Source organism: Metarhizium acridum (assembly GCF_019434415.1).
Source record: "Metarhizium acridum strain ARSEF 324 chromosome Unknown scaffold_276, whole genome shotgun sequence".
NCBI lineage: Eukaryota > Fungi > Ascomycota > Sordariomycetes > Hypocreales > Clavicipitaceae > Metarhizium > Metarhizium acridum.
Genome location: NW_027094025.1, coordinates 616678 through 673101, shown reverse-complemented (window position 1 = coordinate 673101; position 56424 = coordinate 616678). Strand labels below are relative to the sequence as shown.

General features: G+C 41.6%; 9 protein-coding genes across 9 annotated transcripts; 5 read left to right on the top strand and 4 right to left on the bottom strand.

Annotated features, from left to right (window-relative positions):
• Positions 1-7277: 7277 nt before the first annotated feature.
• Positions 7278-7988, bottom strand: J3458_013249 (uncharacterized protein; the record flags this gene model as incomplete). The annotated part of the gene is made up of 1 exon (XM_066120329.1): positions 7278-7988. The coding sequence occupies one exon, from the start codon at positions 7986-7988 to the stop codon at positions 7278-7280; it is 711 nt and encodes a 236-aa protein (XP_065974616.1).
• Positions 7989-9410: 1422 nt separating this feature from the next.
• Positions 9411-12635, bottom strand: J3458_013248 (uncharacterized protein; the record flags this gene model as incomplete). Its single annotated transcript, XM_066120328.1, has 1 exon — positions 9411-12635. The coding sequence occupies one exon, from the start codon at positions 12633-12635 to the stop codon at positions 9411-9413; it is 3225 nt and encodes a 1074-aa protein (XP_065974615.1).
• A 1266-nt stretch (positions 12636-13901) lies between these two features.
• On the top strand, positions 13902-14589 carry J3458_013247 (uncharacterized protein). The gene is made up of 2 exons (XM_066120327.1): positions 13902-14168; positions 14224-14589. The coding sequence occupies exons 1-2, from the start codon at positions 14138-14140 to the stop codon at positions 14397-14399; spliced, it is 207 nt and encodes a 68-aa protein (XP_065974614.1). The 5' UTR covers positions 13902-14137; the 3' UTR covers positions 14400-14589.
• A 1950-nt stretch (positions 14590-16539) lies between these two features.
• Positions 16540-24462, bottom strand: J3458_013246 (Type I Iterative PKS; the record flags this gene model as incomplete). The annotated part of the gene is made up of 3 exons (XM_066120326.1): positions 16540-17691; positions 17750-23785; positions 23881-24462. The coding sequence occupies 3 exons, from the start codon at positions 24460-24462 to the stop codon at positions 16540-16542; spliced, it is 7770 nt and encodes a 2589-aa protein (XP_065974613.1).
• A 1466-nt stretch (positions 24463-25928) lies between these two features.
• On the top strand, positions 25929-27610 carry J3458_013245 (uncharacterized protein; the record flags this gene model as incomplete). Its single annotated transcript, XM_066120325.1, has 7 exons — positions 25929-26163; positions 26247-26266; positions 26332-26439; positions 26494-26566; positions 26652-26964; positions 27032-27168; positions 27249-27610. 7 exons carry the CDS (start codon positions 25929-25931, stop codon positions 27608-27610), a joined length of 1248 nt encoding a protein of 415 aa, XP_065974612.1.
• A 1032-nt stretch (positions 27611-28642) lies between these two features.
• J3458_013244 (uncharacterized protein) lies at positions 28643-30328 on the top strand (the record flags this gene model as incomplete). The annotated part of the gene is made up of 3 exons (XM_066120324.1): positions 28643-28799; positions 28970-29575; positions 29637-30328. 3 exons carry the CDS (start codon positions 28643-28645, stop codon positions 30326-30328), a joined length of 1455 nt encoding a protein of 484 aa, XP_065974611.1.
• A 1695-nt stretch (positions 30329-32023) lies between these two features.
• Positions 32024-33978, top strand: J3458_013243 (uncharacterized protein; the record flags this gene model as incomplete). The annotated part of the gene is made up of 5 exons (XM_066120323.1): positions 32024-32330; positions 32407-32458; positions 32604-33170; positions 33238-33605; positions 33677-33978. 5 exons carry the CDS (start codon positions 32024-32026, stop codon positions 33976-33978), a joined length of 1596 nt encoding a protein of 531 aa, XP_065974610.1.
• A 1374-nt stretch (positions 33979-35352) lies between these two features.
• J3458_013242 (uncharacterized protein) lies at positions 35353-36439 on the top strand (the record flags this gene model as incomplete). Its single annotated transcript, XM_007817822.2, has 2 exons — positions 35353-35446; positions 35532-36439. The coding sequence occupies 2 exons, from the start codon at positions 35353-35355 to the stop codon at positions 36437-36439; spliced, it is 1002 nt and encodes a 333-aa protein (XP_007816013.2).
• Positions 36440-43228: 6789 nt separating this feature from the next.
• On the bottom strand, positions 43229-43843 carry J3458_013241 (uncharacterized protein; the record flags this gene model as incomplete). The annotated part of the gene is made up of 1 exon (XM_007817823.2): positions 43229-43843. The coding sequence occupies exon 1, from the start codon at positions 43826-43828 to the stop codon at positions 43229-43231; it is 600 nt and encodes a 199-aa protein (XP_007816014.2). The 5' UTR covers positions 43829-43843.
• Positions 43844-56424: the final 12581 nt, after the last annotated feature.

Here is a 56424-nt window from a genome sequence, read left to right as displayed (position 1 = left end):
CTTTCTCACTGATCTACCCGTTAGGATGAATTCAAGTTGGCCGTAGAGACGACAGCAACGAGTATCGAGTAGAGAAATTCAGCATTGAACTTTTGATATTTAAAGAAGAATTCTTGATGAAATTTCTGTTGGTTATATCGGCAAATCGGATGAAGGTGCAACACTGTCTATTGAGACAAGTCGGAAACACAAAAGCGGACAACTCGCACACTAGTCTAAACCGAGAGAGAAGCTTACACCTCCGTGGCTAATACGCCTCCTTCCATTTCTTTTGGGGAACATGGCACTTCTAGGCATCTTCATGCGATTTTTTTTTATGCAGTTGGCTCTTGGGTGCAGTATACGTAGTTGGCTGCACGTCCTCATATTCCCTAGAACTTTCGAGTGACCCCAAAATCCTTCTCTAACATTCTTATGTAACATGTTTTCTCAATTTTGGCAAGATGCAAGCGAGTCCAGTCGTGCTTGATGCAGTTGGTTCTTACTCTCGATTGTGAAGCAACACATGTGTCTGTGCAATCCATACAAGGTAGTATTAATTGAATTGTTTTTTTTTTTTTTTTTTTTTTTTTTTTTTTTCAATTCAAAAGGTAGTACAAGCATCATACAAGTACATCAAGTAACACCAGATACAAGGTAGTATAGCCATATTTCACGTCTTGGGACCGGGCCTAGACCTTGGTCTATTACTCTTTTGCAATCATCTACCTTTGCCACGGCACGAGGTAACTTCACCAAGTCCGTTAAACAGTATGCTCAGAGGAACTACTGGGATCTGTTGCATGCGGGATTATTATTATTATTGGGTACCCTAGAGCTATTATAAGCTATTCTAGTACTTCTACATGTAGTTCGAATGGGAAAACCCTTTCTATGGGAAGAAAAACCCCCTCGCTTCTGCGTGCGGGATTATTTTTCTTATATTCGCCCTTCTAGATTGAGACTGAGGGAATCTTTAGTAACGCATGTGCTGGAGGCATCTTCGACCTGCCGCCCCTGGTTGACAGCACTGGTCCGTAATCCAGGCCGTTCTACAGCACCTTTGTTACACAGGCACTTGGCGGCAACCGGGCGGATTGGAGACGGGCATCTCCCGTCCGCTTCTAAGCTAGGTTGATGCCTCGTAGCTAGATTTCATGGATCAGAAGCTCGTTGCGGACGTCATGCATCCCACCTAGTTCATGTTAGTGCATACAGACACGGAGGCACACGGAGGCTGGCAACCTGCCGGGGTGTCTTGTCCGTCGTGGTAGCGTGGCGAGTTCTGTAGTGACGAGTGCTTGCAAGAAACAGACTACATATAGTCTCTTAACCCGAGCGACGACATGCAATCAAATAGCTTTACGATAGAGTGGCCCCCTCTGCACGGCTACCTCGCGCACCGACGGTCCGAGGCCGCTTCTCGGGATTCATATGTGGAGGGTGCGAGGCAGTCCGAACAAAGATTAGACAACCAGCCGGACGCGTTGCTCGACCTGCCGGCCAACTTCCGGCGTCATGCGATGAGCGTCAACGGTACATGTCAACTGGTACATATTATTTGTTACTCCCCCCGCTTCCTGCTTTTGAACAGTCAACTCGTTTTCCGTTTGGCGCGTCTCAGAACTCTCCTGCCATGCAACGCGAGATGCAAGTAATCCGTAACGTGGGTTCAGGGCTGTATAATGAGTAATGTACTCCTGTATAACCATCATTGATACTTGATGCTTTCAATTATTCAGGAACGCGTGCTAGTTGCGAATGTCAATTCACGACGTCAAGGCCGATGCCCCACCGTCACGCGTCTTCCAACTTCCCACAGTCTTGATGTTAGAGCCTTCGTAAAAGTCTAATTCTCGTAGTACTAGTCCGTACAACGTACCATGTGGGTTCCAGCGATGGCCTTGAAGATGAAATAGACGGGGAATATCGAGTACTCCGCACATTCCTTGCCTTCTCGACCCGCGACGTATGTTTGTGGGCGGGAGTAAAAGGTATAAATAGTCTCGTCTCATGAGTCCATCCTGCTACCTGTCCACCGTCTTCAAACTTGCAGCCACTAGACATCAATAAGACGAAATTCTCTACCATTGCTTCTCTTCTTTCTGGCGCTGTTCTCGTCACAGCCTCTGACAACGCCGACCTCGCAGCATCAGCTTCGTGCCTACCCGTTAACGGTGAGATTACCCGCAGCATTCCTACGTATTATATATATGCTATATGTACTAACTCTCCAATAACAGCCGAGTGTTATTCCAACGGCCAGAACCTGGGCACCTGCTGCAGCGGTCTCTGTGCTGGTAGCCGGTGCCGCGATCCAAGCATCATCGCACCTGCGGCTACGCCTTCAGCGGCTTCGTGCCTGGCTGTCAATGGTACGATGGCTTATAACCTTACCATAAATTAGATTATATAAGCTAATAGCTCGAATAACAGCCGAGTGCTATTCCAACGGCCAGAACCTGGGCACCTGCTGCAGCGGTCTCTGCGCTGGCAGCCGGTGTCGCGATCCCTCTGCGGTCAATGGCAACACAACCATTGAGACAACCCCCGTTGTCACAGCTGGCGCTTCCAAGTATGCTGTAGGCCGTCTTGGCGTCGCTGGGATCATTGCTGCCTACTTGCTGTAATTCGGTTCAAGCCATGTTGGCCTGAAATTTCATACAACATGGGATAGCGTGCACACGACTCGCCCTGATTGAGAGGGAAGATTTTTTGGCGAAATAACGAGGCAAGCTTTCAAGAATTCTCTGGTCAAGGTAGATATGTAATAAACTTTGAGTATTGCTATTTGCACAGATATGTGTCTGACCTTGAACCTATTTGCCCCGCCTAAATTACTATTAATCTCTGTAAGAAATGTCATATAACGTAGGAATAAATTTATAACTAGTATTATTGAAATTAATTACGAGAGTATATAGAACGATATACACGGTGATATATACGATAAGATGTCAGAAAATATACGAGGCTTTTAGAATATTAAACCACTTAAATTAAATTAATTTTTATACTATTAAGCAAACCCTTGCCCTACTATATAGCTATCTAACAATTTAACCGTATTTAAAGTACATGCATGACTCACATGAATAGGCCAAGAGCAGAAACAGGGAAAGCGCCTGCACACATATGTAAATCTGTGTGCTATGGTCTGAAGGCGCCCGGCTTCCATCTCGAATCACGCAGCGTCAGACTTATCAGGTTTGGACACTGAGCTATGGAGCTAAAAGATCCAGTGATAGCGGCCCATGGCCGAATATCCCCAATATCCAGCTTATTGGCGTGCCCTTTTTGGTTCTCTTGTGTCTATGGTCCCTGACACTCGGGTATACGAAGCCCCGTGGCACAAAGTTAATTACTTTTCTACCTTGGTATTTTGTCATAGTGGACGTATACAATGCCTCTAACGCCTCAAGATCTTGTCGCTGGACACGCCACAGGCTCGAGTCACTGTAGTAGTCCATTACACTGTTCCGGCTTCGGTTCATCCACGTCGCGGACCATAACCCACCCTCCCTTTCCATTGCGAATTCATGACGGAGACCGAGGATGTGACCGATATCGTGGGCCAGAATATTAGCCTGGTCATTGATTTGGGCATCGGAAAAGGCCAGGGCGTAAACATATAGCGTGCGCTCATTTGGAGGACCGTCATTGGGGAAGAATGCACTGGCTAGTATGCCCTCGCTGCCAGACTGATGTCTATGCCTATAAACCACCCTGAAGTTGGCCTCGCAGTCGCGTTTCACCTGCCTAAATGTAGCACTGACGCCCTCCACATGTGCATGGCGTTTGTCAACTGATTGGTAGCGAACGAGGAGTCATCAGACCTCGGAAATGTCTCAGTACAGATGACATAAGTCAGTACACTGCCAGGAGCCCATCGCGCGACATGGTCACCAGCTACAATCTGGACGGAAAGGGGATTGGTATTGGCATGTCCCTCTGTGACGCAGTGATAGCTATGTGAATCGCAAGACGTGGGTAGGTTGTGGATGAGACTGGGCCCAGGTTTCAGGGAACGCGACTGATATGAAAGCTGCCAAAAGTGTAGTTGACAGCGGATTGCACGGTTTTGAAAATGGTTGGAAAGACCAGCACTTTGATCACCTTGTTTTCGGTAAAGTAAAAAAGGGCCGAGAAACCCGTGGTGATAACAAGCTTTGTGCGATAGTTAGGTTGGAAGATTCCCCAGTCATCAGCATCATTGGCTAGCCCAGGAGCTAGCATTGGGATAGTGCTGGGATTGAAATAACCCGAGAACTTTGGCGAGAAACTCGGCCGGGGTAGTAGGGCTATGAGGGAAGCCGGCCAGTCGCTCGTAATGGCGGCCATCTGATTCGTATGTAGTCTCCAGACAGGGGTATGAATTGAATAGAATCGGCTGTAGAATAAATTGCAATTAGATGAAAAGTGTTCGGGGATTCTTAAAGGGCGAAAGTTGTTTGTTGGACAACAGAATGCGATTTGTTCTTCATGCCCCAACGGGCGGTATGAACTCCCCCCGAGAGAAGTCAGACTGAGTGTTTTTTTCTTGTTCAGAAATAGTTCTAAACTCTCCACTACCTCAAGTCCTGCAGTGAATCAATCTTTACATTTTGCTTCCTCTATTATTGGCGGACTGAGCCTGGTTCCGGCCGACATGCCTCACCTGAGGTTGTACATGGCTGAGGCGCCCTGTCCTGGCCCTCAGTGGCTTAGTCCAGATATGGCCTACGGCATCTATAATTTTCTGCCTGGGCACCTGGAATACACGGTAATTCGTAATGCGTACATCCCTAGTGACGTATACAGTCAAGGAGGAGGCTGGTGGTCTAGCTACCTAGATAGCATTTGCTCACCTAGCATGAGTTTCTCTGGGTGAGAGGATTAGCTATTTACAGTAAATAGAAATCAACCAAGGCCATTACCTAGACAGCTCCTGTCCTGGTATATACAGTGTAATAGAGAAGGGAAGTGGTCTAATTATGGTTGGCAAATGAACGATGCGATCAATGGCTTGATAATGAAATACTAGGATGCTGCTGTAAGGTTAGAGAAGCAAACCAATCGATGTTCACAACACGCTTGCTTGCTACTACCTGCGGCTAGGTGTGTAAGAGAGATTGAGACAACACAATCCTGGATTCCTGCTACTTCCTAAAACAAATGATTTCGCTACGGTCAAGTCCTTTGGAAAAGTCTCTAGATATTACGAGGGGCAAAATGATGGGCTGTTTTAACATCAAGCTCTTCTTCAACTTTAAAAGCATCAAGACCTTCATAAACCATGAACAGCCCCCTAAATAAGCAAGACAAACGACAACTCTACTAGTAAGGGTGAGTCTCATTCGTATTCGACTCGTTTTGAGTCTGATCTGGTCGAAATGGAAGACGGGATAGCGAGATGGTCTTTTACCTTTGGAAGAGGCAGACTTGATGACATTCGGATCGACTGTTCTTGAGGAAGAGGCATGTGATTATTCCATGTATCTCATTGTCACTATCATGTACCAACTTGGCCAAGTCCCTCGCATTGACATCTTCAAATGAGAAATTTAGCTTGTTATATATCACCCCATGACAGGTAAAGGGCGAGTTAGTTTCATGAAATAGCAAGCATTGGCGGAAAAATGCCTGTCTGGTAGCTCTTCTTTGCCGTACGCTAGCCTGTTGATGAAATTGAAAACATCTGTTCACTTGTTCATGCAGCAACTGTTGCCGCCCATGCGTTTTAATTGCGGAACGTGGGAACCAGTCGGCCACGCGCGCCTTCTACATACTGTGATATTATGCGTGTCTTCGGGAGGATGCGTTATCCCTGTGATGCCACATAGCTTACTGTAAGGTTGGCAAACGAGCTCTATGCCTCTTCAACCAGTTTAAGCAACGGGTTCAAACTCAGCACTCTTGTGCCGTGTCACCTAGCGGATTAGGTTCTGGAACAAGCACCATTACGGCTAGCTTTGTCCTGATTTAGAGCAACTTGCGCCTGGATTTTATAAGAAATATAGGATGAGTGTTACCCCTAATGGGTTCCGAATACTGTATTCTGGAGATGCAGATACTGACTTTAACGTCTCGGCTCAGATCTTATCCTCGCTACCCCCTGAGCTTTGTTACGCCTTGGTTCACACCACTATATACAACAGTCGTTCAGACCATGTGCACCCAGACCTACCGCAAGTATACCTGCGGGTGCAAGAAGCCAGAGGAGTTGACGCAGTGTTCGCCCCGTCTGGGCACAAACGTCAAATGCAGTCCAGTGAGGAAAGAGGACCTGCCCACCTCGCTGCACATGTGTAGCAAGCACATGGTGAAGGAGGGTAAAGACGCGATGCACCGCCGAGGACATGTGACCGGGGTGTAGTAGAGAGATGGTCTGATGTCTGCGGCTGGGCAAGGGCCGGCGAGTAACGTCGATGTCGAGACATTGTGGTAGTAGTCAATAACTATACGGTGTAGGCAACTCTAAGAAGTACAGGCGTGGTTGAACATAGGTAGAGGTCAACGGGTTTTATATATAAAAATTCTATGTTGTCTTGTATGTGTCACACGGATTAGGTCAAGCAATGATCGGAAGCCCTTTATTACATAACAGGATCATGAGAACTAGGGGGTGCACTAGGCACGGGCCGTTCCTTTCATATATATAAGATGGTCTCCCCTCGCCTCAAGGCTTGAGGAAACCAAGGACCTTTGACATCTTACGAGATTATCATTGAATTGAGCCCTTTTGCTTCAAGCCCTCTATTGAGCCCTTGTCACCGTATGAATGTGTGCCATGCCATAGGGGCAACCTTTATCTCCATCTACTTATAATATTTCTACCGTAGATAGCTGTGGCTTTTTTCCCTTACCCCGTTTTTTTACCATCATTTCCTCTATTCAAATTAGTCTATAGTGGGAGGCAAAAAGTATTTAGCCAAATCAGGTACCTGGCTATCGCGTTCTATACTATAATATACTACCAGACATCATAATAGTGTATACTTTTAGGTGGGTAAATTCATTCTGCCCCAGACTGTAATTAAAAGCCATTGACCTTCTTCACACCAACTTCAATTTCTGAACCATGCTTCACCCTCCAGCGCTATTTAAGTCGTCCACCGGGCGGTCTGAAGTTTGTGTACGGTTCAACACAGGCTAGTGGTTTTATTACTGAGGGGCAATAAAGGATCAATTGATATGAAGGAGCACTTGCCACGGCACTGGGGATGACATCAGGAGCACCAGGCTTTCTTGCAAGCGGAGTGAAGAATTCTAACGAGATGACACACGCCTACGGAGCGAAGAAGAACTCGACTTCCATGTCAGACTTGAGTGACATGCATGAACCTGCCGGGTATCCTTGGCATCTCCTTCACCGGCCCATGCCTCGCCATGTGCTCTAATGCCTCCTCTCTTGTGTATTTAATCCTGAAATGCCTTGATTCCTCCTCCTTCTCCTCCTTGCAGCCAAGACAGAAGTATCCCCAATCGGCCTGCCGGCCATGATCGAACAAGTACGGTGCCGTGATGATGGCCATGAACCGCTGTTGTCCCCTAGTGGTCTTGTCCAACTTTGGAAGACCGGAACCCGCCAGGTCCTGGATCAATGCCCGCCGATCAAAAAGTCGAAGCCGCTTCCGCGCCGAGTTGCCCTCTTTACTGGCCCAGGCGGTACAGTACCGCCCGGGCAAGCTTAGAATACTAGGGGGATTCGCCACACGTAGTAAATGGCGACTAGTAATGACATGATGGGGCTGCGTCCTGTCGCGGGGGAAGAACCTTGATGCGCGGCCAATTGTGAGAGGGAAGTATTCCAGCCGCCCAGTGAAGCAGAAGTAGCAGACTCGGCGGCAGTCAATAAGGTAGAGATGGTCGCCAAAGCGGGAGCATGTGGAGCATCGGGTTGTGCTGAGGGTTCTGTACAGGACATGGCAGTTGAATGCATCTGCCTGGATGCTGAGTATGGCGCGGATGATGCTGGGACAATGCTTGACGATGGCGGCGTACTGGGGAACCGAGTCGACGAGCTCCATAGCGCGGCGGTTGACACGGTGGAAAACCGTTAGCGACGGGACATCAGCATATAGCAGAGCCTGGATAAGGAGCTCTGTCGGAAGCTGGTCGAGTTGGCCGGCGCAATACCGTACGGGGATGGACGTGTCGATGTATCGCCCATTGTCAAGCGGACACAGTGTCGCCAGCTGCGCATCGTCTCAAGTGTTGTCGCGGATGCTTTGCTTCGTATAGGTAGGGAAATCGAGCAGATCATGGTCTGGTGTTTTCTCCATCACGACGCGCGCTGCAAGCCCAAGTTTCCTGACGAGCACGTTCGGTCTCGCGCATCTTCTCACAGGCCGAATCTTCTTCTCGCAGCTTTTCACGCAACAAGACCGATCAAGCCAACGAGTCCGCGTCTCAACGCATCCTGACGTCAATAGCGGTAAACCTGTGCTTGTCAAACACGCGGTATGGCCTTGGGAAATCCCCTATATCGAGGCTGAGACGGCTGCCTATGAATGAAATAGTGGCAGCGGCGTCGGCCCCGAGTTTCTAGGCGAATCCACCGCGGACAAAGACGGCCGCGTGGTAGGCTTCGTCGCTGAGTGGTTGGAAGGCGCGAGAGCCGCGGGGCCAGAGGATATCGACGACTGTAAAAAGGCTTTAGGCCGGTTGCATGAGCTCGGCATTAAACTTGTTGACATTAATAAGCATAACTTTCTTGTGAGGGATGGGTATGACGTGGTCGTGGTGGACTTTGAGGCGGCCAAGCGAGACTGTTCCGCTTCGGAGCTCGAGGATGAGATGAGCGGGCTTGAGAGCAGTCTGCAAGAAACGAGTTTCTGGGGCGGAGTAGAACCAGCTCATAAGTGATGGATCCAAGTATGGTATTCTTTGCGATCGTGCTCCATGGGCCAGGAAGGAGTTACCTGGACGCCCGGCTAATACATCTTGCCTCGGGGCCATGAGGTATTAGCAGGCCATCCTAGCATACGATGCACACACAGTTGTCCAACAAGTCGCAGGCTGCTCAACCGAAATAAGCGCTAATAAATCGGCGCAGTGAGGGGGGGAAATGGTAGAGACAGGGCGACTTGTGAGCAAGTGTTACAGTTCTTGGTTATTTTAATTTAAAAGTTAATAATAGAAACATCTTAATCTTTTATAATAAATAACCTTTACATTTACATTAAAGTACTTATTCTTAATCAAGGTTATTTAACTTACTTTTTCACCTTAAAATCTACTCGATCTCACTTTATTTCCTGCTAAGGGGCCTCAAGAATCTGCCTTTCAAGCATTCCGTGAATCTTGTACGGGTGTATTGTGACACGCCTTATGTCTCCAACGCTACTAACGAGATATACACTTAAAACTTCCACTCACAATTTTGAAGGAAAGAAATCAAGCCGTGTCCCCTCCTCCAAGTTGACATTGAAGCGTATCCCTCTGGTCAACTACTCGGATGCCATCTTGGCGTACTCTGCCTCACGGTCGGGGGCAGCCTTGGCCGCGCACTCGAAAAGAACCGTGAACAGGCTATTTCTGTACGTTTCAGCGCAGTCATGAATGGCCAGCTCACAGGTCTGATAGCTGGGGAACTTGGTACACAGCTCAACCTTGTGCTCCCTCGTCTTCTCAAGGGACACGGCAGCGTCTATGCACTGGTTCACAAACTCCTCGCCCATGTTCTCCGCGTAGTAGCAGGCCCCAACCATGTACTCGCACTTCTTCTCGTCGTGGCCCTTGCTGACACACGCGGGCTGGTGCTTGGCGATGAAGTCGCCCGGCATAGAGAGGGGGCGGGCTTGCACCTTGGCAATCTTTTCCGCTATAGCCTTGAGATGGCCTAAATTCTTCGTGTGGTCATCCCAATGACGCTTGGTAGACTCGTCTTGTGTTTCGATGTATTTGGCCACTCTAGCGTTGAGCGCTTCGTCAACAAGACTCTCCTGAAGGCCAGACACCATTGACAGGTAGTAAGACACGGGGACCGGCTGGGCAGGATCTTGCCGAAGAACGGGAATATACGGCGTGGTAGCTCGGACGAGTCCCCAATGAGTAAGGAGCTCGGGATCTAGGCCGCTGGGGTTACGCCTGAAGATTTCGGCGACTCTATCGGCCTCGTGTACCGCGCCCAACTTCATGGCGATTACGAGACGGAATTTGTGAAGCAGCTCGGCATTGGTAAAGTCAGGGTCTGTAAGCTCCTCTTCCTTGATGCCCCCATACATGACATTCACAATCTCTCTCGTCTGGCGGAGCAGAACTGTCTGGAGGTATAGTGGTGAAAAAGGCTTCTCAGATGCCGAGCTCACCTCAACCTCCAAGAAGGACATGGGAGATAGCGTATCTTTGGGAATATTTAAAAGTCCCTTAGATTGTCCGAGAATAAATGCAACTTCTAGCGCCCGCGGAAACACCGGAGGTTTAGATTTCACATACTCGATTGTCTCCTCGACTCTCTTCTTAATAAAGGTATAGATATCAGGGTATTTGAAGTCTGGGTCGCTCCCAACGGGTATTGTAAGAAGTTGCCCTAAAGTTCCGGCGATAGACAGTTCAGGATGCTTGCTCATCGACTTTGCCCAATTTTTGAAGAAGCCATCGAGCCTCTCCCCCTGCCAGCCGTCATTGGGATATTTGTCCTTGAATTCCTGAGAATCAATATACTTGATAAACTTGTCATTGACATCGGCAGCCGCCTTATCCAGCTCAAAGAGCGAGCCGTTCGCCGTGGCAATCACGGTACGAAGCAAGGTCTTTCGCTGATGGCTTAATACGGCTCCCCATTCCGCTTCTTGAATCTTTTTGATGGCCTCCTTGGAGCTGGTCTCGAGCTCTGCCACGTCTGGCACGGCACCCTGGTCGGGAAACAGCTTAGGATCGAACAGCTCGGCCGAGCCAGTCGCATTCAGGGAGCCAATCGTGTCAGCGGACTCGGAGAGGATATGGAGGGAGTTGACGAACAAGGCGCTCTCCATCTTATGGGCAAAGGATGACTTTTGACTGGGTCCGTAAGCCGAGTACATGTATCTGTAAATGTCCTCGAGGGCCTGATGCCAGGCCGCGTCTCGCTTCGCCGCCAGCTCCAAGACTGTCGGCGGCGTGGGAGGAGGGCGGAAGAACTTGACAACAGCGTTGACAATGTGAAGCGCAACTCCAACCGGCCAAAAGGGAGTCAAGAGCAGGGCATCGGCAACACCGCACAAGACGCCTTCGGCCACGATGAAGCCTGCAGGCACCTTGTCCTGTGCCGAGGCGGCGGCATCAGTGGCGCAGCCTACAAAGGGGATGATGGAGGTGACGGCCGCGAAGAAGTGCAAGGGAGAGACGTTTTCCCTAAAGGCATCGACGATGTCCTTGACATATAAAACGACGCCGAGGACGCCCAACGCTTTTCCGGCTTTTGAGAGGCCGGTGCCGCCAGAACGGAGTTTCGGCGAAGTAGGCTCCAATGGCTTGTAACCGAGGGCCTTGGTTCGCAGCTCCTTGAACGAATTCGTCCCGTAGTTTTCCTCGAACGACTGTGGTATCTTGCCCAGGCGCTCCTCGGCCGACTTCTCAAACGCCTTCTCAGACACACTATTCGCCCTCTTGACTTGCTCCTCGCTGGCTGGTATGTCCTTCGCCCCCGGCTTGCCCTCGCCCACCGGCTTCTCTCCCGGCGCGGTCTCCGTGTCCAGTCCCTCTGGTTTGACGTCTATGGTTTTTTCAATTTCGGCAGCGCTAGTGCAGGGAAGGGCCTGCCGTTTGCGCAGCCCTCCAAAATCACGCCTGCCAGGCGCTTTCGGACAGAGCTGGGGTTCCAAGGCTCTGTAAGTGTCCCTGATCGATTCAACGTTGCTCCTATGGCCCTCATCGTAGCTACTAAGCCATTTGTTCAAGAGCCATTTTGAACTTTCAATCCTGCCCTCTTTAACTGCCCCCTCCAACGAAGATTTAATTATGATAATTCCCTCGTCGTTCTCAACGATCGTTGGGTGCCAGTCCTTGAGCGGTTTAAATTCTTTGACGACGTCTGCTCCTCTGAAATTCTTGACATGTTCGTTCCAAAGCTCCTCCAGCCTTGCTTTGTTCATGGCTCCTTTATTCTCCTCGGCATTGAGTGTGGCGTCAAAGTCGATCCCTTTACCGTCGGCAGTCGCCACGACTTTGAAACCTTGGAAGGGCTTGAAAGCAGTCAAGGCGGCTCGCACGCGGCCCTGCCAGACCTGCTTGATGGACTGCATGAGGTTCGCCTTGACCTCGGCGACCTGTTTTGCCAAATCATCCCCCGTCAGACCCTCATACCGGTAATTCTGCTCCCACTGGAGAAACTTGAGCCTGTTTCCCACCAGGTCAAAGAGTTCCGAGTATTTTTTGGCTCCATTGTAAACGTGTCCTAGCGAGACTTCGGTCGCCGCGCCGCTCTCCGCATACAGCTTGGCAGTCTTCTCAATTTCGGGGAAATGTTCAGTGGAGACCTTGCGGATCTTGGGGCCTTTGTTTTGCTCAATATGGTTGATGAAGTCGTCAAAATTGCAATTGTTGCATCCGGGGGCAATGCTTGGCGTTCCCACGGTCATGGCGTCGAGTTTATAAGCATAGTAGAAGTAGAATCGCTCGTAGATGCCAACCTCGGAGTAGGCGACTGCCATGACGGCGAAGCCCAAGAGGGCTAAAACAGGCTTGAACCGCATGGTGGCGGAAGTCAAAGTCTGTTAAGGAATTTGAAGAATAAACGATGGATGAATGTGGGAAACGAGTGAGATGATGAAGTTGATGGGAGAAGCCCGAGTGGGAAACGGCATGAACATATATATACTCGATTCTTGCTGACATGCCGGGGCATAACAAAGTTTGGATTCCCTTCTTCTCTCGTATTGGGAGTACATGGCTCGTGATGCCACGTAGTTTCCGTGGCTAGTTTGTCGAGTGGATAGGTAAAAGAGAAGATGGCTACGCAGTTGTGTCATAATATTGTGTAGAATTGTCTATATTATGCAAGATGGCGTGGTTATGGACATGAATTTGCCTCGGTACACGGACAGTATGCTGGGCTGAAGAAGAGCATCTCCGAGCTGGTGATGGCTACGGTTGTGCGGCATTGTAGATGGACGTAGCGATGCTGACGGAGCAACGGCCTTTCTACTTGCTTGACAGTCATGACTCTTGGTTTCTTGGCATATACTGACATTGTGCGTAATGGCATTGACCGAGAAGAATTCAAAAAGAGCAAGTAATAAAAGTGGCATTAGAATTTGCGGGAACCCTTGAGGTGCTGGGTTTGAGGCTGGCGGCCTAGTAGTCGCTTAAAGCCGACGGTATGACAAGACGACGATTCCAAGCAGAGGGAATTTCTGCGGTATGAGAACAAGCACATGGAAGCTTAATTGAAGGGTGATGGCTCACTACTTTCTTATGCAGCACAAGACTTTGACAAGAGACGGAAGAGAAGGAGACATGGATGTCTCTAACAAAGGCAGTCAAGGAATGCCAACTGATAGGAAACAATGCCATATTCGGCAAGAACAGGTGACGTGTTGGGGTACGGTATGAAGACGAGGGCCGCAAGTCGAGCCCGATGGCCGGGATTCAAGCTCGCGAAGCGCAATTACGATGCGAACGAGCCAATATTGAATTGCTAGAGCCTAGAATGAGCCGGCTCGTATCCGTTACCCCTGTTGCGCGGCGCAATGCAACGGCCCAAGCCGTTGAACGGCGACAACTACCGGTGCGCGTCAAAGGGTCCAGACTCGTTGCCGGTACCTGACCAGTGTGAAGATTGAAAAGACCAGTCCCGTTGTCAACCTGTCAGTGACACGCGGCTTTTGCTGCACCGGTAGTCTTACATGTAGGGACCACGCTTGATGGTGTGAGGATGCATAACGCCGAGTACAACCCCAGACTAGCGCGGCGCACGCAAGGCTGTTTGTTTCATGTGCCGTGCCATGCTCATTGCAACTGCCGTGGAAAGGCCGCGTTCGACGTGAATGTCATGCCATCCGACCCGTCAGTTCCGCATATCCCGATGGTGCTTGGCAGACGGCGTAGGTACAAATATCCGTCCAAGGCCCAGTCCTACCAGTTGACCTCTGGCTTCCGCAGGCTACTAGCTGTCAAGTATTTCATCAGCGCGCGCTCATTGATCCCGCCAGGCACATCATCCACGCGCTCACTCTAAACACACCACCGCTTCAAAATGGTTCGACTCGAGGCCGTTGCCTTGGCCCGTGAGTTTCTCCTACGGACTTGCACACGCATCATGCCCAGCTGACCTAACCGCAGTGGCCGCCACCTTCATGACCGTCGCTGCAAGCGCCGCGCCCGACCACGGCACCGCCCAGCACCTTGAACAGCGCCAGGAGGACGCCAAGCAAGAGTTGACACAGCTGTACCTGGAATACGCAAAGACAGCCCAGACGATGGTGGAGGTGATGGAGAAGTTGGCGGCGGGAAAGTAACACGTCGGCAGATTGACGACGGGCCTGGGAGTCCGAGGTGAATCAATGACTTGTCTCTTCTACTCTGCGCCGTCGGAGCGGCCCTGTATTGTCACCCCCGCGTTAGTCATGAACAGAAACTGTTGCGCATTTAAAAACTTAATCTCTTGTTGCACTATATCCGCCGGCCCCCTGTGATTAATTGAGCCAGCCCACCGGATTCCCAATGCCGGCTGCCATGTCACCACATGGCATGATGCAAGCATGCGAGCTCCTTGTCGAGAGTTAAGACGGAGTAACCAATCAGAAAAAAATCACAAGGACCCGCACGCCTAAAAAGGTGTCGCACAAAAAATGGGCGTGGCCGCGCCACAGTATTTTGTGTTATATGCGGTTATACCCCAGGCCCCTTATATCCTCTACGACACCCCCCTAGCTTTAACAGCTCGTATAGCTAGAGCTACCCAAGAGCTTAAATCCTCAAGTGCTAGAATAGTGCACACTCGATCGCGTGTATTCGTTCGGCATCTTGCTACCGCTACGGCTAGACCATCTTCCATATTTAGGATAGATGTGATGCCCGTGGGCCGTGAGTCCGTGACTGTGTGACAGTTATTAGTGGCGTGGCCACGCCCATTTTTTATCCGACAGTTATAAGCCCGGGAGAGCACGCTAAGCCCTAGACTTTCGAATTACCTAAAATTGCTACGACCCTGACCTTATACGCAGAGTTTGAACCCTATTACGACCCCCTTTACAAGCTATATTACTATTAGGGCCCTGTATAACGCTACTATTTATTCTAAATATAGAAGATAATCTAGCTATAGCGGTAACTAAAAATACACATAACGAATTATATACTATTTTAGGATTTAAGCTCTTAAGTAACCTTAATTATATAAGCTAGGAGGTGTGTTATAGTCTTATAGGGGATATAAGGGGGTATAACACATAAAATACTATAGCGTAGCCACGCCCATTATTGTGCGATAAAAGGGAAGCTCCACTTAACCTTACGCTGGCGTTAATGCAACCCAATAACAGACAATGATGGCCCATGAAATTGCTTCCGGATCCAACTTGATCTTGGACTCCGATTTAACGCAGCTGGATGGTAGCCTGAGCAATTGTTTATTGTCACATGCCCCAGCTTTGCAGTTGGCTGACTTTACTGCTCGACACCCTATGCAACCAAGGAATCCAGGAACAGGGGGACAGGACTCAAAACAGCCACAAGCTTGATTGCAGGGCCCTCGGAAGACATTCGTGCAGTTTGAGCGATTGCAAATTATGGTCCTGACCAGGGCGAGGGCGGCCTTGACACCCCCTTAAGGAGACCACAGCAAGTGTCTGTCTTGGTCGGACCTTGGCATTAGTGGGTGCTGGCAGGTAAGGAATGCCTGCACTGACGAAATCGAGAGTTGGATGGATACAGACATTTGGATGCTATTGGATGAAGGAGAAGGTGTGTTGCCAGACCTGACCTATGTAGGTTTGTGTTCAAGAGTTGGTACACACGACTTTGCTGCCACGGCAGGGAAATTTATGAGTAGGCTCATATTTTAGACACCTGGCTGGCCAGTCGAACTACGGTTGCCAGCGAATCATCGACGTGCCAATGCCCGAATGTAAAGGTTGAAGCTATATTTCAGCTAAGATGACTGCTATGAGTATCATCATTAAAGCCCGGCCACTCAAGTGGCTTCCGAGTTGCTACTGTCATTAGTGCGGAGACTGTTTCAAAGTCAACTCGGCGCGGTGTTGCACGATTTACCCCAAAACAGAAAATAGACAAGGCTGGTAATTATGAAGTTCTCATTGCTTCTTGAGGGTCGGTCTGCAATCAATACCGGAGATCAGAGCGACAAATACCTCACGTCGCTTCGGATAAACCCTTTTACCCTAATAATCCTAACCCTTAGACATACCATGTGGCTTCTCAGGCTTCCTGCGGGTATTCTCCTTCGCTATATCAGGCTCAAAATACAGGAAAGCTAACTTGGACATTTTACAGTCTACGTCTACCATGTCATGATTGATACATTAGCCGGGCTAAAACCAATTACAAGCTTTGTAGCCATTGTAGGCTTTTGTGCGTATCTCAGTGCAACTTGACTGAGAAAGTCCTAGCAATTTTTCCAAGGGATAATGAAAGGATTCATGGCAGCTTCTCCGAAGCTCGAGCGACCAATTCCGCGACATTGCTGATAGAAATGTTACTCCCCATAATATCGAACACGGCTACGTCGGCTTTAAAGTCCCTCCGGAACCAGTGTCTTAGCTCGACGGCCATGAGAGAGTCAACGCCGTAATCTGATAGGTGATTTTGGACATCAATATCGTCACTCGACACGCACAAAGCATGCGCCAGCTTGTCAATGATTGCGCTCAGTGCCACAGCAGCACGATCAGCGAGTGATGTAGCCCGCTGGAACAGCAATGCTGTCTCATTGCTCGCATCTCCCCACGAACCACGCTGCTGTCCTGGCCTTGAAGTCCTAGGAAATCCGCTGTAGAACGGCCGTCGATCAATATGAGGAGGTAGCACCGTATCTGTATCTGCCGGCGTCACGCCACCCACTAGAACCTGGGTATGTGTTTCTTTGCTGGCAAGAGTCAAAGGATCGCAATAGTAATCCATTATAGCTAAAATGTCCCTTTCGTAAACGGCCTTGACATCGCGGATATTGTCAGCGCTGACTTGGAGTTCTTGGTGCTCAACCATGGCGCCAACGTCGCGTATTAAGCCAAGGTTGATGCTAATAGCCTTGCCACCCTTCGAAGACCGATGGCAAGCAATAGAGTCCTGAGCCGCGCATGCAGCAGAGTAGTTACACTGGCCTATGGCACCGTAAATACTGGCAGCGGAAGAAAGGAGAATAAAAAAGTCCAAGTCTGCAGGTAGGATCTGATGAAGGTTCCACGACGAAGCTACCTTGGATTGAATTGAGGCTTTCCACTGTGAGTGCGTCATGTTACAGAATAAGGAGTCGTGAAGAGCCATGGCCGCATTAATACAGCCTTTGATGGGAGGCATGTCGCTGCATGCCAGCAAGAGGTCTGCAAGTTGCTTGCTGGAGCTGGCATCGCAGCGAGACGTCATGACACGCACGCCTTTTTGGTCCATTTGAGCAACAAAGTCGGTGGCGGCGTGCGATTTGACTCCTGAACGAGAGGGAGCGATAAAATATCTGGCTCCTTTCTCGACCATCCAGGCCATAATAGACCGACCGATGCCGCCCAAGCCGCCCACTAAGAGATAGGTGGCTTGGTTAGAGAAGCGCCACTTAGACTTTCTGGTTATGTATTTCTACAATGGTTTAGTATATCAAAGCGGATACGGGGTTCCAGAGCCCAAAGGCACTTACGGAAACTTTGTCATCTGGATCCAGGGTGATGACAGTGCGGCCAGTATTCTTACCGCTTTGAATGAATCTGAATGCCTTTTCTGCGTCTTTGACAGAGAAAAGGTGTAGTGGCTTCGGGTACTGGCCTACCTTGGTCTCAAACAGCATGGCCATGCAGGCACGGGTCAGATCCTGAACACCCTGAGCATCGCCAGCCGCCATATGCACCAAGTCGACCGCTGCAAAGGTGACATTCTTGGCAAAATAGGCCATGGGCAGGGAAGTGTTGGCACCGATGTCCGCCTTCCCAATCTCAATAAATCTACCAAAGGGGGCAATACAGGCCCATGATGCTTTTAGCTTATCTCCGGATAGTGAGTTGAAAACCACGTCCACACCACGGCCGCCAGTTACCCGCATAATGCCCCTTTGAAAGGAAGTATCGCGGCTGTAAAAAATATCCTCGGCCGGGATTCCAAACTCATCCATGAGGAGCTGCTTTTTTTCGTCAAACCCTACAGTGGCAAAGATCCTAGCACCCACGTGCTGGGCAACGCAGATAGCCATCTGTCCCGTACTGCCTGCGGCGGCGTGGATGAGGATTGTATCACTCTTCTTTAACCGAGCAAGGTTGATCAACCCATGATACGCCGTCATGAGGGGATTCAATCCTGCGACAGACCTGGCAAAGGACATGGCGTCGGGGATATTGAACACCATGTCGACGGGAACTTGAACAAACGTCTGCATGCCCGGGGAAGTGGCAGCACAAATGCGATCACCTGGCTGGAACTTGGAAACACCGGAACCGACGCGGGATACGACACCAGATAACTCCCAGCCCATCCCACCAGTATCGCTGGTATCTGCGTAACAATCAAGGGCGATCATTACGTCTCGGAAAGACACAGGCCATGCTCGACACTCGATTTCAACTGTCTCTGGGTCAAGATGCTCGGGCAGCTGGGTTTCGGCAAGTCTGAGGGTGTCGAGCATGCCAGGAGCGCCCACAGACAGCATGGCAGGGGGATCCTGCGTCAAGACCTGATCCTGCTGTAGCGTGGGATAGATGCGTGACCGTCTATCGTTGTCTTGGTCCGCAGCATATACCAATCGCTCTACGGTTAGGAATCCGTCTTGAATGAAAAATTCGTTTTCGCACGAGGGGCTTTGGTCTTGGAAACATAGCTGGAGCACCTTTCTTATATAAGCCTCGGTACTATCAGGCGTAAGTAATGCCCGATGGCCAGCCATGAGAGAGACAATCTCCTTTGTTGGCTCCTCGTATCGCATGGTGCGAAGAAACCCTAATGTCATGTGCAGTCTTGGGTCTGCCGTATCAGCCTGCGTCGAGGGATCAGGCAACGTTACCCAGAGTAGATTTTGCGTCTTTTGGATTAGAATTCGCAGAGCCTCAAGCTCTTGATCGGAAATCGCCAGAAGAAAAGACTTTCCCACCTCTAGGAGAACGATGACCACATCGTTGTCCCGCCATGTACAGTTATGCACTTGATCTAGCGGGGCAATCCTTGTGTCTTGCCCTTGTTCTCGAAGCAGCCTTTCAGCCAGTAGTTGTTGTGGATTCGCCATTTTTGTGTCAGTGACGAGAAGCAGAGAGCCTTGGTTCCGGATGGCAGGCTGGACGAAAACCATATCTGCGGGAGTTTCGGCCTCTGTGGCAACGGTTATCATGAGACAAACGCCTTCTCCATCTTCCCAGCTCGCCTCTATCCCGGAGAAGCCCGTCTCTTTCATCAGTCTACCCCACGTTTCTTCTGACGCAAGCGGTCCTTCTTTTCGCCAGTCCTCCGTGGATAGCCACCAGCCCGGTAGGGATCCAAAGCCGACCAAGGCCCTAACAAGGTTAGTCGTTGTGATTTCCACGTTTATGAAGTGCCCACAGGGCTTCAAAAGTTTATGGACATTCTTCATGGATATTGCTAGCAGTGAAGTGGCATGAAGGACGGATCCTGCAAATACCATGTCGTATGAACCCAGCTCGAAGCCTTGTGTTTCTGGGGACTCTTCGATATCTAGCTTTCGGAATATTATCCGGTCTCCAACATGGGAAAAGCTAGTCTGAGACGCCTCAAAAAAGGCCGGAGAGATGTCTGTATAGGTGTATTGTGAGAAATGGATAGATCCCGTTGACTTCTCCAAGTCCTGCAAAATTGACAGGACGGATGTTGTTAGACCGCCAGTGCCAGCCCCTATCTCAAGGATGCGAAGGCCAGGTTTCTCGTGGGAGGCCAGGTCCAGAAAGTTGCGCAGGCGATCATCGGCCACTTTGCGGAACAACAAAGGATAAGAATGGATGGCGACCTCGGATGATGTTAAAAGTTCCAAGGGATCAAGCTCGTTTCGAATCAGGGGCTCCAAGTGGCGGCCAGCTTCGGCATAGAGATCCCAAGCAGGGCTGTATTCTGCACATCTTGCTAGTTCTTGCCGGATTTCTTCCTGGTCGTGCTTGGTACCTTCTCCGTACCTGCTACTTAGCGCTTGTATGAATATTTGCAAGTGAGCCGGCAAGGCGGAAGAATCGAACTTTGAGCTTGACAAGCTGTGCAGAGCATCCTCAGCAAAGTGGCGCAGAACTGTCTCGAGCCTGTCGGACCACTCTTGCTCGCTCTCGGTCAGCGGGATGACATGAGGCGCACAAAGTCTTTGCAGCTCAGGTCCTTTAAGTTGGCTTAAGAGAGGCCGTCGCTCAATCTTGTATATGAGATTGGGGCCTTGGCTGGCTTGGGGATTGTCGTCACCAAGTGATACACACGCCATGACCACACGCTCTGCGGACAATAAGAGGGTGTTTTTCTCGCTACAGACAAATACGCTTCCTTGCAAGCCCGGTGCCGTGGTAGGATAAACTTTAGAAATCGCCTCTATTGAGCCACTGCATTGTTTCCAGTTCTTCGTAGACAGCCAAAGGCCATAAACATCTCGCGGCACATATGTCGCAGTTGAGTCGCGTCCTCTCTTGTACATCTGCACAAGGCTGACATGCATTACCGCGTCTAGAGGTGCCGGGTGCACCGGGCTGCTGCCTCCAAGGTCCATCATTAAGTCATGGGCAACTCGCGCTAGGGATGTGTGTTGGCCGTCCCAACGAATGTCACGCAGGATGCTGAAAGACGGGCCATATGCCATGCCTCTATCACGCAAGGCCTGGTAGAAGGACTTGTAATCCACTACCTTGTCGCAGGAGCCAGTAGCATCCTGCTGCATCTTCAAATATCTTTCCGTTTCTGCCCGCCGTTCTCTGCCGCCGTCGACTTGTGTCATCTCCTGCTCATACTGGACTTGCAAAGTAGCTTGAAAACATTCAGACCAGTTACTTCCATCGTAAGCATAGATGGTAGTTTCGAACCAAGAAACCTCCTTTTCATTGACTTCGTGCCTTGAACGTATAGACACTGACGTCTCTATATGCGTTTTCGGATCCTCGGGAATTAGAATGGGCCTTAAGAAATGAGCCTCTGGAATGAAAAACGCTGAAATCGGCACGGCGACCTTGGCATTGGACTCAATCATGTGTTTGACTGCTTCAAGAGCCATGACCAGCATCCCCGTACCTGGGCAGATAATCTTGTTGCTAATAACGTGATCCTCCAGCCATGGCATAGTATCCATGCTGAGCAAACTGCGGAACGATGGCCGGAGGTGATTCCAATCGTGTGATCGCTTACCAAGCATGACACCTTTCGTAGGAATACGAAACCTCATATCTTTGTCTATCCTGGGCTCGTACAAGTATCTTCTAGACAAGTCAAAGGGATACTGTGGGCAATCCACCAGCGGCGGTGGGCACTTGTGTCTTTGGTGGCCGTTTCCCGCCTCGATGGATACTGGATAGCCAATGCAGAAGAGCGTGCCCAGCAGTTTAAGAAAGGTGGTGATTGATGGCTTCGATCTTTGGAGAATGGAATGGTATCGGAACACCGCAGTAGTCTTTAGCCTCTTATCATTGGTAAGCGTATTCGTATCAGATACTGTTACTTGCAGAGTGTCCCGTATTGGCCGTTGAAGCGAGGAATGTGGACCGACTTCTAAAATATCGGTGATGCGGTCAAAGGCGACAACACCTGGACTCTCTCTTTTGTCCAAGCCTTGTAGCGCGTCAGAGAACAGAACCGGCGATAGGAGGTTGTCAACCCAGTATTGGGCCGTTGCAAGTATCGACATGTCCGTAACCATGCTGCCAGTTACCGTTGATATCATCGAAGCAGGTTCCAACGTCGTACCGGATTCTAGCTGACCAAGGAGTTGGCCATACTCTGAAGAAACCGTTTTCATGGCAGGTGAGTGGTAGGCAACGCCAGTATTGACTTTTTGTGCGAATATCTCGTCTTGATCCAACCGACTCTTGAGCAAATTAATGGCTTTCTCGTCACCCGACAGCGTGCAATTCAACGGGCTGTTAACACAGGCTAAATGGACTGCCTTTACCATTCTTTCGCCGCCTATATTGTCTAGATACATTTCTACCTCATCTCTAGACAGATTAACGGACAACATGGCCCCGGGAGCAGACGCAGAAGACCGCATGAGCTTGTCGGCAACCACTCCTCGATAGTACGCCACTTTACATGCCGACTCGAATGATAACGCGCCGATGGAATATGCGGCAGCAATTTCTCCCGAGGAATGCCCCAGAACTGCTGAAGGAACGATCTCGACGCTCTTCAAAAGTTCTATCAGAGCAATTTGAAGGGCAGTACAAAGAGGCTGACTGAAGCGTGGAGAGTTGATCTTAACCTCGTCTCGCATCACATCGAGCAAGGACCAGGTAGACCCAAAAGAGGCAAAGACAGCATCTGCGCGCTGTAGTGTGTCGGCGAAAACCCTGTATCGTAGGAGCCCCAGACCCATGGCAACGTGTTGAGCCCCTTGCCCCGTGAAGACGAAGGCAATTACGGGCACGTCGCTTGATGATCTGACAGGTTTTGCTTTTGCAAGCGACATCGAACTGCTCTCCAAAGATATTCCGTCCGCGCTTGTGATTGTGAAGGACCTCCATGGCAAGCGACTTCGCCGATTAGAAAGTGTGTAAGCTAATTGATTTAGTTTGCGATACGATCTGCCGACCTTATTTTGCAGGTACGGTTCGTAGACTGCAGTTAAACGATCTATGGCACCGGAATCGGCACCAGACCAGACGAGCAGAAACAGGGTAGAACCTGACAAAGCACCCGTTTGGTTTGAACCTGTTTCAATTACTTTACGGCCTGCGGAAGTTGGCCGCTGCTCCTCAAGATGCTCACTTGACGAATACGTCGTGGCGACGGCTGTGGCTGCAGGCTCGTCTGGAAACATGGTGCAGTTGTGATAGCCCGCCAACTGCCGGGTACGCAAATAGTGAAGGGCGTCATCAAGAATAATGTGCGCGTTCGATCCTCCCAGACTAAACGAGTTGACCGAGGCACGGCGAATGCCTTTTGCAGGCCAAGGGACGCAAGCTGTGGGCACCTCAATGTTATAGAATTCGGCATCAATGGCCGGATTCAGGTCCTCGAAGAGCGCTTGGGGAGGGATCACACCCTTTTCTAGTGCTAGAATGGCTTTAATAGCACCGGCAAGACCGCTACCTGCCTCTACATGACCAATATTCCCTTTGATGGACCCTATGTAAAGCGGCTCTTGTGGCGAGCGATATGTTCGGAAAACCCGCCCGATAGCTTGTGCTTCAATTGGGTCTCCGACGGGCGTACCGGTGCCATGAGCTTCGACATATCGTGTATCCTGGAGGCCCAGTCCAGCCTTTTGGTATACATGACGTATCAACTTTTCCTGGGCCTCGACGCTAGGCTGTGTGAGACTGGGCGTACGGCCGTCTTGGTTGGCGCCAGTTGCGCGTATGACGGCACGGATGACGTTTCCATCTCGCAATGCGTCTGCCATAGGTTTGACTACCATGGCAAGTATGCCTTCGCCGCGCGCGTAGCCATTGGCCCTGTGATCAAACGTGTAGCAAAGCCCGTCGGGGGACAGAAAATTCAGATTGGACAATAAAGTCGCAGCGTCTGGGTTCAGCATGAAGTTGGATCCCAACACAACGGCCTGTGTTGAAGGCAAATATCAGCTCTATCCTCTTGAATAGACGTAGTTTTCTTGTAAAACAAAGCCGTTGATGTTGGCTGAGGGACGAAGCTTACCGACGATGCATCTCCACTCTGCATGGATTTGCAAGCATAATCCAGAGCAATAAGACTGCTGGAGCACGCCGTGTTGATGTGTAGACAAGGGCCGAGTAGGTTGAAGTGCCAACTGATCTTACCAACCAGTACAGACGCGTCTGTGCCGGTCAGGGTCAGACGCGGCGCGGAATCCACATCCCTTGTGAGCATGTGGCTGTAGTCGTCCGCAGACGCCCCAAAGACGGCCGTACGGGACCCCTTGACAGATTCAATCGGTATTCCTGCGTTCTCGAAAGCATGGTAAACAGTTTGCAAGGCCCATCGCTGCTGGGGGTCCATCACTGCCGCCTCCTGGGGGTTGATGGAGAAGAAGGGGGCATCAAAAGCGGCGAGGTCGCCCTTGCAGAAGTGAGCGCCTCGAGCGTGAATCGTGGCGGTATTCTTAGACCCTTGATCATAGTAGGTATCAATATTGGCGCGGTTGTCTGGCCACTCGGTCATGAGGTTCTTGCGCTTTTCTAGCACTTCCCACAAGCCAGAGTCGTCGACAGCTTCCTGGGCTAGTTTGAAGGCGAATCCTACGATGGCGAAGGGCTCCATGTCGGTGGATGCAATAATAACTGCTTCGATTAGAGAATATGCCAAAGTCTGCCTCTTGAACTCTTGACCATGAGCGGGTGTAGAACTAGGTAGTATGAAGGTAATACGGAAGTGGGTGGAAGAGAAATGGACAACCAAAGAAGCCAAAGGGATGTTAGGCTCGACACTTGAGCCGCGGAGCAACGTGATGCGACAATATCAGCAGCCCTTGAAACGATGCCTTGTGACTTTTCCCTTGATAAGAACACACAAGTGTGCATATACTGCTAGAAATGAGTAAAATCCGATTATTGGACATGTCAACGCGCTCTGTACAGTAGAGCATCTCTCCTGATAAATGCCACTCCATGCAAATTGTGCCGTCATTGTTCACGCGGCGCTTATCCGGCCTTCATGAGCTTCACCCCGTTTTTTCATGTATGCAGCGGGTGATTTCCCCTCTTCTTACTTCATCAAGTTATTTTTGGGCTTTTCTCCCCAAGTACTATACAAGTATCATACAAATATGACGTCTAGTAACACCATGTGCTGGCCGTACCAAACCAGAGAACCGTAACATACCACGCAATGCACCATGTCTGCTTACTTCATGTCGTATTATTCTGGCGTCACATCGGACACAAGCTCACCGAATAGTAGCCCCGATGTGGCTCGGCCCGGTTCGTTGACCGATCTGATATGCTCATACAATACGTTGGGGCCTATAAAAATGTCCCCGGCTGCACAAAGCCTTCAGCATTGCTCAAGGCGCAGCTGCCTGCATTAGAAAGGCCCCCCAACTAGCAGGGTGACATGCATATGTCTTTAATGTTGGCCTGCGTGGTGCCGTGGCATAAATTTTAAGGCTGATATTCCCTCGCTCCCTCCCCACCTGAAAAATAGAGTAAAAAAACTCTTGGTACTTGACCCCAACGGCAGACACATCCTGGTAGACATCTCTCCGGCTACATACGCAGCCTTGTGCCATGACTCAGGGCAGGGATATCCCAATAGGAAGTCAAGTTACTGCGTATCTCCCGTACTTTCACGTAACCAATAACTTACTCGGCACGCCCTGCGAGGGGGACGTTTGAAGGTCCTGCCGCCGAAACCGTGTAACTATATGTCAACATGTCAATAGGATGCGATGTGACGATACGGAGTGAAGTGAGCGCCTACAGGACACAGGGCTCAATGTTCCTCCGCTGACTACATATCGACCGCTTGGTGGTGTGGTGTGGTGCGGTGCGATGGTTGTCGCCCGAAATAAATATACCCTTCGACGAGTTTTACCAGTCGCATACGAGATACTGCCCTGGTCATACTGTCAGCGTCAGATTCAGGTGTCGGTAACACGTCCATTTGTCCAAGTCGTCACCCACTCACTCTTGGTGCTTTCTTCTTCCCATATATTCAGTACATTATAATCCTCTTGTAACGATTAACTAGTGCCATCAAGTGTTCGAACCTCGCCAGCGTGAGATGCCATGGCAGACCTTATCAAGAATTTCCCAAAGCTACCGCCCGAGGTGCAACTGAAAATCCTCAATGGCCCTGCCATGGCTCCTCCACCGGGCGTTTCTTCAAACCTCGACGACCCATCAAACCACACCGTCATGGGAATTGCCTTTGGTGCCGCCTGCGTCACCGTTGCTTCCATCGCCATCATGTTTCACATCTACTGCAAAACTAAGGTATTGAAGAGGTGGAGGGTAGAAGACTGTAGGTTTCGCCGTCATTAGTAACTCCTGCGACGGAAGTCGATTTTTTTGTGCATGTTACTAACACTGCTTACAATCATATAGCTATTGGCTGCTTAGCATTTGTAAGTCCAATTGTCCTCTGTTCCTTGCCTCCGGGTATTTCTATTTACAATATTTCACGATACAGCTTGTATACATTGGTGCGGCTACGAGTTATTTTCTTTGTATACATTTCGGCGGATTCTTGGTACACCAATGGAATATTCGCTACAAGGAGTTCCAAATTGTCCTCCAGGTGAGATTAAATGAGACGCTACATCGTATAGCCTTCTAACAACATCTTGCATAGAACGCCTTGGCCATCACCATTTGCTATGGCACCATGACAATGTTTGCCAAGGTTGCTATTTTGCTTGAATGGAGTAAGTCGTGCTGTGCCATATCACACCAAAGCACTTCGTCTATAAGCTTTGAGCAAACTCTTACTTATTAAACTTGGCACAACAGATCGCATATTTAACCCAAACAGAGTCCACAGTGGCTTCTTCTGGGCCAGTCACATTCTTCTCGCTGTCAATATCCTCCTCTATACTAGTCTCACTTTTGCATCCATGTTCTCCTGTTGGCCCGTCCATTTTCTGTGGGAGCCATGGGTGAAAGGGTACTGCATCAACAAAAGAGCGCTGGATCTTGCATCTGCTTATTTTAATCTCGTTGCGGACCTATTCATTCTCCTGTTACCCCAAAAGGTCATTTGGACATTGCGAATGTCGCGACAAAGAAAGCTTGGAGTGTCGGCCATTTTTTCGGTTGGTATATTGTTCGTCTTTACGATAGCTCCGACTGCCCCTTTTCATCAATGGTTAAACTAACAGCTAGTTTTGTAGAACTTGCCTTTGTGCCATCGGCCGAATCATTCTTATTCATCCTCTCAAGTATGCCGGCGATGGAGATACAAATAACCAGATCTCACAAATATTCCTCTTGAGCATAGCAGAGGCAACTCTTGTACTTCTCATTTTCTGTAGGGTTAGCTTGGCCTGACTTGTCGGGTTTCCAATTGCTTGCGATGAAGCAAAAAAGCTGCTAACATTCACGTTTAAGGTATGCCGGCCATTCCAAAAGGTTTCAAGGAGAGCCTGATTGGGCGTGGCATCCTGTATTGTCTGCATTCCCTGGCATCCATCAGATTCTCTAGAAAGGGCTGCAATGGATCTGCTGCCGCGTTTGAAAATTCGGGGCGCCATGGTTCCAAACTTGGTGAAGAATTTGACAGCAGCTCCAATGTTTACTTGAATGATCCAGAGAAGCAATCACCGGGGGGCAGTCAAGGGCACGCTCGAAGCGATCGAGTTATTTTCCGCCGTGTCGACATTGAATCTCAGCATGAGCTGGCCAACGTCAAGTCCAAGGCTGCGCTCGTGTCCAAGCAGTATCCATGGGCGGAGGGCCGCGAATTATGTTAATTTTGGGGCTGAAACAAGACTCAACGGGAAAAATACAGGGCATACTACAACCAAGAGGTATATGACAGTTAATTACAGCAGAGGGTTCTTATGGAAGTGGCATTTCCCTTTCGCCTGGTCTAGTTAAATCGTGACACATTTTCAGTGCAAATGCTATCACACTTAGAAAGGTCCGGGACACTGAGGAATTTTACTAGCCCTTCACTTGTCTTTCAGTGCATGCTTTGTGGCTCAACCTGTAACCTATGACTCTGGCCGACCGTGTGACGAATAGACATGGACGGAATCCTTTCTTGGTATCACCCAACGTGCCATGCAGTTTCAATCCCTTTGAGTGCGCGAAGGTGCCAGTTTTGTAGCGAACAAGAATACTAACCAAGGAAAAGCCTCAAATAAAAAGATACATAACCGCATTAAGAATTAACATGATAATAAAAGTACTAGATTTGTAAAGAGCTAAATTACACTTATCATAGCCTCGACACAGCACCTTCACGCACTTGAAGTGCTAAACTCTCGTACCGTAGCCACCGAACACGAGCACCATGTTTCACACCAGACATGTTGAAAAGAGGAGCCTGTCAGCGCATGCAACCATTAATGTACTAGATCCCACCCCGCGGTGTAACTGAGACGCTGACTCCCATGTGTGTCTCTGCTTGATGTCTCATTGTCCGTGCTTATTCAGTTGGGGGCGGCGCACCAGGCTCGTTTATAAGCACGGTGGGAGCAGGTGTGAACGCAGAAAAGTGGCTTGATCGCACAACACTCAGCAAACTAGAATAACCAACATAACATTCGCTCCCAAAGTTTGAGGTGAGGATGCCTTTGGTGCCGTCGGTTTTGTTCTTCCCCGAATCACCGGCTCTTCTCCCATCTAGAGCAGTCCACAAGCCAAAAAACAGCTCGAGTTTTTCTACATACCATGTCTCTTCTTCATGAGGCACCTCTAGGTGCGCTGGATCTACTGTATTTCGTTTGCCCTATAGTACGTCTGCCTCGCAACTTCCATGTCATGACCCTGGCTCACTCATGCAGCTTATTCTGTGGATTAGCTATTCGCTGGCTTTTCACCCCTTGAGACGCTATCGTGGCCCGTTTCTAGCAAAAATTACGGATGCCTATAGTGGCTACTTTGCGTACAAGAAGTCGCTTCATTTGGTCACGTATCAGCATATGCGCAAATATGGTACGCATCGTCATTTTGTCGATACGCGAGGTTACTTCTCACCAAAAGCTCTCTGCTGCAGGCGACGTTTTCCGCCTTGGTCCGAATAAGCTCATCTTCAACTCAGCGGCGGCGGTTCAAGGTAGCAGTTCCTTCACCACAAGGTGTCATGCGCTAATATCATGCCCTAGATATATACTTGAACCCGCGCGTGGCTAAAGGCGAGCCTTATAACCATGGAATGTTCATCTCCAAGCACCGCACTCTATTAATGACTACAAACAAGGAGGAGCATAAGAAAAAGAGCAAGGTCATTGGGGCTGTGCTAAACGAACGATCCATGCGCATCTTCGAGCCGAAAATAATAAAGCGCGTCAATGAGTTCCTGCAAGTCCTAGTCAGCGCGTCTGAGAGTTCAACACCGGTTAATTTATCAGACGTGTCTACATATCTTGCCACTGATATTGCTGCAGATCTTGCATTTGGCCAGCCGTTGAACACGCAAACAGAAGAAGCTAATCGCTTTTTCCCAATGACTCTTAAGAAATGGAGCTGGCGCGTGAACATGATGATGCAGTTCACCCCCTGGCGAATCTACAACTTGATTATGATGGCGGTAAAGTACAAGGAGACAATGAAGCTGATGGTGGCTATCAAGAATATGGTACGAGCGCGAGAGGCGATGGATAGGCACGCATACCACGACTTTTATTCCATTGTCATCGATGAGATCAAGCTGGATTCATCATTCCTCAGCAGCGAAATGTGGCCCCATGGAACTAATTTCCTGGCAGCCGGTAGGCTGATCTCACTGAAAGCCGTCTGAAAAGTGATATACTAACCTGTATAATTACATAGGTGGCTTGACAACTGCTGCAACCATAGCCAGTACATTCTTCTATCTCTCCAGGTATCCCGAGTCTTATGCTCGCGTCGCTCGCGAGGTCCGAACCACCTTCTCCTTAGCCGATGAGATTCAGCAGGGGCCCAAACTGACAGGATGCAAATATCTCCGAGCCTGTATCGAAGAAAGCCTTCGCTGTTCCCCGCCAGTACTATCAATTCTCTGGCGTCAACTAGATCCAGCCGATACGAGCGGCAAACCTTTCATAGTTGACGGACACGTTATCCCCCGAGGCACTCAGGTTGGCGCCAGTCTTTACGCCCTCTTCCACAACGACAGGATATTTCCGGATCCTTTTGTCTACCGGCCTGAGCGATGGCTTGAGCCAGCAAATGGCGCTAAGAACGACGACCTGAAGGCGGCGCGACGAACGATGCGTATGGCGCATATCCCCTTTGCCGCCGGTGATCGGGCGTGTCCTGGTAAAGCCATGGCATGGATAGAGATTACGATGACTATTGCGCGCACATTGTGGTGCTTTGACTTTGAAAAGGCACCTGGAAAGCTAGGGCGAGTCGGAGAGATTTTGCACACAAAGCCAGATGGCCAGGGCTTCGTCCCAGAGCACAAGATAGAAGATTGGTTCACAGCTGTTCACAACGGACCGTATTTGACTTTCCGAAAGCACGACCGCCTTCCCAAGTAGCTGGACGAGTTTTTTCCGAGTAATGAGTGACTCTCCTTTCGCGTTGGTGGTCATGTACCGAGTATCTAGGCCAAGGGTGACTAAGTACCAGCATCAAGAAAGTTGACTTGGGCAGTTGAATAAGCGGGATTGCCGCATTTGTGTGCTTACTTAAGAGCTATTCCAGCTTGATATACGCAGTATAGTTGTTATGAAATGTTATACTATCACCGAGTCGCGTTTGGCATCTAGGAGCACATTTCGCTCAACCAATAACAAACGGCGACCAGGGCAGGGAAGGACTGCACCCGGACAATCCAGCCGAAACATTTTGTCTGAGGGTTATGGAGTATACTCCGTACACATTACTTCTTTGCACCACGCCGTTGTCTCCCAAGACAAGACGAGGCGGCGCGAACCATGGCGCCAGTCCTACTCTTACTGCGAGGGAGGCGGCGTTTGCGAGGTGTTGGATGTGTACGGAGTATTATGCTGAGGCATCCAACACATGCGCAAGGACCATCGAATTGTCGTTACATGACACGACACAGCCCCAGCACGGGCATTGTTTTTCGATGTATCCAATTCCATCGTTTATGACAGTACACGGTGGTTGGCGGCGTGATGAAGGATTTCCTCCTATGGCAGTTCACCAAGACAGGCCGGGCTTGATCATGCCAGGCTTAAATCCTACCCAATACCGCCGAGGTGTGCCTTTGGCAACCCCACGACTTTACAGTGCATATCTTGTGTAAATACGGAGAACGCCTGCCTGTTTAGACTCTTCTGTTGGGGCATGCCGGGAGAGGAGCCTCATCCAGCAAAGGAAGGCTGCCTCGGGTGCGCTCGCCATATCAACAAGCAGCCTGATTCACTGCGTGGCACGAAATAGAGACTCAGTCTTCGAAGGCAGACTTGTTTGACGAATCGTAGGAAGTGCCCCAAGCGAGCTGAGAACAGTAAAGCCGGTTGGTCGGCCCTGCAGCTACCAGGCTTGACATGTCACAAAATTCCTACTGCCCATCACACCCCCCTTTTCCTCCCCTTTCCCTCATCCGTTTTCGTGTTCATACTCCATATGCTGTACAGAGTACGTACGGAGTAAGCATCGGCTGCCTTTTTTTCTTCTCCGGTTTTTTTCGGTAACTTGAAAGCAACTAGGCAGCGGCGACATCGGATGGGTTGGGGTGACCTGTCGTGTGATTCTTTTATGACAGTTATTTATGCATGATGCACACGAGGTATTTTTATAACAATGCTTACTGCGTTAGCTGGCTAATGTCTCGGCTTAGTAACCCCAGTGCAGAACAACCAACACACCCGAGCTCACCTTACATGGTGAGCGCATCGACACTCGGCGTTTTCTCTTCCCACAGCCAATTGCCGCATGTGCTCATTGTGTCAACACCCACAGGGTCCTGTAGAGAACTGTCTGGTCTGGTACTGCGTAGTACGGAGTACATGTTCAATGAATAGTTACCTACCTCCCTAGGTAGGTAATACTCATCCACACGTGACTACTCACCTGTTCCAACACTCCCAGACTTGCGTTTGCTTTGCCCTTCTCTTTTCATATTTTTCGGTTACTTCGTACGGCAATACGCTTTCATGACCTTTTCTCCGTAACCGCATCAGCGGCGGTCTCCCGGCCGCCCCTTCAAATGTTTGCATTCTAAGCGCCAAATCCTCTGGCATTATACACACCCGAATCGCGCAATGGGCCACGAAGCTGAGTCGGTGTTGGCTTCCGACCCTGCAGGTTTGCCTGGTGTGGTGAAAGATGAACAGCACGACGGAAAACTTGAATCAAACAGCCAACTTTTGGGCGATGAGGAGGAAGATACCAGCGGCCATCTCCATGGCTGGCGGCTCTGGATCGTGGCCATTCTGATCTCTATCGTATACTTTGTTGTTCAAGTAGAGATTAGCATTGTGACCACATCTCTTGTCGACATTACTCAGGATATAGGTGGCTTTCAAAGGGCAGGTTGGATCATGTCAGCCTATCTGCTGGGCTTCGTTAGTAAGTCTCACGTTCCGTCCCTCATCCTGCCCAGCCTGGCCTCAGGGAAGAGGTTAACAAAGTTTGATCCACCTAGGCTTCGTCGTCATTAATTCGAAACTCAGTGATATCCTCGGTCGCAAGTCGGTGTTCGTGTCCTGCATCTTCTTCTTCACCGCCTTCTCGGGCGGATGCGCGGCTGCCAATACAATAGACCAACTGCAAGTTGTCGCCATCTTCTTTGTCACGCGCATCTCCATGATATGTGCTTACTCTCTTCCTCTGCGTCTCCAGCATCATCTTTCGCGCCTTTCAGGGAATCGGCGGGGGCGGCAGCTACGCCCTAGGCAGCATTTTGCTCATCCAGATTGTCCCAGCAAAGGAAATTACAAATATGGCATCTTATTCAAGCATTTCGTTCGTTCTTGCCACCGTCTTGGGGCCCATCATTGGCGGTGGCATTTGCCAACACACAACTTGGCGGTGGATCTTTCTGTTCAACGTGCCCATTGGATTATGTGCCGTGGCCATGGCGATGATTGGTATCCCGAACGGATATCCTCATCACGAAGCAGCTGAAAAGCGGCGAAGAGCTAGCACTTCCGAAATTTGCTCCAAAATCGACTTACTGGGGTGTACCATGCTGCTATTGTCGACCCTGGCCTTCGCGTCTGCTTTTCAAGAGGTCAATAGTCAATTCTCGTGGGACTCTGCTTATTTTATTGTCTTGGTCATCGTTTCACTTGTTATATTGGGTTTGCTTCTACTATGGGAGCGCCGTGTATCCTTGCAGGATGGCTCTCGGGAACCTGTTCTGCCCTGGCGATTTATTGTGCGTCGTGAGATGCTTGGTGCTTTGCTGTGAGTTGCAATTGTGTGTTTGCTGCTATTCCGCAGACGCAAGGTACTGACAATATAATGGTTTCAGAGGGCTCTTCCTAGTGGGCGGATCACTCGGCGTTACCTCATTCCAGCTGCCGCAGCGTTTCCAGCTTGTCAACAATCTCGACGCTGTCAATGCAGGCGCACGTCTTCTTCCATTCGGCGGAGCTAGTACCGTTGGCGGGATGTTGATTGCAAGGGCATATACTAAATTCAAGACGCCACTAGTGTATATTATCATTGCTGGGGCTTTGTTACAAGTTGTAGGTTATGCTCTGCTTGGGACTATGGATGCTTCAGCCAATATACCGCCCAAGCTGTACGGATATGAAATTATTGCGGGAGTCGGTTGTGGCATAAGCTATCTATCATTATTCGCCGCGGTTCCATTCGCTGCAGAAAAACGCGATCATGGTGAGTCTTTCACAACTCTTTAGAACTCAAGACTGCGTGGATTCTATGTGATATACTGACTTGATATAAAGCCGTTGGACTCGGAATCTCTCATCAGTTTCGCGCGTTGGGAAGCGCTCTCGCTATCGCCGTTGGGGTCTCTATCTTCAATGGACATGTCATGCATAGCCTAAAAGCACTGGGAATTCCAGAGCCAGGGAAATTCGTCGTCACCGGCGCCCGGCATCGGCTACCGCCAGAATTGCGGGATGACGTGGGCAGAGTTCTCGCCGATGGGTACAATTACCAAATGCTTCTTCTTTGCGGCTTTGGAGGCGCTCAGATCTTCGCCGCCTTGCTAATGTGGAAGAGGAAGCAAATTTTACCAGCGTAGGGATGGCCAGCTAGACGGTATGAGGTGGGAAACACAACCAGGCTATTTCGAGATGTAGTGCCAGCAGTGGCTGGATTTGCATTCAAACAAAACAAAGAGTAATTGTCACTATAAGAGGCAAGTTTCGAAAACCACTCACCTACATCGAGCCAATTCTCCCTCTCAATCACACAGTCAATTATCGGAACCACTTCATCAACATGTCTACTCGAAAGTGAACCGGGTACGTCATGCCCCAAATCATGTAGAAAAGGGGCTTAGTGCTGCCATTATACAAGCTAACATATTGCCCGGCGTAGCGCTGTCGATAAACAGATCTGGTTTGCCATATATGCTCTGTTGGTACGTCGACGGTCTTGAGTCATTCACGATAAAGCCACGATTGCATCTTCAGAAAACTTGCCAGCCCACGGAACGACCCGTTTGCGTATAAGGACGCTCAAAGCTCTCCCTAAAGACGCGGCGTCCTTCACCAGCCGCTTGGCGAATATGCTAGGCTTTCACCTTTACTGCGTCACAGAAGCATCTGGTGAGCTGTACGTAGGAGAACTGGGAAGACTTGTGGCTGTTGGCAAACGCCATCCGTCGGACCAAGCTATGCCTCTTGACCGCAGATAAAACAAAAGGGAAAAGTGCTCATCTCACTTGGACTATCCAGCGTCTACAGCAAAAGTGTCATGGTAAAAAGACAAACTCATTCTAATGTGCCATGCGGTTAGAAATCTGAGCCATAGCGTGTGAAATTCGAACATCTTTACAAGCTTGCTCTTAATATGTATACTAGAAGTCTAAATCTCATCGTTTCTGCAGAGGTCCAATGGAAGAAGGCCGACTGGCCTCTGCATTGATGCCGCGGCTATGTAGGGAGAGAAAACGCATCTGGTTCAGCTAGCGAATTAACGGGAGGGAACTGAACGGAAGGAAGCCTTGAACGTGAAGAGTGGAAACAATGTGTGGAGGAGTTGAAACCCGGCCAACTAGACAGGAACTTCGGCTTGTCGCTGCAAGAACAGGGAGGGAAAACGTCGCATTTGCCGCCGTCTGATGGGCTCGTGCTCAGCGTAAGCTCCGTCATGTATCATAATAACACTCGCAAAAGTTGTGAAACATCGGAGCGGGGGACCACATGCAACCAATTACTTGCGCACGCAGGCGTGTTGACCAACGCCTCACGGCCTTGCTATAAATACAGCTCTCTATCCTCTCCGGTTACGTCAATAGATCATCTCACCCTTCTTCTGGTGCCTAGGTCATACACGCCCAGTGGTCTTCCGCCGCCAAATTCAGCGATTACCACCTATACCCGTCAGGCCGCCTTGCTCAGCATACAGAATCCCCTGAGTTGGATCCGTACATCTGGCTTCGATAAATACAATGAGTAGTATCCTCAAAAAGCAAATCGATCTCTCCCAAACCTCCCCAGATACTTATGACATATCTTGGCATGTCGACTGGACTCTCGGCCTAAGTACGTGAGCTACCGCATCTTATATGCCGCGCACACACATCATGCAAGCTGACTTGTGGCATCTGGTTGTTTCTCTTGCCTTTAGCTCTACATGGAGGGTGCATCGCCGCTGCAATTCACCACGCCGCCGCAACGTATCTTACTACCAACCCAACGCTAGCAGCCCGCAACCAACCCGACGTCCTCAGCCTGCATCTCGACTTCCTCCGACCATGCGAGCCTCGCAACAGCACGATTACAATTACACCTCTCAAAGTTGGCGCTGCCGCAAGTACCCTCCAGCTACAGCTTACACAAGAGGGCAAGCCTAGGGTGCTGGCTCTAGTCACATCAACCAACTTTGACAAAGATCTCGGCCCTACTGCGACCACTGCCTGGAATCTCGAGCCTCCTCCGCCGCCTGTACCCGACTTCGATCGTGTCTTGGCACACCAGCCCGATGAGAACTGGATTCCAGGTCGTGTTGTGGGGGAGCTTATCCCCCTGACACACCGGAAGCTTGATCTGCTTCCTCGTGTTGGCTTTCCTGTTGATGGGATTTGCGACGCTTGGCATAGCTTCGTTGCAGACGAGCGTATGGACGCTACCTACCTGGCCTTGATTGCCGATAGTACCCCCTCCATGTCGGATACGCTTCTATACAACGGCGGCCCCTATGATGCTCATACATTCCACAAGCAGATGGAACAGTGGGCCAGGGAGAACCCTGGGGTGCCTTGCGTGATAACTAACTCTATTGCTGATGCAATGAAAGCTACCCACTTTAATATTACTCTTACTATGGACATTCAGTATAAGCGGAGGCTTCCTCGGGAAGGACGTCGTTGGGTATTTACAAGAGCTGCTACCAAGAAGTTACAGAACGGAAGAATGGACATGGATGTTACTATTTGTGATGAGGATATGGAGCTCCTTGCCACGGCTCGGCACGTCATTCTTGTTCTCGATGCCCAGAGGAAGTTCCGCAGCGGCAAGGAGAAATCGGCTCTGTAGATGGGACATTTACCAGCGGTGCGCGGATCTTAATGGTGGTTGTGCAGGCAGATGACCCTGGGAAGGAGCTTTTATTTTTGCTTGATATGTTCAACAATCCCGTAACTACTCACGCTATGAGTACCTGCCGAAGGAAGCAATTAATTCCATATCCCGATGCTGAATAATGAATCTCAATTGAACACCCACGCTACACAATAGATGCGGCTATTATTTTCCCTGGTGTTGGACGTGCTGTGTTAGCGGGTCGTGGATTGGCTACCAATAACTAAACCAACATTCACTTCCAAACGTGCCGAGAAATGCCACGTGTAAGATATCGGGCCATTTTATTTTCATAACAGCATAGGTAAACCAATTCCCATGACAAAAAGCACGCGCCTACATGGCACACCTTCTCAGCATTCTCAACCGTCAAGCGCACTTTACGTCCTGTGGTAGCATCTAACACTTCCGATAGCATTAAGCGCGCCAATAGATGCCAAATTAGGTATACTTGTCTCCAACCTATCATAGATGGAGTTCTGGCAGCGGAGATCGCTAAGATTCCAAGTTAGCCGTTGCGAGATAAAAGCTTGGCAAGACCGTATGTAGCCTACGAGTAAAGATTGCAAGCAATATTAGCCTCGGTAATCCGCATAGAGCCAGTCTTGTGGCGTCTGGAATGTAGAGCAATATCAGTCTCCTCTCTATAAGATTGCAGAGCATAGTGGCCATCTTATATCGTACAAAAATTGCGGGAGTGTGACGCAAATATCAATGAGGGTAACATCGAAATGAGGATCGCGGTAATGCACCCCACGGGAAATTCTTGCCTAATGCATGCCGATAAAAGTGGTAAGCTAGGGGAGAATCATAGACATTGCGAGGCGATACTGGTTTTACTCACAATAACCGCCTGTGGACTTGCTACATCCGGCGCTGCAACATCGGGGTCAGCCTGTCTGGCTGCTGGCACGCCAGCACAGGCAAGTTCCGCACAGACAACTGTAAGAAGAGTCGACACGCGCATGGTTGAACTTGAAGAGTTTTGGTAGAGTTGATTACTAGCGCAGCTGGTAGGGAATATTTGTGGGTGGAAATAGAGGGCAGGGGAGATGCAAGCAAGGACGCATGACTACATTTATAGGCGTTTACGGGAATAGCCAGGTACAAAAGTAACCCCAGATGTCCTTTATAGACCGAGGTATGAGGAACACAGTTGGTGGGATGACCGTCGCGAGAACAAACAAATTGAAATCGGCTGAAAATAGTGCCCACAATGTTGTCACGACTGCATAGGAGTTCAGCCAATATTGCAACCACATACCATACTCATGCATACTACCAGGGATGAGGCCTTGCAGAATGGTCAATGTTTTTGACAATTGTTGCATGGATGTTGCCAACGGCAATTAGCGACGTAGTGCGTGCTCACTTGGATCAGAACTGAGTCGGGCGAGCGGGACTTCATTTTTCAAGCACGATAAGTTTATACTATTACGTTTGGTCTTTTCCTGAGAGAATTTTACATCATCTGTCTACTTTCTAGCTCGACGTAAGAGCAATTTGCTATTCCCATCTTAAATAGTATACATGCCGTGCGGCGCATGTCAATGTATGAAGTTTGGTGACCATAGCTGGCTTCCATGCAACTTGCGTCGTGTCAACTCTTACACGAGTCAGCCCAGGTGGATAAAGAGGCTGCCCCAAGTCCGTCTTTTTCTTGCAGGCCAACTGTGGTGCTGCGAAGCCTGGTAACGAATGCATTTGACGCGTCGAAAAGGGGACACTGGGGGCTGCTCTGCAAGGTAGCCCGTAATATTGGAGTCTGCCTGCTGAGAGCGTAAGCATTGTAACCTCAAAACTGTGACAACTAGCGACTTTGGTGTCACCTGCTCTTTGCTATATTTGCAGAATTACAGCATCTGAAGCTTTTCTTACCTGTCGGCCAAGCTCGAATCCTTAAGCTACGAGAGCGCGCAATTTGACCACATTGTGAGCTTCAACTTTGCCGAGCCCCATGAGATACAGCACATCATCTGTAAAGTCAAATGAATCTAATATTGGTCCTTTTTGTATCGTTACAGGAAAGGAATCCTGACCAACCACGTGCTAAACCATGTCTTCCGAGATGAATGTGATGGACTGGCTTTATCAAAGGGAATTTGGAAGTTTCCAAACATTGCCGCTCCCGGAAAGCAGTTGGAACAAACCTTTGGGCTGGAACGGAACCCGTCTCAGCGTAGCATGCAGAGCTACCTACAAGGATTTGATTTGGTGCTGTAATACGCATTGACACAAAACGGTGGTCCAGCCCGATGCAGGAAGAACACCCAACGCTGTGAGACCTATTCCGGGGTCAAATTTAAGCATGTCCTACCGTTTTTTCCCCGGCCCATTTTCTCGGCAGTGTAACCAAACATTGGTGGGATGATGCGGGGGAAGAGGTGCATTTGTTGAAGGCGTCGACACCCCTACGTTCAAGGAACGAATCTTTTGCTCTTATCAGCCATGTTTTATGCTCTGCATTGAGGTAGCTCACTGGATTTCGAAGGGCAGCTGGCAAATGATGAGAAACACGACTGGTTGTTTTGTTCGTGCGTGATATGTTCAAAGTGGGATTGTAACACGCCGTTGTCCCTTCGTCAAGAGTAACGTCCAAAGTTGGGGCTCTTGACAGGCTGACAGGAAAGTAGGGTGTCAAATAGATATTATCTAAAATTATATGAGTCGGTCATATTCCCCAGACCGCCGTTTATACGTAATCAGCTGCAGGCAGGACACTGCGGCGGGGGTTGAGGAGGCATGACATTACAAGGGTCTCGGCCGATTCCATTAATTTACTTCCCTCTCAGAATGTCACATTTCAATTTTCAGCTTTCAGCTTAACAGTTGCTATTCGAGTCGAGCCACCTGACAACCCCTTCTCCCGCGGGCTATGCGACGAAATTGTATGAGCCATAAGGTTTTTCGTGCAGGTGCAATTAATCGACAAATTGGGGTCGAGGCCCATTTTTTCACCATGTGCGGGTTTTTCCCTCAATTTTCCCCTATGGCTACCCGACTATCGATTCACGGTGTCGGGATGAACACAGTCTACACCTGTCCGCAATGCCGGCAGTACTGCCAACGCATCGCGTGCAAGAGACCATTTACTTTCATACGTTTGATGCCCACATGTCCCCGACGGGTAGCTGGCTCGAATATCAACGGCCTCACTGCTAAAAAATTGCTGCGAAGACTAGCAGGAACGCTGCCGTACTAGGATTTTTAGGCTGCCGATACGCGATAGTTTGCATTGTACGTCAATCACGTCCGCGGTACACCGGACCCATCTGATTGCATGCGTCTTCTCCAATAGTGACTGATTCTACTGAGTTTAGCTCACCACGTCCTATGTGCTATTGGGGCTGAACGCTGCAGCCGCTGAAATGTAAATACACACACTCAAACGAATAAACATTGAATCAACTGTATATTAAGGTGGGCCATACGCCAAGCCCTAGAACAGGATAACAAGATGCACAGTTTATACACTATAAAGCAGGTGGTTAATCTCACCGTGTCTCTTTACCAACTGACTAGGTATCAAGCTAATCTTTCTGGGCACAGCGAACTGTCTTCACAGGCAAGCCAGTCCGGTTGAACAGATTGTAAGCTCTATTCACGGGACTCCGCCGGCCTTCATATAACATCTTATGGGAAGTGTATCCCCAAGTCAGACAGCTGGTATCTGAGGCCAGCGTTGCATTTATCTAGGCAACGGTCATCACCAAAATGGAGCCTATACTTAGGGTGTAAAAGGTCCACGGGTACCCGTGTAGGTTGCTTGCCCGTGGGCTTTGGGTAGGTATGGGTAGGAAAAAATAACTTAAATAGATTTATAGGGGAAAATAAAGTACTTATAATTATCTATTAGAAATATTAGGTATTTTTAAGTACTTAAATAAGACTTATATAACTTATTTTATACTTTAAAAACTTAAGACTTATTATAAATATAATTAAATATTAAAGGGTTAACGTTAATTATTATAATTAATTATTATAATTAATTAATTTATTTAATTTATATTATTATATTATATTATTATACGTTTATAGGTATTTATAAGATACTTATCTTTATATTAGGTTACTTATAGTATACCTAAACCACTTACATAATAAAATAGGTAGCCTACGAATAACCTAAGAAAAACTTAAATACCCACGGGTGCCCACGGGTACCCGTTTTTACACTCTACCCATACTGCACCTTTGAGTCCTCCACAGAAGACTATTGCCTGTCCCACAAACTTCAAACTGACGCAAAGAAATCATCTGACGTGGCGACTAGAGAACATTTAATGGCCCTACTGGAGCGATTATTATCCGGCTTACCCTATCGTTGCCATAGTCATAGAGTTGTCATTCCGCATGCTGTGACAAGGGCTTTATAGAGGGCTTATGAATAGCTTTAAAATTATCTCTGAGTCCAAAAGGTCCTGATTCAGTTAATCTGGGGACCCGACCCTTGACCTGTAGGCTGTATACGTGCATGGGAATCTGGGTGTGTGTAACCTGACGGGGATGACCAAGGCCTGGTGTGACCCCCTGACCTCCTTATGGTCCGTCACGATGCATCCTTCGTGCTGATGCAGCCGATTTCGGCTATATCAGGATAGATGGACCGTCTTCGGAAGGATATGTCATTTATCCGTGTGACACAAGCAGTCTAATGGTTACATCGGCTGCAAGTCCGGACGATTTCAGCTCGCCACAACTCAAAACGTAAGACTTACGGGCCTAAAAGAGCCACATACATATTCCGCTGTAAGCGACAGATCCCTGCGAGTAAGAATCTGTCACGTCACTGCAGATTTCTTTGGTATACAGGGAGAATTTGACTGCGGATGACATCGTAAGGCCTACAATACCCTGCGGTGAAAACAGACCTATTGGCTCCCTTAGACTGGCGTAGTGTTTGATGGATATTCCGCTTCCACTCAATTAACACAATCTCATGCTAGGCTACCCAGACATGAAACTCAAGTCAGCAAGTTTCATCTCCATGCCTCGGCTAAGCTCATACTGCTCCAAGATAAGTTGCCGCTATGCTGGGGTTGTGGACCCCGGTAGATAGAGCTGGTCATAAACATAATATTTCAGTCATCCAAAAAGGTTTCAAATTCCTCATCTAGCAGCTCAGAATCTGGTTCAGAGTCCTCTCCAACAGTCTTGTCATCTTCAACCCACGCCATATCATCGTTCAGAATCATAGTCTTGCCAGTCAAGACGTCGAGTGACTGTGTTTCAAACAGAGGGAGTGTATGAGTCAGTATCCTCACAACTTTGGACGACGCCACTTTGGTTGCGAGAGCTTCTGCATGCTATTGTATGTCCGCCTTTAGTTGAAGCAGTCCTCCCTGAGAACCACATGGTTTAGAGTGAGTCGCGGAGATCATCCCTGATAGGTCGGTAATCAGGCTCAAGTTGCTGACCACTTCACTCAAGTGCAATTTTGGTTCGTATCCTGGGGCTTCAAAACATCAGAGCAGATGCTGCAGGCTCCGGATCGTGCGAAGAATCATGCCGATGGTTGGACAGATATGATGGCTACCCCCTTGCTCCCCCGATGGGGTCAGAACGCTAACGGATAGATCCAGCACTAGAACGTCGAGATTCTCCATCGAAATCAAGGCTTTCTTCGCTGGTAGAGGCAGATAATTGTCATGACTTTCGGGCAGGTGAGGAGGGGGACAGCCCAAGGCTCGTATGGGCAAGGTGCGCAACCTGTGAGATTTCTGGGCTATAATAGTGAGTTGGGCGAGATAATTTTTAAGGTTTCTGGGTTTTTCTTCGCTAAGAGCCTCATCCGGGTGACTGTCTTTTGATGGGCTCGATTTCGAAGCATATTCCTGGGGATATGATGTAGAAAAATAGGCATTATTTCCGCTCAGATCAAGGTCTAGGATTTACAGGCTAACCTGAATTAGAGATGGCCCTTTGATAAGTTGGGAGCTTACTACAATGTAGAGACCCTTGCGAAAGTTTAATGCACTTTAAACATAGAGGAAGGCGTAATTGACCCATTGTTTACAGGCCGTGAGGCGACCCAAATCCCCGTGGAAAAAAGATGAGCCTACTTGATCGAAGATTTGAATTAGAGTCTCAGGAGGCAATTTGAAAAGTGACGTTATGACATCCGACCGGGCGATTGGTAAGAAATTAATGCAGAAGAGAAAAGAGACATACAACCCGATTCAAGAGAGACGCGCACAAAGCCTACTGTGACTCATGTTATACAGTCCGTACTTCCGTTTTCTGATTCGCTCCAAGTGCAGAGGGTGGTTGTATGATGAGGGTTCAGCCTCGCCGATGCCCAAGCATCGCACACTCCTGGCTTCACAGCCTTGTTGTCAGCTTGATCAAGACAACTGAATGCTACTGCAATTTCGCTAATCTTGCCTTCCTTCACGCCAAGCACCAATCACATGTGATTGTGAGCCGAACCTCCAAGCGACGTCAACGGCCGCACCATCGGCCTCTTCGAAGTCACTTTTCGTCCAACATACAAGTACCTCGCCCTGCTTCGGGGTCGTCAGAGTCGGATGATTTGGTGTACCATGGATCAGAGGGTGTGTATATTCATAATTGAGGGAATTGGTTGTATTGATGCTTGTTTTTCTCCTTAGTTACGTGACTCAGTCCACTCTTCCCCCTAACAGGTGCGATGGTCGCTAGCTCGCAAGGTATCCAACCAGGCAACTCTCGTTGTGAGCCAGCCATACCCGGCTCGGTAAGTTAGAAAGGGCCCAGTGCAGTCTACTGTCGGCCTCCACGCAGCCTCTCGTAGTCCGGCATCGCGTACCTGGTCATCCACTCCGATCCAAGAACCTCCTTGACGCTGCAACGTTGCTCCGGCCTGTACGCCAGCATCGGCCGCAACATGGCAAGCAGAGCTTCCTTCTCAGCTAAATCCATCGTCTCCAATTTACATCTTCTCCGCCCTTCTTGTATAGCGTTCTCAAACTGGTAGTCAAAGGTATACACAGGACTGTCATTAACTCGAATAGGCTGGCCATCTTCCGTGAAGTCCTCTGAGCGCGCATCCCATTTCTCCCACCATTCATCAGGCAGCTTTCCGAGAGCTTGGACCTGGATCCACGTCACAGTGTCCTCGGTACCCATGAACATCTCGAACAAGGACCGCTGGGCCAGAGTGGCCCAGACAGCACATGCGAGGGTCCAGATGTCGCTGGGGAATAACTTCGGCTTCGTTGGCTCAAACCTAGCCTCTGGTGGGCGAGAATGCACCGGCGTGCAACATTCGAATTTTGACTCTTGCGAAGGGCGGTATGACTCGCCAAAGTCAGCGCGGACGATATGGGCATCCGACAGGGGAAGCTCGTTGATTGTCTCCATGGGGAACTAAACAGGCAGGGTGGCGACGGGTGGGACACCGGATGGAATCGGTAGGGTGTAAAAGGTCCACGGGTACCCGTATAGGTTGCTTACTCGTGGGCTTTGGGTAGGTATAGGTAGGAAAAAAAGACCTAAATAGATTTATAGGGGAAAATAAGATACCTATAATTATCTATTAAGAATATTAAATGTTTTTAAGTACTTAAATAAAACCTATATAGCTTACTTTCTTTATATTAAATTATAATAATTATTATTATTAATTAAGTATTAAAGTATTATATTTTACTTTATATAATACTTATATAAGTGTAACTTAAAACCTTTATTATTATTAATTAATATCTTATAAAAGTCTATTAAGTTATATCTTATCTTTTTATTTAAATATATTAATCTTTATATTATTTATATTAAGTATATTATTATTTAATATAAGAATATTTAACTTACTTATTACTTTAATCTTTTAAGATAAATATAATTAATTTAAGAGTATATTTAAGTATATTTATTAAGTTTTACCTTATTTCTTTATTTTAAGATATTAATCTTTATATTATTTACGTTAAGTATATTATTATTTAATTTAAGAATACTTAAATTACTTATTTCCTTTAAGATAAATATAATTACTTTAAGAGTATATTTATTAAGTTATATAATAATTAATTATAATAATTATTTTATTATATTTCTCTTTATTATAATAATTCTCTTTTAATTAATTAAATATTTCTTTTAACTTATATATATAATAAAATAAATATTAAATACTTTATATATTATCTCTTTTATATATAAGTATTTTAAGTTAATATTAAATTAATTAAATTAAGTCTCTTTAACGTAAAACTTATTAAAGTTAAACTTAAACTTAATAATTAAGCTTTAATTTAATCTCTTAAGTATATAATAATAATTAATATATTAAGTATATTAAAAGAAATATTATTCTTATCTTATACTTTAAGGTTTATACTTTAATTAATTTCTTAATATTTAGCTTTAATTATTAAGTTAAAGAGCTTTAAGATATCTTTAAAAGGTAATAATATCTTATTATATATAATTAATAAAAAAGAAAGGTTATATAATATTTAACTTAAAATATTAAAGCTCTTTATTTATTATATATATAGCTTATTCTCTTTAAGTTAATTTACGTGTTAAGTAAGTAATTTCTTATTTATATTATAATTAACTTAATTTAAGTAATAAATATAAGATAAATACTTATATTAATATTATACTTATTTAATAAAAGATAGCTTATATTATTAGGCTTATCTAGTATATTTAAGTATTTAAGCGCCTTTTATAGCTTATATAAGCGTTATTATTATATTATTATTAGAATATTAGTATTTAAAAAGTAATCTTTTAATAATAGTAGCTATTAGCTACTCTTATAACTATAAATTAATATAAAAAAATAATCTATTAATATCTTAATTAATAAATAATATTAATTATAATAATTAATATTATAATAAATACTTTAAAAGCGCTTTAATAATATAATACTTAATTAAATAATAAGGTAATCTTAAGTTATTCTTAAGATATCTTAATATAAAAGTTACTTTAAAATTTATTATTAAAAGCTATAAATATCTTTTAATATATTTTAACGTTTATAAAAAAAGCCTAATAAATAATATAAGAATACTTAAGATTTATTACTTTTATTTATAAAATATAATATTATTAATAAAAATAATTATTAAAAATAATTTATAAAATAATTATACCTTTTAAGGGTTAAAGTTAAAAACCTTAATAAATAACTTACTTATAATATATAATTATTAATAAGTTTTATTATAGCTTTAATTATATATTTTTATATACTTTTACGTAAATATCTTTTAATAATATAACTTAATTATATTACTTAATTATTTAAGAAATAATAAGCTTAAATACGCTTAATAGCGCTAATTTATATACTTAATATTAATTAAGTTGAGTAAAGTTATAATAGTATATATATCTTTATCTTTATATAAAAGAGTATTATACTTATTAGCTTTCTTCTTTATATTATTAACTATTTATTATAAAATTATATATAAGGCTTTAAATAAGCTAGAATCTTATATATTAGCTTAACTTTATATAACCTTTTAAGTAATATTAAGATATTTATATATAAATTATATTATATTCTAAGAGTTTAAAAGTATTAGACTATTATTATAACTTATAAAATTTATAAGCTATAAAAAAATCGCGTTAATATTAATAAGATAATTAACTTATTTTTAATTCTTATTATTAAATTTACTCTCTTAAAAAGTTATATTAGTATTAAGAAAGGTATTAATTAATTAATAAAGCTTATAAGCTTATAATAATATTAAAGTAATTAAATTCTATTAAATAATAACGTTATATATTAGCTATAATAAGGCGCGCTTTAAGTGTAAGTTATCTTATATATTTATAAAGGCTACTTATACCTTATTACTTTAAAAAAATATAAGGTAAGATTTTAAATCTATAAAAGTATTAATAAAAATAATTAATAAAAATATTAGATTTATAATAGTAAAATATATAAGAGTATAAATAAATATCTTATACCTTAAGAATAATAACTAAAATTAAATTTATATATATTTTACTTATACTTTTAGTAATATCTTAAAAATAACTCTTAAGATTATTATTAAGCTTAATAATTTTCTTTATTTTAAGCTTATAAGTATTATTTTAATAATTTATACTCTTTTTAATTATTATTATTTTAATAGTATAAATAACCTCTTTAATAATAAGATTTAAAATATATATAATATAATAAATAAAGTAAATCTTAGATTATTATTATTTAAAAGAAATATACTATAAAATAGCTTTATAAAGGCGCTTTAACTTAAGGTCAAAGCTATTATTACTAATAATAAATTTAACTTTCTTTAATAGATAATATAATTATAAATTATTCTATTAAAGGTAATAGATAATCTCTTAGTTTTACCTCTCTTTAAATGTATTTTTAAATATATTAATTAAATTAAGAGTAATTATTTAAAGATTTTACTTTATATTAATAAAGTAATATAATATATTAAGTATTATTTAAGTTTAAATATTTCTAGTTTAATTATTAATTATTAATAATATTTATAATTCTTTTATAATATATTATAAAAGGGATTATTATATTAATATAATATAATTATAAATGTATTTTATTATTAATAGAGTATTAAGAATTATAATACTTAAGTAAAGAAATTTAAGAATATTATTAAAAGTAAGATTTATAATAATATTTATAGCTAAGTATATTTAAGTAATAAAAACTAATAACTTCTTTTACATTTACTAGTATTATTTTAATATTTTAACCTATAAATTAATTAATAAAATTAATATATATAAATAATATATTACTTACCTTAAATTCTTATTTTATATCTTTAAAAGGGTTTAATAAGTAATTAGTTTTATAGAACCTAACTTTAATAAGATATTTTAATATAATAAATATACTATTATTAGTTTAAGAAGTAAATAAATAAGTAAGTATAGTATAATAATAATTATATATAACTTTTAGTATATTATTTAACTATTATACGCCTTATATAAAGGACTTTTATATATAAGACTAATAAGAGAATTAAAATATTCTTCTTATAATTAAGCTTAATAATAAACTTATTAAATAAGTAATTATTTATTATTAATAGAATTTAATTATTAATTATTAAGTTATAAAGTCTAATTATTAGGTAAAGTCTCTTATATTATATAAAAGATAATTAATATTTATAATTATCTTTAAATTAATATCTAATAAACGAATTATTAGTAATAAAGAAAAGAAGAATAAATACTCTTAAATATTATTATTAAAATTAAAATTTATAATAAAAAGAAATAATAAAAAAGGTTTAACCTTAAAGCTTTAATAAAGAGATAATAAGTGAAAATAATATATAAAATTTTTATTAAGTAAAAATAAGCGTATGACTTATAATAAGGTAATTAATAAATAATTTTATATAAAATTTTCTTATTATAAGATTATATGTTTTTATTTTTTTTCTCTTTTTACTTTTAAGTTCTTATTTATTAAATATAAGATAATAATTTTAGTTATATAAGTATTAATTAACTTAAGTAATATATAAGTAAGTATTATATATTATATTTCTTATTCTTTTAATTATTTAAAATAAGTTTTATTATAAAGTAAAAGATTAAAATATATTATTATATAATAAAATTTAAGTTAATATTAAATTATAAGACCTATTAATAGCGCTTAAAAGGTAAGTGAAATATTATATATAAGTTTACCTTATATATTTATTTAATAAATAAATATTAATATTTCTCTTTTTAATAAAACCTATAATAAATTTTTTTAAAAAGGTATATTAAAAGACTAGTATTATAGCTAAGTTTATTTTAATATATTATTAAAAGAATTATATACTTAATTAATCCTATAATAAAGTTTCTTATAATAATAATATATATAATTTATAATATACTAGAATTATATAATATAATAATTATTACTTATATAATTAAGTTAAATCTTTAATAATAAGTAGCTTAAAAAGAGAAAAGAGTTATTTATATTACGTATAATATTTTATATTACCTATAAGCTATAGCCTTATAAAATAATATAAGCTAAGAGTTATTAGATTTATATTATTAAAAAGCTAAGCTAATAATTAATTATTAAAATTAATTAATAAAAATATACTTATAATTTATTTATTATCTTTAATATTTTTATTTTATAATATTATTAAGAATTTTTTAAATCTTTAGCTTTAAATTAATATTTAAAATAACTTTCTTATTTTATTTTTTAAGTATTTAATACTTTATATTCTTTAATTCTTTTAAGAGCTATTTAAGGCTTTTAATTACTCTAGTAATTTAATTATTAAATATAATAAATTAAAAATAAGCTAAACTAGGTAGATTCTTTTACTTTAAAAATATAAAGAGCTAAGTTACGTTTAAAGCATTAAAAGTAGTGTAGTTTTATAGTTTTTAGTGAATTTTAGTGTAGTGTAGTATAGTGTAGTTTTACTATACTACATTACATTTTAAAAATTAGTGTAATATATAGTATTAATAAATTTATAAGCTATTATTAGCTAATATAATTAGTAAGTTAAAATAAAGCTAAATTTACTTACTAGTATTAGTATTAGTAAGCAGGGATTAACTAGCTTAAATAAGCTAAAAATAGGGATTAAAGACGTAATAAAAATATAAAAATAAGAGAAAGTATAAGAGAAATTTAAGGGATTTATATTAGGTAAGTAAGTATTTTTTTATATTATAATTATAATTAAAATTTACTTAATTTAATAGAGGAAAAAAATTCTATTATTTATATATAAATATTTTATAAAAAAAGAGATTTAACTTACTACCCTATAACTTAAATATAAAAATATTAAATATAAAGCTTATAAGTAATATATTAAGGTAAGAAATAATATTCTTAATTAAATATATTAGCTTTAGCCTTATAAGTAATATAATTATCATTATAAATATAAGAGATTATATTCTTTTAGTTATATTATATATATAAATTTATATAAAATATAAATTTAAATAACTCTTTATATAATTAACTTTCAATATTACTTTTTAAACTTTTATAACGTTAAAATTCCACTTTTTTATATAAAATAAAAAATAATAATAAAAAAAACCCTTTTAATATTAAATTAAGTATTAGAATTATAAATATTTTCCTTCTCTTCTTCTTCTTTAATATCCTTACTAATATTTATATAATTAGACTTAGAAATATCCTTATTTTTATTAGAATTAGTTAAAACTTTATTCTAATCTTCTTCTTCTTTCTCTTTCTCTTTCTCTTCTTTTTCTTCTAAATTTCTACTAGAATATAAAAATAAATTATAATATCTCTTATTTTCCACCCTTTTATTCTTATTTTTAACTTAGTTTTTTAATAATAAAATAATTCGAATATTTTCATATAATAAAGTAGTTCTTCGCTTAGTAATAATATTAGTTCTTTAATTAAAATTCCCTTTTATAGCTCTTAAAGTAGCTAAAATAGCTAAATATTTTCGAGCTATTATAGAAAGAATTAGGAAAGATTTAATGGAATTAGCCTATTAAATAAATATATCTTATTATTAAAAGATAGCTTATAATTATAAATGTATAAATAATATTATAAAGATAAAAAATACTATATCTTCTTTAAAATTAAGCTTTAAATAACTAGAAATCTTATTTTTTCTAGTTTTTTTAATAGCTTTAGTTTTTTACTTTAAAAATAAGTTATTAAATAAGCTAGGATTTTATTAAAGCCTAATATTATTATAAGAAGCTAAATTAGTTAATTATTATATATTAACTTTAATTCGAGTATTATTTGTATTTTTAATTAATTTTTTAGAATTAGAAGAAATTTCTTCTAATTTTATATAAGAAATTACTTTATTTTTAGGGTCTTATATATATTTATAATAGGTTCTATTATATAATTAATTATTAAGAAATTTAAAATATATATTATATATTAATATAATAAATTATAACTTACTCTTTATATTTAGCTTTTAAGTCTTTTAATAGTTAATTGATAGTATTAGAATTAATACTTAATTAATTTTTAATTAATTATAAATTAAGTTTAAGGTTTAATATAATAGTAAATAAATAAGGCTTTTAAAAATTATAATTACTATTAATATTCTTAGGAAAATAGTAATTTAATTTATATAAGCCTTTTTTTAAAGCTAAAATAAAGACCTTAACTAATAGATTATAAGTATTTAACTATAAAATAATTAGTAATTTAAAATAAAATTATAAAATTATAAAACTTACATTTTTAAGCTAACTTTTTTAATCTTTTAATATATCTTAAAGTAAAGTATAAATTCTTATTAAGAAAAAACATATTAAACTTATAGTATTATAAGATTAGCTTTATAATTATATTATAGACTAATTAAAAATCTTTAAAATACTTATTAAAGTATTTAAATTAGCCTATTCTTACGTAGTTAAGCTAGTATCTTTAAAAGCTATTAAATTCGGTTTTTTCTGTAATATTTTAATAGGTTCTACTAATAAAATAGCTGTATAAAGCATTTTATAGGTTAAATTCTATCTTATTACGTTTACTAATATAAGTAAAGTTAGTTATTAATAATTATTAACTTATTAATACTTATTATAACTTATTAATATTAATAATAATATTTATAAGCTTTTAAAGCTTTAAATAATATTTATAATATAGAATTAATAACTTACCTAATAGTATTTTTATAAGATTACTATTTCTAGTAATAAATCCTTTATCTTTAGCTTCTTTTAAAACTTTTAACTATTATAAATAAAGTTATTAGTTATTTTTAATAAGAATAGCTATTCTTTTAACTTTTCTAATAATTCCTATTTTATAATTAGCTTAAATTATATAAAATAACTTAAAATAAGTATTATAAATTATAATAAATACCTGGAATTAAATTATTAAATTTTATTCTTTTTTTAGCAGATAAATCATTGAATTCTTTAATAGAATAATGTAAAAATTCCCTATTTATATAATCTTTAATATTTTCGGTATTTATTATTTCGTTAATAAATATAAATATTATATCTTTAGCTACTATATTTAAAATATAAGCTGTATAATAAATATTTAAAGGCTTTTTATACCTTTTAGAATATAAGTTTAAAAAAGAAGATAAAAAGGTATTATTATTAGAGCCGTTATCTCTAGTAAAGCTATAATAATTAAAAAGTTAGTAAATTAATATTATTTTATATATAAACTACTAACCTTATAATTTTTTTAGGGTTTATATTATATTTAGTTAATAATTCATTAAAAGTTGAATTAATTAAATAGCTAGTATAGCTAGTAGGTAAATATTTAAGTCCTAATATATAAATAGCTTTTAAATTATAATAATAATAATAATAATAATATAAATATAAACATAAATATAATTATAAATATACTTACCAATTAAATAATATTTTAAGTTAAATTAGGGGTTTAACTAATTAGCTATAACCCCTAAATATAATTTAAAATTAATTAAAGTCTAAATATTAAGTTAAATAAATATAAAACCTATTTTATTAACTTAATTTTAAATTTTATTTATTATATTCTTTTTTATATTAGAATGTAATATTTTTATGTGAGATATAAGGCCTTTATAACGAAAAAAGCTTATATTATAGCTAAAATAACTTAATATTAGTATAATATATAACTTATATATAAATAATATAATAATATAATATAAACTTACTTGTAATAATAACTTAAAAGCTTTTTAAAGCTTTTACTAGTTATAGTAGTAAAAGATAGGTTATTTTAAAGCATAAATTCAAGAGCTAATATAAGAGTAGTATCCTTAGAAAATCTATTACTACTACTAGTAATAGTATTATTTTTAGGTCTTTTATTGCTTCTTAAAAAGCTAGAAAAGCTAGATTTAGTTAAAAAGTCAGATATTAAAGGTAACTCTGTAATAGCAGGTACTATTTATAAGTAAATTAGTAGATAATGAATTTATAATATTATAAATATATAAATTAATAATATAATAAGATATAAAATAATAATATAATAAGATATAAAATAATAAAAGAAGTAACTTACTAGTTATTTTATCGTTTTCTTTGGCTTTTAATACTATAATAGTAGAATATTTTTTCCTATAATATACTAAACTATTCAAGGACTAAAAACGGCTAGCTAGGTAGGTAAAAGTAAAGTTATAGCTTAGCTAGCTATAAAAAATGTAAAAAAAGGTGATTTCTCGTGGTTTTTTTAAATTAACTGCTAAAACCTTATAAGAAAAAAGGTTATATTAAATAATATATGATTTTATGCGAAATTAATAGCTTTTATTATCTATATAATCTTTTTTAGTTAACGTTTACTAAGAAAAGCTTGAATTATTCGTAATAATAAGAGGTGTAATTCTAAGAGAATTTTAATCCATTATAAAGGTAGGTTTTAAATAATAAAAAGTTTTTATAAGATAGCTTAAATTTAAGGCTATTTAATAATAAAAAAAGTTTAAATAAAAGTTAAGTATTCGTAGAGTTATAAGGGTAAGAAGATTAATGTAAAAAAAAAAGGTTCTAAACTTTAAAGCGAGAGAATATAGTTAATATATAGAATAAATTTATAATATAAACGGTCTTAAAAACCTTAGAATTTAGGAATTTTTTAATGCTTAACTTACCCCTTAAACATGTATATTTGTGTGGAAAATAATAGAATAGTTTTACGAGAAAATATAATTATAGTAAAATAGTTAAAAAAGCTAGTGTGCTTATAATGTATTAAAGGCGTTATATTGTGTAATAATATACTATTTTATCACTTAAAATATGTATATATAGCTTATAGGAAATCTTTATATCTTAAAACTTTAACCGAATATAACTCCTAGAATACTAGACTTATAATTATATAACTAGTATTAAATTAAAGGGCTTTTTAAGGGCTATTAATTAGTCATAAGCTTATAAATTTCAGTTAAGTATTTGTAGAGATATTAGGAAATAGAAATTATAGCGTTTTTTATTAAAGTGGGGTAAAACGCTATAGCGTTTTACCCTAGTTAACTTACCCTACTAAATACCGCGGCTATTATCTTTATAATTAATAGATGAAATTAAGTGGGGCTAATATTTTTAAATAGCTAAGATTATAAGCTTTAAAATAATACTACTCTTATTTTTAAACTCCTTTTTTTTATAAAGTTATAATGGTTTTAATATATAGAATAAAAAAAACTTAAGAATAAAGTTTTTAATATTTATATTAATCTTTATATATATAGAATTAATTATATTACATATATATTTAAGCTTATAAAATACTTTATAATATATAAATTAATAATATATATAATTTTACTTTAATATAAATAATATATATTAATTAAATTAAAAAACATATATAATTATATATAAAATAATTTATATAAATTTTATTAAATATATATTAAATAAAGCTATACGTTTTATATTAATAACTATTAAGATAACTTATATAAAATATAAAAATACTTATTACTTATTTTTATAGATTTATTTTAATTAAATAAAATATAAATAAAAACTAAAAATATTTTAAAATATTATTTACATATAATTAAGGTAAAAAAAAAATATTTTAAATTTTTATATTAATTACATATATTATATATATATAAATAACATTTAAAAAGCATTTATTTCTTATTAAATACTTAAAATAAATTAAGTTAATATCTTTATTTTTAGAATTCTTTAAACTTTAATATCTTACTTATTAATTAACTTATAAAGGATATTTTTATAGCATTATAATAAGCTAAAATTATAGTATTTTTTAGTTATTTTTATAAGCTTATAAGTCTACTTTTAAAGCTCTTATAATTATATATTACACTATAAATATAGTTATAGTGTAGTTAAACTATACTAAAACTATAAAAGCTATACTACACTAAAAACTACACTAAAAACTACATGTAGTATAGTTTTTTTATTAATGCTTTGGTTACGTTAAGGTTACGTATATAACCTTAGCTATAAATATTATAAATTATATTAATTATACTTAACTATTAATATAAACGATATAAGTAACTAACCTATATATATTATTTAATTAAGGACTTTTAATGGATTTTATAATATTACTTAAAAATAATTAATAAAAATAATTATAATAATTAATTGCTAAAAGTAAGTATTTTATTATATTTAATACTATTAACTTAATTTATATAGTATTTCTTTATAATATAAGCGGGTAATAAAGTTTTAAATTAGTAACTTTATTAGATTAAATACCTTTAAAGTATTAAGCTATAAGAGGCGCGTAAAACTAATAATATTGAATATTTATTATAGTATTTAATATAAAGAAAAACTTACGTAATATTAAATTATTTATACTTTAAAATAATAATCTCTCTCTTATAATTAAGCGAGTATATATAAAATTATTAAATTTTAAATTAAATTATCTCTAGTATTTTAATAATTATATTACGTATAAGCTTAAATATAATATAATTTTTATTTTAAATTAATATTAATAATATAAATAAAATAATATAAATAAAACTTACCTTAATTTTTTTAATTTAAATATCTTAAAAGCTTATTTTTATCTCTTTAATATTTACTTTTAAAATACCTTTATTAGAATTTTTTATTATATTTACGTAATTTATAATATTATTATTAATATTCTTTTAATTTAAATTCTTATTATTTTTATTTTACGTTAATTTAATAAGTATTATATTATAGCTTTAATTTAAATATAATTACTTTTTTATATTAGATTAATTAATATAAATAATTATTATAATTAAATAATACTTATTATTTTACTTAAACGTATTACTTAACTTCTTTTTTAAGAGTATTATATATTACTTTTAATACTTTCTTATACTTTATAATATCACGTAATTTTTTTAATTTATAATATTACTTAATAAGTAGAATATTTCGCTTATTTTCTTATTTACGTTTAATAAGAGTTAATTATAATTAACGTTCTTTTACTTACTTTATATATATATTTTATAAAAGCTTAAACTTAACTTTATACTTTTTATTACTTAAATTAAAAGGTTAATTTAATAAGTAAAAATAATTAATATAATTACATGTATATTATTATAAAAAACATTAAAATTAACTATAATTATAGCATTAAATTAATATATTATTACGTTAAAATAAAACCTTAAAAAAAAGAATTTATATAATTATAAGTATAGCTATTAAAAATAATTAATAAAATTTACGTTTTATAATAAAAATAATATAAAAAGATATATAAAAGTAATAAAATAATATATAAAAAGTTAAAATATATAAAATCTAATAATAAGGTAAATATAAGAGTAAGGTAAATTATATACTTAAAGACTTTACTTTTAGTATAGCTTTTATTAGCTATTAAAATTATATACTTATAAGCCTTATTTTTAATATAGCTTTTATTAGCTATTAAAATTTCTTTATTACTCTTATTTTTTTACTTTATTACTCTTTATTATTAATTTTTCCCACTTATAATTACTTAAATAAGTGTTTTTATTAGTTATTTTTATTAATTATTTTTAATAATAATATTATAAAGTATTTTAAGTAAAAATATAATAATTATACGTAATTAATTTAAGAAGATAATAGGTAAAAGGTTATTTAATTAAGTAATTTTAGCTAAAAAACTATATTACTTTAAACTTAATAATAAGTATATATAATTACTATAAATAATTATTATAACTTTAGCTTGAAATTAATTATAATACTTTAAGAAATTTAACGCTATTAAAAAAATATCTTACTTATTATTTTAAGGGTATTATTCTAGCGCCTAATAAGAGAGATTATTAATAATATAAGTACCTTTATTTCTCGTTAGAATTTTAACGTAATTTAAGCTTTATAAGAGTTAATTAAAATAATATTAATTTAAATATTAATTAATATATAAATTATTTATATATTTAATTACTTATCTACTTATTATACTTAACTATAAATATTTTAAGTTAATATATAAA

Bases quoted from the DNA above. Each gene is read 5' to 3' on its own strand.
- J3458_013247 (XM_066120327.1), top strand. From the start codon at position 14,138: ATGGTTCGACTCGAGGCCGTTGCCTTGGCCC. The intron at 14,169-14,223 runs GTGAGTTTCTCC...ACCTAACCGCAG, and splicing joins CGAGGCCGTTGCCTTGGCCC to TGGCCGCCACCTTCATGACC.